The 72089-nt window shown below is 39.5% G+C and overlaps 1 long non-coding RNA gene across 1 annotated transcript; it reads left to right on the forward strand.

Moving 5' to 3' along the window:
* Nucleotides 1-41186: 41186 nt before the first annotated feature.
* Nucleotides 41187-43306, forward strand: LOC145122759 (uncharacterized). The gene is made up of 2 exons (XR_013714721.1): nucleotides 41187-41653; nucleotides 42597-43306. It is a non-coding gene; the product is annotated as an uncharacterized LOC145122759 (long non-coding RNA).
* The last annotated feature ends 28783 nt before the right edge of the window (nucleotides 43307-72089 follow it).

A 72089-nucleotide genomic window follows, 5' to 3' on the forward strand; every position in this document is an offset into this window, starting at 1 on the left:
AGGAATTGTTTGGGCTTAGGGTAAGGCCCATTAAAGGGATTGGGCCAATTTAGCAAATTGGGCCATTAGTGGGCCACTAGTGGGCTTGGGAAGCTTACCTAGTGTTGGGCCTTTTCATTATGGTTGGGCCTTAGTTATGGACCAAGTTGGCCAAGGGGTAGAATTGTCATTCTACCCTATTAAGGGTTATTTAATTGGACTAAGTGATATTTTGGTATTGATAGCTCAGGGAGCCCAAGGATCAACAGTTCGGGAAGTTCCAGTTAGCAGCCAGAGGAGTTTTTAGCAGGACTTCAGCAGTGCAAGGTGAGTCTCCTCACTGTGTGCATGGGTCTACCGCCATAATGCCGACCCATTTAGTTTATGTATGGTAGGAAGACCCGGGGGTTAGCCCTAGGCATTGTATGATAGTATGTTTCCGGACCACGGTCCGATGTCAGGCGAGGCCCGAGGAAAGTTCATATGTATGTTATTCCGGACCAAGGTCCGATGCTGGGGCAAGCCCGAGGAATGTTAGTATATTAGTTATACTTGTTGTCTGTGTGATACTTGTATGTGCCTAGTAGGGAGGTGAGTGTGGGCGAGGTCCTGCATCTCATCACTAGCTGAGTATGGACGGGGTTCCGTATCTCATTAGTAGCAAAGCGGGGGCGGGGACCGAGATAGGAGAGAAGTGAGTGTGGGCGGGGGCCGTATCTCACTATCAGCAGGAGTGTGGACGGGGTTCCATGACTCATTAGTAGTAGGACATGGGTGAGGCCCAAGTTAGGCGAGGCCTTAGGATATGAATACAGTAGAGTATGTTTGCTTATGTGTTAGCATGTTTATATGATTGTATGTGTATAGCGGCTGAGGCCCAGAGACAGGTAGGGCCTAAGAGAGACAAATCTGTATACCGATCGGGGCTCGATGTCAGGCGGGGACTGATGCCGGGTGGGGCCCGATGCCGGGCAAGTCCCGATGTAGCGGGCGGGGGCCCAGTATGTGGTTATATGTGTAGTATGTGGTAGTATGGGGAACTCACTCAGCTTCGTGCTTGCGGTTTTCAGTTTGGTTTCAGGTACTTCCAGTAGCGGAGGGAAGAGCTCGGGATGACTGCATCGCACACACCATGATGTTTTAGCCTGGGATAATTTACTATGATATGATATGTTTAGACATGATATTCTGATTAAGTATGTTTTGAATGAATTGTTTGATAACTATGGATTTTATTATAGTTTTAAAATGAAATTTTTGGACATGATTTTTGGGACGTTACAAGTTGGTATCAGAGCTTTGGTGTGAGGTATTCGGGCACACTCTCGGGTGTTTCTAAACTCAAACTGAGGACTTGGTATGAAAATTTTCAAAAAGTAATCATTTTTAGAAAAGAACCTTGAAAAGAGAAAAGAATTTGAAAGGAGAAAAGGATTTGAAAAGAGAAAAGGGTGTGGTGCATGCAATCAGCCGAGCTCAAGTAAGTTCTCCCAAATTACCCATACAAGTTTATGATATGATATGTGCTTTAGAAATGAATGCTAGATTAGGACTAAGGATCTAGGAGGATACCTTATGTGCCTGTTATGTGTATGAGCTTTATGAGTTGCATGCTAGTACAGATTCCTGATATATGGATAGAATTGCTTGATTATGTTCTGGTTAGATTTTCCTTTTTGTCTGAATGCTGCTTGCTTTGTGCTTTGTGGGGCTCTGAGTGATGGGAGTTAGCCATTAGGTGAATACATCAAGTCACATGTGACCAGGGTTGAATAATCTCAGAGTGCTGGATTTGGCCCTATTGTGCAGCTCTTGTCTGAGTCTAACCGTTGTAGGGATGAGTCCTTTACTCGAATGATTATCTAAGCCTCGTCATATGTGATGGTATTCAGGTAGTGGCTAATTGGCATTACGAAGATACCTTCAGTAGCTAAGGATTGGGTTTGGGTTGGAGGTTACCCTAGGGCAAGCCTAGGATGAGATTAGTGCTGGGAGCAGTGTTAGTAGTAGTGAAAGGGACTTGGTGGAGTCGAGGCAATTCTTGAGGAAAGTATGGATAGATGTGGAAGATAGTATGGGCCCGTACTACTGAAAGCAGAGGATCCGTACTCGATTCAAGAGGGGCAGAGATAAAACCAGGGAACTTGTAGTGCGTGTGTGATCCCTCGGTAGTGATGTGTATTCTGATGGTTGTTATGGCATGTTTTCAGCATGGTGACGTTGCGTGAGTGACCAGTGGGCGGATCAGGCGTCGGAGAGGGATCAGGCTCGGGGTCAGGAACCGAGCAGCTCGAGGAGCGGATGAGGGAGTTTGTATCAGCTGAGATTACGCACAGTATGCTAGACTAGACTCCTGTGATCTTTGGTACGGTCAAGGAGGGCATACTGGAGATTCTGGATGAGAGGCTGGGAGCCTTCCGCACTGAGATGATGACCATGATTGGAGCGTGTTCGCTGACATTTCGAGAGTTCAGACCTTGTGGAGCTCCGAATTATCATGGGGCTAGGGACCCCATTGCTAGCAGCAGGTGGTTGGCTGATGTTGCCAACGCTTTCCGTACGAGCCGGTGCCCCGAGGGGGACAAGGTCCGACTTGCCTCCTGTCTTCTGAAGGACAAAGCACGTGATTGGTAGGAGGAGGTTGGTCATGCCATTGGGGATGATGACGCGTTGGACGCGATGTCATGGAGTGATTTCTCGACCAGGTTCAGGGCCGAGTTTGCACCAGTGATTGAGGTGCAACAGTTAGCACGAGAGTTTCAGGATTTGCGGCAGACTACAAAGACAGTGGAGGAGATCACCGCCAATTTCAGGGAGAGGGCTCTTCTTGTTCCGCAGTATGTCGCGGACGAGGAGATGAAGAAGGCCCGATATCACGAGATGCTGAGGAGTGACATCAGGGAGTTTGTGAGCAGGTCCAGCTGCAAGACGCTGGAGGATATGATTGCTCGGGCCAGGGAGAGGGAGATCGATCTGGAGCACCTCAGGAAGAGGAAGTCGGAGGAGGTTCAGGTAGCCGCAAGTTCAGGCAAGAGACCCAAGGGTCCAGATGTGAGATCGAGGGATTATCAGGGCCACAGTCGTTGTGGCAAGTGTGGCAGGACGCACGAGGGTTCGTGCAGGGGTGGTAGTGGTGGTGATTCTGGCTGCTTCAAGTGCGGCCGGACTGGTCATTTCAGCAGGGATTGTACTGCTACCACCACTCAGGGATCAAACTTGATATGTTTCCATTGCAGTTAGAGGGGCCACAAGAATGCCCAGTGTCCGAGTTTGCTTCTAGCAGGACAGGTGATAGCACCTGCCCCTGCGACTTTGAGGATCACCGACGGCCGTCAGGGCCGAGCAGAGGCGCCTGCGGTGGGGAGCAGGGCTTTTCAGTTGTCTACAGTGGAGACGCGAGCAGTACCGGACGTTGCAGGTGTGTATCTTTTGCTTTCCTGTCAACTTTTATTCATGATTATATTGTTATGGTACTGCATCTATGTTAGTGAATGTATGTTAGAATTTTATTTCTGTTCGTGTTCGGATCATATGCCATCTGCATACCATGGATTTTCGGGCGGTAGTTCATAGTAGTACCCCCTTTTTGAGCCGGTTCTCAGGATGCAGTCACTGTAGCAGGTGTGAGTGGGGCTCGGGAAGTGTTCTGTTAGTCTTCAAGAGTGGTTCAGATTTGGTATTGGTTGGTTGGAGCGCTAGCATTGGTAAGCGTTGAATGTCAGCAGATCGATCCTTTAGATGGAGAGAAGGATTGGGAATCCTTCCCAAGCTGGGAGATGTAGGGATCTAGTCAAATCGAAGTGGGGTAAAACTATCCCAGAGGTTAGGAGGAGGAGTAAGTGCAAATTGGGATGAGTTCGCAACTTTGTTGGAAAGGAAAGGAGCCCTAGTGGCTGTTGGGATAGAGGAGCGCACGAGTTGGGAGTTTGGGAAACTTCCCAACATTGAGTTCGTGTATTCGCGGTAGATGATACTGGTGGGTTTTTGAGCATTCTAACACTCCTATGGTGTACATGCAACCCTAGAAACCTTGGATCTATGTTTGACTTCTTGAAATCGGCCCTCTTAATTTACACACATCAACCAGTGCAATTTCAAGAACCAAAGCCTCCTTTATATAGTGTGGTGGATTAGGGTTACATCCATGTAAACCCTAATACCCATGTCTTTTCATTTCCATGAGATCCATGGGTTAAAGCTCCATGGAGTATCCATGGACTTTCCATGCAAGCCTAGCCCATTCCAAATAAGCATTAGCCCACACTATATAAATACAAGAGCCCATATTTAATTAGTCATACTTTTGATCTCTAAATTAATTCTAAATTAATTATAGATCAATACTAATTAAATAATATGATTTTATATTAATATATTAGGACTTATAAAATATTAATAAATCATAACTTATACTATTCTCAAACGATTATCCATAAATTGTTCGGGTGAAGTGCAACCCAAATGGACCATGCCGAGTCGGTTCAAGTACATACCAAATATAGTTATGGACTTAGACACTATATCCAATAGTCTCCCACTTGGATAAGTCTAATAACTATAGTTGCAAGTATGACTTCAGGAACCGATCAGCAATCGTAGCTCTTTAAACTCTGTTGAACTATGAAGCGCCATTTTAGATAAGTGATCATATAATCCTCTGTTCTAGATATCAGCCGGACAAATACATGGAACATGGTCTTGCTTATTGTCCAGCATTTGTTTCCCGATTTCCGATTTGTTTGACATAGAACTTAACTGAACACATCAATTTAGTTCTGACCGAGCCCGGTACATAGGTCAAAACAAAATCATCGAGGGGCCCAGATATTGCTTCTAATCCAAGAAGGAACAGATAAACTTCGACTCATATGTTTGCTCTACTACTTGTTGAATTACACACAAAGGTACGGTTTATAACACCGAGTTACCAATGCGTTTTCGTACAATCAATGCATAACCAACTCATAGGTAACAAATCATATGTCTAGGTTTGAAGACTTATATGATATTACCGTCTCACGATCACTCGAGATAAATTCCATGAAGTGATGCCAGTGAGCGTGGGTTGAATCCAATACTCATAACTTATGAGCACTCATGAGTGTTGTAGCCCCACTTTGTCTAACATCTTAGACCTCTACAAGCCAACCCATGACAGTCTTGATTCATATCTACTTCCAACATATGACCGACTGTGGAGAGTTTGAATAATATGATATAAACCATAACATAATTATTCTGGAAGTCAAAACATGCAAAAAGAAATAATAGTAAACGATTGACAAGAGATAGCAACACTTTACTCATAAATAACAGCTTTTATTTATCATCAAATGTCAATTACATTTTACAAATTTCAAGACTATCTAACTACTAAAACTAATATCATCCTTCAGCCCTATGCTCCGATCATGCTAGAGATGCTTAACCCGAGTCAGTCCCTTCGTGAGGGGATCTGCTAGATTCTCATCCGATGATACCCTCTTTGCCACGAGGATTCCTTCTTCTATTCGATGTCTGATGAAGTGATATTTTCTGTCAATGTGTCTGGATCTCCCATGATCTCTTGGTTCCTTGGCTAAGGCAACCGCACTATTGCTGTCACAGAAAATCTCCATTGGCTCCTTTATAGCTGGTACAACTCCAAGGTCTCCGATGAAGTTCTTTAGCCATATAGCCTCCTTTGCTGCCTCGCTTGCTGCTATATACTCTGATTCACAAGTGGAATCAGCCACTGTCTCCTGCTTGGAACTTTTCCAAGTAATTGCCCCTCCGTTTAGAGTAAAGACCCATCCTGATTGAGAGCGGAAATTATCCCTGTCAGTCTGAAAGCTAGCCTCACTGTACCCTACAACTCTCAAGTCCTCACTGCCACCGAGGGTAAGGACCCAGTCCTTAGTCCTCCGTAGGTACTTGAGGATATTCTTTACCGTAGTCCAGTGTGCCTTGCCAGGGTTCCCCTGATACCTGCTAACCATGCTCAAAGCAAAGGCTACAGCAGGTCGAGTACACGTCATAGCATACATAATCGATCCTACAGCTGAAGCATAAGGTATTTGACTCATTTCTGCTATAGCCTCAGTAGTACTAGGGCTTTGTGTCTTACTCAATTTGGCGTTACTCTGGATGGGTAACTCTCCTTTCTTGGAGTTATGCATGTTGAACCTTTTCAACACTTTGTCCACATAGGTGCTTTGACTAAGTCCAATTAGTCTTTTACTCCTGTTTCTCAAAATCCTTATCCCTAGGATATAGGCAGCTTCTCCAAGGTCCTTCATAGCGAAACACTTCCCAAGCCAGGACTTTACTTCCTGCAGGGTTGGGATGTCATTTCCTATGAGTAGTATGTCATCCACATACAGTACCAAAAATCTGACTATACTCCCACTAGCCTTGATATAGACACAAGATTCATCTTCACTCCTTGAAAAGCCAAATTCTTTGACTTTCTCATCAAAGCAAAGATTCCATCTACGAGGTGCCTGTTTTAATCCATAAATGGATTTCTCGAGCTTACACACTCTACTGGGGTACTCTGTACTGAAAAAACCCTCTGGCTGAACCATGTAAACATCTTCAGCCAACTTTCCATTAAGGAAAGCGGTTTTGACATCCATTTGCCATATTTCATAATCATGAAATGCAGCAATGGCTAACAGAACCATAATAGACTTAATCTTGGCCACTGGTGAAAAGGTCTGATCATAATCAACTCCCGGAGTTTGAGAATAACCCTTTACAACCAGTCGTGCCTTATAAGTGTGTACATTACCATCCATGTCGGTCTTCTTCTTGAAGATCCATTTGCACCCAACTATCTTACGATCAGGTACATTGTCAACCAAGTTCCAAACTTGATTGTCATACATGGACTGTATCTCGCTATCCACAGCCTCTTTCCATTTAGCAGACTCAGGGCCTGCCATGGCTTCCGTGTAGCTGGTAGGCTCATCCAGATTTACCAGTGTGTTATCACTGATAAGTGTCTTACCTTCTGCAGTAATATGAAAACCATAATAATGCTCAGGTGCATTCCTAACTCTGGTAGAACGCCTCAGAGGTATAGATTCTTCAGTCGGCTCAACAGGAGTTTCCTCCTCAGGTTGAGGGCTAGGGTTTGAGGTTCCTTCACCACTTGACTCTTAAATTTCCTCAAGGTCAATTTGCCTCCCACTGTCTCCTTGGCTCATGAATTCTCTCTCTCGAAAGAATCCTCTTCTTGCTACAAAGACCACATTATCACTGGGTCTGTAGAAGATATAACCAAAGGATTTCTGTGGGTAGCCGATGAAAATACACCTTTCGCTTCGGGGTTCGAGCTTATCGTGAGTCTCGCGTCTCACGAAAGCCTCGCAACCCCAAATCGTGATGTGGTCTAGATTGGGAACTTTTTCAGTCCACACCTCGTGAGGTGTTTTGGCAACCTTCTTTGTAGGGACTAGATTAAGGATATGGGCGACAGTCTCTAAGGCATACCCCCAAAATGAGATTGGTAGCGAAGCTCGACTCATCATGGAACGAACCATGTCCAACAAGGTCCGATTGCGCCTCTCAGCTACACCATTCAACTGTGGTGTCCTAGGAGGTGTCAATTGTGAGACAGTCCCACATTCCTTAAGATAGTCAAGGAACTCAGTACTAAGATACTCACCACCACGATCGGATCGAAGCATCTTAATGTTCCTGCCCAACTGATTCTCCACTTCTTGCTTAAACTCTTTGAATTTCTCAAAGGTTTCTGACTTATGCTTGATTAGGTAGACATATCCATATCTACTAAAATCATCAGTAAAAGTCACATAGAACCGATTAGCATCTCTTGTGGCGGTTCTGAAGGGTCCACACACATCCATGTGTATGAGGTCCAACAAACCTTCACCCCTAGCACAAGTGCCAGTAAAAGGTGACTTTGTCATTTTACCAAGCAAACAAGATTCACAACTATCATATGACTTTAGGTCAAATGACTCCAAGACTCCATCCTTTTGGAGTTGGCCTATGCGTTTCTTGCTTACATGTCCAAGACGACAATGCCATAAGGATGCTTTATCTAAGCTAGTGGAAGAGTTAATACACAATACATTATTTCCTAGATTATCTACAACAGATACAGTTTCATACACGCCATCACAAGGTAATGCTTTAAAATAAAGAACATTATTAAAGAAAGCATCAATACTACCATTATTATTATCAAAATAAAAGGTAAAACCTTGTTTATACAATGCATGAAAGGAAATAACATTTCTTGCCATTTCTGGTGAATAATAACATTTATTCAAATCTAATGTAAACCCACTATTTAGCACTAAGGAATAAACTCCTATCTTGGTGACAGGTGAAGCTTTCCTGTTTCCCATGATCAAGTTTATCTTTCCCTGCTCCACATTCTCACTTCTTTTTAGTCCCTGCAAATCACAACATATGTGAATACCACAACCTGTATCAAGGACCCAAGACTTAGAATGAGGTGAGTTATTAGACAATATAGTGTATATACCTGCATGGTTGGGATTTACTTTCCCATCCTTCAAATCTTGCTGGTACTTTGGGCAGTTTCGCTTCTAGTGCGACTTTTCATGGCAATAGAAGCATTCAGCCTCATTAGGGTTAGCAGAAGGAGTGACAAAACCTTTCTTGGTTTTGCTTGAAGAGGAGCCTTCAAGGGTCTTACCCTTGGTACCTTCAGAAGGGTTCTTTCTCTTCTTCCCTTTGCCATGCCCGATTGCCAAGACATTGGCCGCAGTTGGAGTAGGAGTAGGAGTAGTAACAACCGACTTACCCTTTAGACCACTTTCGGTGGTCTTCAAGAGTCCTTGAAGTTTGCTGAGGGTGACTTCTTCCTTGTTCATGTGATATGTCATGCGGAATTGATCATAACACGATGGCAAGGAGTGCAAAATGATGTCTATTGCTAACTCCTCAGGGAAGTTCACATTCAGCTTCAGTAAACGGTCCACATACCTTTGCATTTTCTGCATGTGGCCCGTGATGGGTTCACCATCCTTCATTCGGGTTGTTATCATGGAGGAGATTATTTCATATCGCTCTTGACGAGCACTTTGATGGTAGCGGTCCATCAAGTCCTGGTGCATGTCAAAAGGATAATAGTCCTCATAGGACTTTTGGAGCTCGGCTGTCATGGTGGCCATCATGATGCATGCCACTTTTGTAGCATCTCTTTCATGTACCTCATATTCAGCAAGCTCTTCAGGAGTAGCAGTTGGCTCGGGTACCTTCAGCTCCTTGTCGAGAACATATTCTTTGTTCTCATACCGAGTGACCATCCTGATGTTTCTGATCCAATCTGTAAAGTTGGACCCATCAAAGATGACTCTCCCACAAAGATTCATGAGAGAGAAGGAGCTAGTAGGGTTTGAGCCAGAAGCATTGTTATTGGAAGACATCTGAAAAGAAGAGGGAATAAATTAGATTAGATATAGAGATAGTCCTTAACAAAACACCCAAATGTAATATTAAGGCTAGGACCCAACACAATATTTTATAACTTAGAAGAGGGATGCCGTAATCTAAGCTATAAGATATTTGAAGGTAGGTGAATGACGATTCACCAATTTCCACCATGAAAAACAAAATATTTAATTAGGTTTTAATTGGTTTAGAAACTCCTAGATTTTTTGAGATTCATTGAACTTTCTTCAATGACATGTTTCAATCTCGAGTGTGCCCTTCAAGTTTTGTGACTGGGATGCCGAGGATCACAAAACAAGGTGTGAAGTAACCATGCAAATTACTTGGTACCCTTAATGTATTACCCCTCAATCGATGTGCCGGTTAACCACACACGCTCCATCGATACTATGATAAACATTAAGTCACCCTTTACCTACCTTGTTAAGTTCAAGTTAGTGTGCCGGTTAACCACACACGCTCCACTAACGACTTAAACAAAGTGTAAAGTGTAATTTCATGGATTAGCACCTTATTCACATTTTCCTAAAATAACTAGGATTGGGAATTCAATAAAGTTTAGTTACTTTAGTATTATCATTATACTTTTAATGAGAATTTATAAGTCCTTGTCCTACCCGTTCGGCTAACGACCCTCCACCGATCAAGGAAGCGGTGGGTGAGAGTGGACACCCATTAAGTTGCCATTTTATAGGCAACAACCTTATACCCCCCTTATAGACCTGCTTCGTGAATGAGGCGTACTAGCGGTAAGACGACTTGATCTTATACATATATAAATATTATTAAACTTATAATATTATAAAGTATAAGGGTTGAATTTTAACTTTTAAAATTCTAGGGGTTGGAACTAAAGTTTTTAATATGACTTTACATGTTCCAAAACTTGAGGGCAAGTTTTGTAAACTTTCAAAACTTTTCATTTCTCATAACTTATGAGTTAATGGTTATTAAAAATGAAGACTCTTCATTTTTTTGTAACCTATGTGTTCTTTTAATGGTTATTTATAAATGTGACTTTTGGTTATCCATAACTTAAGAACTAGTTATGGACTCCATTAAAACACATAAAGATCAAGAATTAATCTAATCAATTATTAGCACATAATTTCTATGATCTTCTAAACTCATATGTTTATGAATGTTCATATCAAAAATTTCAAGAATCGTAAGTACATATACAAAACTTGAAATTTTGATACGAGCTTTTGAACAAAACTTCGATTTTCAAGTTTTTTTTTTTTTTTGCATCAAGTATCAAATAAACAAACCTGGCTCTGATACCACTGATGGGTTTTTGAGCATTCTAACACTCCTATGGTGTACATGCAACCCTAGAAACCTTGGATCTATGTTTGACTAAGATACATGCAAATAATTATTTTTCCAAGGTTCTTATCCTAACTAACATGGCATGGGGTACTTGAATCAAATAAAACTAGTAGAATTACTTACCTTGTAGTAGTAGTTGATTGCTTGGAGTTTGAGAGCCTAGCACCAATAATGTGGATGCCTAAAATGGAAGTCACAAATCACCACAAACTTGGAAACTTGAGAGAATAGTCACAAACTTCTTGAAATCGGCCCTCTTAGTTTACACACATCAACCAGTGCAATTTCAAGAACCAAAGCCTCCTTTATATAGTGTGGTGGATTAGGGTTACATCCATGTAAACCCTAATACCCATGTCTTTTCATTTCCATGATATCCATGGGTTAAAGCTCCATGGAGTATCCATGGACTTTCCATGCAAGCCTAGCCCATTCCAAATAAGCATTAGCCCACACTATATAAATACAAGAGCCCATATTTAATTAGTCATACTTTTGATCTCTAAATTAATTCTAAATTAATTATAGATCAATACTAATTAAATAATATGATTTTATATTAATATATTAGGACTTATAATATATTAATAAATCATAACTTATACTATTCTCAAACGATTATCCATAAATTGTTCGGGTGAAGTGCAACCCAAATGGACCATGCCGGGTCGGGTCAAGTACATACCAAATATAGTTATGGACTTAGACACTATATCCAACAGATACCTGGGTGGGAACCAGGTGGGAGATTTTCTCGGCAGGATGCGAGTTTAGTCAGGATGTAAGACTACGGGGTCGCCGTAGCAATCTCCAGCAGTTAGACAGAGCAGGAAGAGTAGTAGGGTTGTGGGATAGCCGTAGCATTTCGTTAGCAGCAAGTTAGAGGAGTATGGGCGAGGGCCCATATCTCCTAGTTAGCGGAGTGTGGGTGAGGCCCGTATCTCCTAGTTAGCATGATGAAGATCGATAGAGAGAGTAGTTCGTTGAGTTTTAGGTGGGAGTGAGGCCTGCATAACCCAAGATAGGTGAGACCTGTGGGGGAGGCTACTCCGAGATATAGTTTGGGTGAGACCCGTGGGCGAGGCCCGTGTGATTATAGCAGCGCAGGTGAGACCTTGTAGAGACCTTAGGGTCAAGATAGAGGATCGAGGATCCCAGGACTTAGGGAGCCAGGGTGGCAAGGTAGGTAGAGCTGTTTTAGGTAGCCGAAGTTTCTTTGGAAGTTGTTGAGAGCGACTTAGAGTTTGAGATTGGGTGCAATAACCGGTGGGAGTCTGGTAACCCAGATGTAGATAGATCAGTTGGGACCAGGGTGGTCCCGATTCATCCGGAAGGCGGATGAGAGACAACAGAATCTTCGGGCAGAGATAGTGATAAGAGGCTTTGTGCGTGGAGTAGTTGGTTGACTAAGAGGCGCTAAGCCGCTAACAACAGGATTAAATAATCTCAGAGTGAGTGATTTGACTATGTGGCGCAGCTCTCGTATGAGTCTAACCGTTGCAGGGATAAGTCTTTCACTCGAAGGATTATCTGATCCACTCGCTGGGATGGGTTTTCAGCACCAGGATATAGTAAGAGGAAGCATTCAGTGGGTATCAGTGAAGTGACCAGCACTGGGAGTGGCTGGACATGTAGATACAACGAAGGGTATGTCCTTCATAGAGAAAGGAAAGGTTGTTGTTTTGGAAAGTTGCCTGGGGAAGGCCAGTGAACGCGCAGGAGAAAGGGGTGAACCCCTAGGATGTCCAACATAAGTACTCGGAGAGTACCAAAAGGATTGTCGGTTGGGTAAGAGTCGTGCTCTCATGATTGTTGGTGATTAGAAGTGCTCTCGAGGTTCTTATCTTCAGGGATTATTTTGTGGAAAGACCGGACGGAAGGTCAATGGAAGTGGTTCTTCGGGGATCGGACCCAGCAGGTGATGTATGCATCTGACAGGAATGTTGAGAGTAGATTGCAGGATAGTTGGTCATAGCGCACTTCGAGGACGAAGTCTAGTTTAAGTGGGGGAGAGTTGTAACACCCTGTTCTGAAAGTATTCGCTTATAAATTTCAAAGGCCAAGGCTAGGGGCATTTTGGTCTTTTATGGGTCTTGAAGTTTTATTCGAAAGGTTTTTGGGCCGGGGTGTGTCGCTAGAAGCGTAGGGCTTCTCGCCATCTTTTCGTGGAGATAAAGTTCGTTGGAAACGGACCTCGGATAAGGAAGATATGACACTTGGACGTTATTGGCATTAATGGTCCCTAATGGAAAAAGTTGACAAGGAAGGACCATGCATGAAAAGTGGAAGGCGCGTGGGTACGCCCAGCGTAAGCTGGGTTATGCCCAGCGTATAAAGGGAAATGGTCGCGGGTGCCTTAGGCGTACGCCCCGCGTACAGGAAGTACGCCCAGCGTACGACCAGTGTCCAAAAACCCTAATTTTAGGGCCAACCACTATATAAAGAACATAATGGCTCAAACCCTAGCCTCCTCATCAGCCTCCCCAACCTCAGAGAAACCCTAGAACGCCTCATATGTTCATCCTTGGGTGATTTTGACTTCAAGAAGCTCATTTTGGTGGTGTAAGCTTGGAAGAAGAAAAGAAGAAGTTGGTAAGGAAGAACTTGGGAAGTTGGAGCCCATAGATCTGGAATAGCATCATCATTTGGAACTCTTTGGAGGTATAAAGTTCATAACTTTACTTAAGGGTGCTTAGATCTAGTTAGGTTTAGTGTTGAAGTAATTTTGGTCCAAAAGGTGGAAGCTTTATAGCCCAAATCCGATTTCCAGGCCAAGGGTTGCCACCCTTGGGTCTAAATGATTCTCTAGGTTGGAAAGTTGACACCTTGATGGTCTTAATGGATTCATGCAAGTGATAATACCATCTTCATGGAAATAATGCATCATTTTTAGAGTTTGGGCTTGTTTGGGCCAAGTAAAGTCACCAAGTCAGTGACTCTATGGATTAAGACGTGGAAAAGGATCAGGATCTGTGATTGTAACTTCTGAAGTGGAGTATTAAGCACTTAATGGGAAAAGGACTTATGAGGAGGTTTACACTGAGCGTACGTGCAGGTATGCCCAGCGTACACACCACTTGGCTAGTACGCTTAGCGTACGTGAATGTACGCCCCGCGTACTCTGTCAGTTTGGGCTTTGCATTATTGGGCCTCGGTTTGGGCCATGCTTTGGGTCCTTGGGCTTTAGTGGGCCATCAGAAGTCAGATAATATGGGCCAAGGAAATGTTTGGGCTTAGGGTAAGGCCCATTAAATGGATTGGGCCAATTTAGCAAATTGGGCCATTAGTGGGCGACTAGTGGGCTTGGGAAGCTTACCTAGTGTTGGGCCTTTTTTCATTATGGTTGGGCCTTAGTTATGGACCAAGTTGGCCTAGGGGTAGAATGGTCATTCTACCCTATGAAGGGTTATTGAATTGGACTTAGTGATATTTTGGTATTAATAGCTCGGGGAGCCGAAGGATCTGAAGTTCGGGAAGTTCCAGTGAGCATCCAGAGGAGTTTTTAGCAGGACTTCAGCAGTGCAAGGTGAGTCTCCTCACTGTGTGCATGGGTCTACAGCCACAATGTTGGCCCATTTAGTTTATGTATGGTAGGAAGACTCGGGGGTTAGCCCTAGGCATTGTATGATAGTATGTTTCCGGACCACGGTCCGATGCCGGGCGAGGCCTGAGGAAAGTTTATATGTATGTTATTCCGGACCAAGGTCTGATGTCGAGGCAAGCCTGAGGAATGTTAGTATGTTAGTTATACTTGTTGTCTATGTGATACTTGTATGTGCCTGGTAGGGAGGTAAGTTTGGGCGAGGTCCCGCATCTCATCACTAGGTGAGTATGGATGGGGTTCCGTATCTCATTAGTAGCAGAGTGGGGGCGGGGCCCCAGATAGGAGATAAGTGAGTGTGGGCGAGGGCGGGGGTCATATCTCACTATCAGCAAGAGTGTGGACGGGATTTCATGACTCATCAGTAGGAGGACATGGGCGAGGCCCAAGTTAGGCCAGGCCTTAGGATAGGAATACAGTAGAGTATGTTTGCCTATGTGTTAGCATGTTTATATGATTGTATGTGTATAACGGGCGAGGCCCAGAGACAGGCGGGGCCTAAGCGAGACAGATCTTTATACCGAGCGGGGCTCGATGCCAGGCAGGGCCTGATGTCTGGCGGGGCCCGATGCCGGAGCGAGTCCGATGTCGGGCAAGTCCCGATGCAGCGTGCGGGGGCCCAATATGTGGTTATATGTGCAGTATGTGGTAGTATGGGGAACTCAGTAAGCTTCGTGCTTACGGTTTTCAGTTTGGTTTCAGGTACTTCCAGTAGCGGAGGGAAGAGCTCGGGATGACTGCATCGCACACACCATGATGTTTTTGTTGGATTAATGTCTAAGTCCATAACTATATTTGGTATGTACTTGACCCGACCCGGCATGCTCCATTTGGGTTGCACTTCACCGGCACAATTTATATGGATAGTCTTTTGAGAATAGTATATTTATGATTTATATTAATATATTATAAGTTCTAATATATTAATATGGAATCATATTATTTAATTAGTATTGATCAAGAATTAATTTAGAATTAATTAAGTGATCAAAAAGAACTAATTAAATATGGACTCTTATATATATGGAATGGGCCAAGTTCATTTAGGTTGGGCTAAGCTTTCATGGATGGTCCATGGAGCTTTTAACCCATGGATCCTATGTAAATGAAAGGTCATGGGTATTAGGGTTTACATGGATGTAACCCTAATCCTCCATAATATATAAAGGGGTCCTTGTCTCACAAAATTGGAACAAGTGTGTGAAAATAAGAGTGGGCCGATTTTAGTGTGCATACATATTCTCTCAAGTTCTTCCAAGGTGTTTTGGTGATTTGTGATTCCATTTGAGGCTTCCACACTATTGGGGCTAAGCTCTTAAAGCTTGAAGACATCAAGCTACATCAAAAGGTATGTCATCTAAATAGAACTTTGTAGTATAGGTGCTTCATAATATGCTAGTTAGGATGAAACCTTGGAATAGTTAATATTTGCATGTATAATAGAGAAAACATAGATCCAAGGTTTATAGGGTTGCATGTACACCATAGGAGTGTTAGAATGCTCAAAACCCAACAGTGGTATCAGAGCCATGGGTTGTTTTCTGTTATATTGATGCAAATGTTTTATTTTCAAGTTGAAAAAAAAAAAGGAAAAAAACATGACGTTTGTCAAATTTTAAGATAATTACTTGTTTTGTGAAAAACGAATTATTTGTAAAATTTGAATCATTTGTTATATGAGTTGAATTAGGTCAAATTTAGTAAAAGATAAAATGATATGATTATTTTATTAGTTTTAAAAGTTTGATCTAAAGAGTTTTTTGAAACCTCCATAAGTTATAGATATGAAAAGGTTTTTAAAAAAATTGATTCAAAGTTTTTTATGGAGTTACAAAACTTGGTCTTAATGTTTTAAAGAATTCCATAACTTGTTCTTAAGTTATGGAACATGAAAAGTTTCATCATAAAACAAGTATTTAACTCCATAAGTTATGGAATCCAAAAGTTTTCAAGAGTTACAAAACTTGCCCTCAAGTTTTGGAATTTGGAAAAAGTTTTTTTTATGATAAAAAAAAATTGAATTCTAAAACTCTTGGGTTCATAACTTAAACAATTAATTAAATGGTTTTAATTTTGAATTTAATAATTGGAATTATGATGTTTTATTGAATAATTCAATTAACTCTTATGGACTTTATTAATAGATAATTAAAGTGTTTAATTAAAAGAGAATTAATAATTCCATAATGACATGGTTTAAATTTAATTAAATTAAGAGTATAGTTTAACTAATAGATTAAACCACCAAGTATTTTAAATGTCTAAAATACACCCTTATACTATTATAATATTAAAAGTTTAATATATTATATGTATAAGAGCAAGTCGTCTTACCATTAGTAGGCCTCATTCACGAAGCCGGTCTATAAGGGGGGTATAAGGTTACTGCCTATAAAATGGCAGTTTAATGGGTGTCCACTCTCACCCACCGCTTCCTTGACTGGTGGAGGGTCGTTAGCCGAACAGGTAGGACAAGGACTATAATTCTCCATTCATTAAAAGTATTAATGATAAATACTAAGTAACTAAACTTTTTATAAATTCCCAATCTTAGTTACTTAGGAAAATGTGAATAAGGTGCTAATCCATGAAATTACACTTTGCACTTTGTTTAAGCTGTTAGTGGAGCGTGTGTGGTTAACCGGCACACTAACCTGGACTTAACAAGGTAGGCAAAGGGTAACTTAATGTTTATCATAGTATCGTTAGAGCGTGTGTGGTTAACCGGCACATCGATTGAGGGGTAAATATTAAGGGTACCAAGTATATTTGGATGGTTACTTCACACCTTGTTTTGTGATCCTCGGCATCCCAGTCACAAAACCTGAAGGGCACACTCGAGATTGAAACATGTCATTGAAAAGTTCAATGAATCTCAAAAGAATCTAGAAGTTTCAAAACCAATTAAAACCTAATAATACATTTCGTTTATCATGGTGGAAATTGGTGAATCGTCATTCACCTACCTTCAAATATTTTATAGCTTGGATTACGACATCCCTCTTCCAAGTTATAAAATAGTTTGTTGGGTCCTAGCCTTAATATATCATATTGGGTGTTATATTAAGGACTTAAATCAACTTTACGTGAATTTCTCCCATTGTTGATGTCTGGTTTAGACAACAATGATCTTCCCAAACCAAGCTTTCCTAATGAATATGACTTCCCGAGTTTGGCTGATGGAAGTCATACTTCTCTTCCTCCACCTCCTCCAATTATTCTCCCTAACCCACAAGTTCAAGGTCACTCAACCCCTAATGGCAAGCAAGGTCTATGTGTGATCACATCTTAGAGATGAAGTCACATATTGACAAGCCGGGAGAGTTGGGTGTCAAAGTCTTGAGAAAGTTGGATGTTCAATCACTTTCTAAGTCACATAGTGAGTTCCTTTGGGACTACTATGAAACAGACTATGACATGAACCTTAATGATCATATCTATTTGCTTGGTGCTGCTGAATCAGCAATGATTTGGAACGATAGTAAAGCAAATTTGATTAGAAGATCAACTTCCCAAAAAACTTTATGGACAGTGACAATGGTGACACTGGAAATCCAGAAAAAGCATTCTCTTCCCAATGGAAAGGGATTGACCATAGTCAACCCGGTTGACCAAATGGTAAAGAGAAAGGCTAAGTCTGAGATAGTCCCATTACCAAAGGGTCCATATGTTTATTTTGCCAAAGGAAGGGGCGTTGATTGCAAAGCTGCCAAATTTACCTAAGGATGTTAAAGTCAATAAGTTTGACTCTACATCAAGTAGAGCCCATTATCTAACTCTGTTAAGTTCTATTCTGAGATCCTCATTACATGATGTGACTGGGTCACATGTTGATGTTTTAAGAATCAAAGAATAGAGAGAAATCTTAAAGGAAGTATATGCTGATTCTGATCGCGAAGGTGGATTTCGATCGCATCAGAATTTTGAGCAGTTGCTTAAGAAGTTATGATATATTGCTAAGGAATAGATAACAACAATTTTCCATGTGGATTGTAAGGATAAGTTTTTCCGCAAAGTTTTAAAATAAAAGAAAATTGTTTAATTTTATTTGAAGTATCCTTACAATGGCATTTGTGGAAAATTGTTCCACTGACAGCAATATTGGAAAATAGATTTGATTCTTTCATTTGTGGTAGTGTCTAAATTTACCAAATCAGGAAAGTTCCTCATCACCCAAGTTTCAATTGGACCGAAACTTGGAATCATGCAAGTTGAATAGTATGATGAATGAGAACTTTCAAGCATTGGAAAATCAAGACTAATTACTTGTTCACATGGATGTGTGAGTCAAGTGAAGGACTAAAGGGATCGAGTACACATTCTTGTGCACTGGTCATGTCCACCACAAAGCTCGTTAAGACTATTTGATTTACTAAAGTTTAGTAAATATGGTTATACTTACAAGTTTAAGTATAATTCTGAAACATTGGAAAAAGTCTCAATGTATGGCAGAACGAATGGGAAGAATCAAATTAGGCAGAAAGATAAAAGTTTCTCAAATCTGAAAAAGATGGGAGAGTACTTTAGTATCATGTTTGTGATCATCTTAATGATTTAGAAATCATATCACAATTAGTCCTCTAAAGGTCATCTTAGTGCATTATTATGACTAAGAAGAGGAGTCATGAATTGTTGAAATGGTTAGATCAGGAAGATGAGTCATACTTCGTTCCAAAACAATTCTTAGAGTCATAGTCCAATATTGTAACTTGAGTGACATGTCTTAAAGAAAGGTTTAAAACACTTGTCAAATGTAAGAGTAAAAGTGTCCTACTCTTGTACATTTGAAATTGGTAAGTTGTGATGTTTTGGATAAAACAAAGACCAACTAAGGCCAATTGTGTGAAGTGTTTGTCTTGATAAAGAATCCGAACTATCTCTTGAATATTTGGCAAGATAGTCTTATATGTCAAGAGGATAGTGGGAGTCTTAAAGATCCTAAAAAGAATTTCAAGAACTAATCAAGAATAAAACCTGAGGTTCTTCACTAGCACACGACTCGAGGTTTATAACCTATCGTGTTGACATATTCTGTGCCCATTCCAGTTAAAGTTGGCTTTGCATAGAAGTTCTGAAAGTTCTCAATTGGTTGCATAACAACTTGGAAGCAATGGCAGGCCCTGTACTGCCAGGTGGCAAGAAGTTAAGATTGCATAAGTTCAGTCCATATGAGTTTGGATTTGTCATTATCCTTGTCTTGTGACTATGGTTTTGACGATTCACATGGATAAGAACACATACACCATAAAATCTAAGGGTCATAAGGATTCTCTCCGATTCATGAAAATGATGGTGAGGAAACACTTCCACCAAGTAGATTTGAAGCAGATGGCAAAAGGTCTAAACAATTTAGACTATGATTACGGCATCCCTTTTCATAGTTCTGAAATTGTTTAGACACACATGCTTGCTATCTAAGGAAAGGTGTATGATTTTGATAAAGTTTTATCAAAGCATCTCGTATCAGAAATCTGAACTTTGGTAAGAAAGTCAATAAAGTATTGATTTCTAGAAGTCCAGCTGATTTCTGAGTACATGTCAAAGCTCGTGGGAGCATAAGTGTTATGCTAATAATCATCATGTTAGTGGGAGCATGATAATTATTGTTAGTGTTGCAAGTTAGCAATGTTAATTATAGAAAACAAAAGTTTCAATTCGTGAGGCTGCAGGGATTGAAAAAGTTGTTTTGCTATATTTAAGGGAGAGGATATACTTCATTTCAGTTCTAAAGGCTTAGATTGAGACCTTAATCATCCTTAGTCAAGAATATATATATGAATTTCATGTTGGATTGGTTCAACTTAAGGAAATTCTATATATTGCGTTCTCAAAATTCGATTATGATTACGGCATCCCTCTTCATTGTCAAATTTTGAAAACATGGCAAATAAAAAATATTGTAGCAAAAGACTGGTCTAGAATCATGTCTTTATGTGAGACATCATGAATCGTGTACCAGCTTTGGGTACAGGATCGATTGCATGTGCTATAATATTTGTCATTTCTAAATTTTTCCAAATGCCCAGAGGCATTAAGAAGGGAAAAGGTCTAGAATTGGATATGACTAAAATGATTAAGCAATTGTCGAGGACAATCTGAGGTTTACCAAAGATTGGTTGCTCAGGGACAGTTGGAAGTATAGTGCTAATTTTGGAAGGAGTATATTGACATATTCTGAAAAGAGGCATTTCTTATTCAGAAGTGATAGTCAAAATGAGAATATGGAGTTGTCTCCATAGGTGGAAGTTATCTGTGTAAGATTAGAAAACTTAATGCAAGAAGCATGTCCAAAGCAATGTAATTTGAATATGAGACTTAGTTTCCATGGAGTTGATCTCCATTGGAATACCTTATAATGACTGTTGACAAGTCTTTGTGACTTTGTACATATTCATTACAGGAGGGTCAGTGCATATAAGTTTAAAATCTAAACAGATTTCGATAAATGATAGGAATTTGAAATTCTCACATTTTTCGATAAGGATTTGGGAGTGTGAAATTAGAATCATTGAAATTATGTTCAATTGGTTTATTTCACAAAGTAAGGATCATAGACAAACATAGAGTGCATACTTGGTGTATGGCAAAGCTATTGTTTAAGAAAAACATAGTGTACATGCTTGGAGCATGGGACAACTAGTGTTTTTAATTCAAGTATAAAGTTGATAAAACCGAAACAATGAATAAGAGTAATCAGTATGGTGATAAATAAAAGTGTTTATTTATATTCATAGGGTTTGATACCATATTTGATTCATTTATTCTTTTGTTTCATTTTGCATGTTTTGACTTCCAGAATAACTAAGTCGCTCTTCCTGAATGATTAAGTTATTCAAACCATCCACAGTCGGTCATATATTGGAAGTAGATATGAATCAAGACTGTCATGGGTTGGTTTGTAGAGGTCCAAGTTGGTGGACAAAGTGGTGCTACAACACTCATGAGTGCTCATAAGTTCTGAGTATTGGATTCAACCCGCGCTCATTTGAATCACTTCATGGATTTTATCACGAGTGATCATGAGACGATAATATCTTATATTCTTAAAACCTAGAGATATGAGTTGTTACTATGAGTTGGTTATACATTGATTGCACGAAAACGCATTGGTAACTCGACGTTATAAAACGTGCCTTTGTGCATGATTCAACAAGTAGTAGAACAAGCCATATGAGTCGAAGTTTATCCATTCCTTTTACCTTCGGGATAAAAGCGATATCTGTGGGCCCCTCGATGATTTAGCGATGACACATGTGAGTGCTTGGCCAAGCCAGGACTGATTTGATTTGTTCAATCAGTCAGTCATCATAAATCGAAAATCGGGAAACAACAAATGGACAGAGAGAATGATTATAATCCATGTCTCAGTCCATATGATATCTAGAATGGAGGAATATATGATCCCTTATCTAATGGACAAGTCATTGACAAGGTTAGAGTTCGACAGCGACTTTAAGAGCTACGATTGACAGTTAGGTTTTGAAGTCATACTCAATAATAGTTTTAGACTTATCCAAGTGGGAGACTGTTGGATTAATGTCTAAGTCCATAACTATATTTGGTATGTACTTGACCCGACCCGGCATGGTCCATTTGGGTTGCACTTTACCGGCACAATTTATATGGATAGTCTTTTGAGAATAGTATATTTATGATTTATATTAATATATTATAAGTTCTAATATATTAATATGGAATCATATTATTTAATTAGTATTGATCAAGAATTAATTTAGAATTAATTAAGTGATCAAAAGGAACTAATTAAATATGGACTCTTATATATATGGAATGGGCCAAGTTCATTTAGGTTGGGCTAAGCTTTCATGGATGGTCCATGGAGCTTTTAACCCATGGATCCTATGTAAATGAAAGGTCATGGGTATTAGGGTTTACATGGATGTAACCCTAATCCTCCATAATATATAAAGGGGTCCTTGGCTCACAAAATTGGAACAAGTGTGTGAAAATAAGAGTGTGCCGATTTTAGTGTGCATACATATTCTCTCAAGTTCTTCCAAGGTGTTTTGGTGATTTGTGATTCCATTTGAGGCTTCCACACTATTGGGGCTAAGCTCTTAAAGCTTGAATACATCAAGCTACATCAAAAGGTATGTCATCTAACTAGAACTTTGTAGTATAGGTGCTTCATAATATGCTAGTTAGGATGAAACCTTGGAATAGTTAATATTTGCATGTATAATAGAGAAAACATAGATCCAATGTTTATAGGGTTGCATGTACACCATAGGAGTGTTAGAATGCTCAAAACCCAACAGTTTTAGCCTGGGATAATTTACTCTGATATGATATGTTTAGACATGATACTCTGATTAAATATGTTTTGAATGAATGGTTTGATAACTATGGATTTTATTATAGTTTTAAAATGAAATTTTTGGACATGATTTTTGGGACGTTACAAGAAGTTATGGTGGTTGGAGGAGGAGGAAGCAGAAGCATTATTTGGAGTAGACATTTGTAAAAGGAAGGTAGTTTTAGTTAGATAAGAATAATCCTTAATATAGTAACCTAAAAAAAATATTAAGGTTAAGATCCAACTATATAATTCACAACTTAGAAAAGGGATACCGTAATCTAATTGTAAATTTTATAAAGGTAGGTAAATGACGATTTACCAATTCCACCTATTGGAAACGAAATTAAGTTAAGTGAAATTCCTAGGTCTTTTGAGATTCATTGAAACTATTCAATGACATGTTTAATCTCAGATTATGCTCTTCTATTTGTGACTGGGATACCGAGGATCACAAACAAGATGTGAATAACCATGTAAATGTGCTTGGTAACCTCATTGTCATTTATCATCCCAATTGATGTGCTGGTAAACCAAATACGCTCCATCAACAAATATAATTTATGAGATACCCATTACAACTCTTTATTAGTCCCTATTAGTGTGTTGGTTAACCACACACGCTCCACTAATGACATATAAAGTGTAACGTGCAATTTCATGGGTTAGCATACTAATTCACATTTTTCCTAAAGTAACTAGATTTTGGATTTTAATAAAAGAAGGTTCGAGTACTTTTTAATATCATTATGCTTTTAATGAGAATTAATGTCCTATCAATTCCGTTCTGCTAACGACCATCTACCAATCAAGGAAACGGTGGGTGAGAGTGGACACACATTCAACTACTATTTTATATGCAGTTTCCTTATACCCCCTTATAGACTGGTTTCGTGAATGAGACATACTAGCGACTTGACTGACTTAGTCTTATACATATAATATATTAACAATTAATAATAATATATAAGGTGTATTTTAAACTTTTCAAAATACTAGGTTTATTCTATTTTAAATTTCGAAAATTAATAATTAATTAATTTAAATTTAAAAATAAACCAAATGATATAAGATTTATCTATTAATTAACATTTAAATAAATATATTATATCAATTAACGATTAACTAATTAAATTAATCAAATAATTTAATCCTAATCCTTACCCTCTAAATTTTCGAAAATTATGGGTATAGGATTTATCCAATTTTATAATTATCCATTTTAATCAAATTAAACTAAAAATTATAAAAAATAGGAAACCCTAACCATATAGCAATTTTCAAAAACTTGGGGAGGAAGGTTAGGGTTTCAAAACCCTAACCCTAATTTCGAAATCCAAGGGGATGGGCTAGGGTTTCGAAAAACCCAAACCCTAGTCGAAATTATAAGCCTTTTAGGGTTTAATTTCTATAAACCCTAATTTGATCAAATTCAACAATTATAGCAATTCAATTGAAAACAAACCAAAATGCTCTGATACCACTAATGGGATTTAGGTAAAACAAATAAACTTCAAACCCTTAAGTTCACATGCAACCTAAAAGGATCTATGTTTTCACTATTGAACCTATAACTATGAACATTAATTAAGAAACCCTAAGAACCCTAGGTAATTTTCAAAAATCATAAATTAGGGTTTAGGATTACATACCTTAATTGTTATTGTAGTAATTAACAATGATTCTTCAAAAGTAGATCTCTTGAAAGCTAGCACCACAAATGTCGTGCCTCTAATGGAATCACACCCAAACCAGCAAGAGGATGACTTAAGAGAGAGGAGAGTGGAGGATTGAAAATTTGGCTATCCCTTATGGAATTAGAGAGTGGCCAAAAAATGAAGGATTTAGGGTCATTTATATAGTGGTACAAGGAAGCCTTTGATAACCCTAATCGGAATATAATAATAATATTTAAAATTGGTAATTATCCAACTCCTTATTTATCCATATGGGATATTCTAGAAACCCTATAATATCCTCCTAAAACCATCCACCACCGTTTTGGAAGGTTCTGGAGCCTTTTATTCAACTATTAAACAATTGTACTTTAGACCCTGCACTTTTAATTAATTCTTTTAATCTCAAAATTAATTCTGATTAATTTATGATTAAATATTAATTAAATAATATTGTTTCTAATTAATATATTATTTTCATAATACACTAATAAAGTTTTTATATCAATTTATTAATCACATAATAAATTAATCTCTTTCTCTAAAAGTCATATTGTCCAATTGCCAGGTTTTAGGGCAACCCAAAAGGACTGTGCTACTATCAATGATGTATATACCAATTATAGTTATAAGCTTAGACACCTAATCCAACAGGTGGGTCATAGAGTCGTGGGAATGATTGAGTTAGTCCTTCAGACGTTAGAGCTCGTTCATCAGATTAGGCAGAGGCTTCAGACAACTCAAAGTCGGCAGAAAAGTTATGCCGACAAGCATCGATCCGAGTTCGAGTTCCAGCTCGGCAACATGGTTTTGCTTAAGGTATCACCCTAGAAGGGTATAACACACTTCCGGAAGAGGGGAAAGTTGGGGCCCGGTATATTGGGCCATTTCGGGTGATTGCCAGGGTTGACAGGGTGTCATACAGATTGGATTTGCCTGAGGAGCTCAGTCAGATCCACAGCACCTTCCATGTATCGCAACTCCTAAAGTGTGTGGCTGATGATTCAGCGGTTGTCCCCTTGGAGGATATTTAAGTTGATAATCGCATAAATTAGGTTGAGAGGCCAGTGATGATTTTGGATAAGAAGACGAAGGCCTTGCACAACAAGGTGGTGTCTTTGTTCAAGGTTCAGTGGCAACATCAGAAGGGTTCCGAATGGACGTGGGAACCTGAGTCTGAGATGTGGGAGCATTACCCTGAATTATTCGCAGCAGTGGACTTTGAGGATGAAGTCTAGTTCAAGTGGGGGAGAATTGTAACATCCCAATGATGAGGTATGAATATTATTTGCATTTTAGCCCTTATGTATGGAAAGTGTTGCAAAGTGGCCCATAGTGGCATTTTTGTAAATTATGGCGGAGCTCACGTACGTTGGGCATACAGATTAGTATTTTGGGTGTACGTGCCAGAACCTCAAACCCTAATTTTTAGGGTTTGGACCCTATATAACCATCCTTAACTCTCTAAGGCTCATTCCCTCTCCAGCCCTCATTTCATCCATTGCAATCTTAATCTCTTGTATGTGTTCCTTTGAGCTTGAAAGTGTGTGTTTGTGGTGTCTTTTGAGGAAAAAAGAAGAGTGAAGAACCAACTTGGAAGATCAAGACCACATAGATCCAAAAACACCTCGCCTCCAAACTTCATTTTGAGGTATAAAGTTCTGAACTTGATGATCATATCTCTAGATCTTGTTTATGTTAGAATTTTATGCTTATTAGCCCCATACTCTTGGTCCTTTTGGGTATGAGCTAACCTAGACCAAATGAGTTGTCCTTTTGGACGTTTTAGGGTAGTTTGAGTAATAAAAATGTGATCTTGGACCTTCTTTTCACTCCATGCAAGTATTAAGGTGTCTTAATGGGTTAAGAAGTTGGATTTCTAGCTTTTGGGAACTTGCTAGCCATGCAACGCCATAAAGTTGGAAACTTTATGGTAAAGGACATAAGTTTCGGGCCAGATCTGAGAATTGGACGAAAGAGCTTAAAGGAATAAGCTCTTAATAGAAGGATTAGTTGAGGGCTTTGTACGCTGGGCATACAGATTGGTACGCTGAGCATACTAGGTCATCTTCACGATTTTGGTCAAGGGTTGAGTACGCCCCGCATAAAGGCTGGGTACGCCCAACATACTCAGTTGTGTTGACCAAATTTGACTTTTGAGTTTTTGACTTTGACTAAGTTAACCTAAGGGTATTTTGGGTATTCAGATTGGTATTTGAGATTGGTCATTATTTGATGAATAGGTGACCAATTGAGCTGACATTTAGAGTTGTGTCCTGTTCAGAGATCTTTTTCGGACCGAGATGTAAGTTTTTCTCACTATACTTATGGGTCGAAGGCACCAAGGCTAGCCCATTGGATTGAGATTCTGATACACATTTATTGGTGATATGTTGAGTATATGGTAGATCTGCATGATTATATGATAGTTGTTGACGAACGTTAGACACGTAGAATTGTAAGACTACCTGTGATTTCTGGCTGTATGATTATCTGTCTGTTGAATATGTTTGTTATCGGTTATATGTTGACAAGTTATGTTAAGGTTGAGGCTTTAATGCTTTGTGTGTGAGCCAACAGACCAGTGGTATTCCAGTCCGATGACTAAGTGGACCCAAGGGTATTCCAATCTGATGACTGAGTGGACCCGTTGTATATTGGCATTTCATTCCGATGACTGATTGGACCCGTCATCCAATGTTATATATGTTTTTTTGTGTGTTGGTATTTGGGGGAAACTCACTAATATTTTGCTTACAGTTTCAATTTATTATTTCAAGTACTTCAAATGATCGTGGAAAATTGAAGGTGTGATCGTGCACATCTTCCTGTTTTTATGACATTGGGTCTTGGGAAAACTCTGATCATGATTATACTCTTGAAACAATGATTTTGTAAACAATTTATGATTTAAAATGGGTTGATTTTGAAAAATTTTAATTGCGATGAATTTTAGATGTTACATTTTTATTTTTCAGAATTTATGGGGGAACTTTTCGCTTGATTTTGCTTCTACTGTGTCTCAATGAAGATATGGAGGTATTGTGTCTTTATGGGATCCATCGGTTTTTGTTAAAAGTAAGGTGTTCTTGTATGAAAATGCTTTTATAGACCATGATAATTAGGTGGTTTTAATTACAACTGTTATATGGTTAATGTATACACTCTTCAGGAGGATCACGACAAGAGGGAGTTGTGGGGTTTTTTGCATGGATTCATTCATTGTAATAAAGGATCTTATTTCCTTTTTGGTGATTTTAATGTGGTGCGATATTCGGTTGAAAGATTGGGGTATGTGTTCTTGCAACAGGAGGCAGATGATTTCAATTGGTTTATTAACTCTTTTGATTTATGTGATATTCTCATGGGAGGATTTTCTTATACTAAAGTTAGTAGTAATGGATCTAAGTCTAGCAAGCTGGATCACTTTCTAGTGACTCGTGATGTGTTGGAGATGTTGCCTGATATTACTTCTTTAGCTTTGGATATTACTATTTCTGATCATAGACATATTCTTCTTGCATAAGAAAAAATTGATTATGGTTCTTGTCCTTTCAAGTTCTTTAATTTGTGGATGCTTGAAGAAGAATCTGATCAGGTTGTTTGTTCTTTTTGGTGTAAAGATGCTGACAATTTTTAGAGATTGTGCTCCCATAATCTTTAAAGAGAAACTAATATGTCTTAAATTGGTCTTGAGGGAATGGTGGAATAAGGTCAAGTACAATCGTGTTGGTTTTAAAAATACCCTCATGAAAAGGTTGCATGATATTGAATCAAAGATAGACACGGGGATAACTTCTTTGGAAGAAAAAGAAGAGAAGGTGGTATTAAAACTCAATTGTTAGAATTGGAAAAAAAAGAGGTGGATGATCTTTCTCAAAAAGAGAAGATTAAATGGTGCATTGAGGGTGATGAAAATACACAATTCTACCATGGTATTATAAACAATAAAAGGCATCAAGTAAATAAAGATTTCTTCAATTTTTATACAGACAAGTTCAAGAAATTTGATTCTATCGATATTGCTAATAGAAGTATAAAAAAATATGTTCATTGTCCACTAATGTTGCTCTCAGCTTAGAAGAAGAGGTTATAATGGATGAAATTAAGAGTGCAGTTTGGTCTTGCGGTGGTGAGAAAGCAGTAGATCCTAATGGATTTACATTTTCTTTTATAAGGAAGTACTGGGAATTGTTAAAAGAGGATATATATGCTTGCGTGTAAGATTTTATGGTGAAAGCGAGAATTTCATCAGGTTGTAATTCCTCTTTTATTACTCTAATTCTTAAGAATAATAGTATGGTTTTCTTAAATGATTTTCTTCCTATTAGTCTTATTGGTATTCAATATAAGATTTTTTTTCTAAGATTTTGGCACTGATAATGGAAAAAATAATTAATTTAGTGGTTAGTGGTGAGCAATCGGCTTTCATAAAAAATCGCCAAATCTTACATGGTCTATTGATGGTGAAAGGATTGGTTGATTGGTATAAAAAGAAAATTAAAAAAATGATGCTTCTTAAAATAGACTTTGAAAAAGCTATGATTCGGTTAGTTGGTCTTACCTTGATAGTACTTTGTATTTTATGAATTTTGGGGGAAAATGGTGTGTTTCGATAGGAGCTTTTTTGATTTCATCTAGAGCTTCTATTCTTATTAATGGAAGTCCTACTAAAGAGTTTCAACTGTACATCGATCTTCGTCAGGGAGATCCGTTGTCTCCTTTCCTTTTCATTCTAGTAATGGAAGGTCTTCATGTAGCTATGGAAGATGCCAAGGAAGCTGGTAATTTTTCTAGTGTGCATGTGGGAAAGGGAAACCTTCGGATATCCCATATTTTTATGATGATGATGCTATCTTCCTTAGAGATTGGGTAAAAGTAATATTAGCAATATTATTAGAATTTTGCATGGTTTTTATCTAGATTCAGGGTTGAAGATTAATATGAACAAATCGAATTTGTATGGGGTTTATGTTCCTTTTCAAGAAGTTGAGCAATTTGCTTACTTGGTTGGTTGTAAAGCTGATAATTTTCCATTTATTTACTTGGGGCTTCATGTGGTACAGAATCTGTCCAGATTGATTGGATGGAAAGTGATAAAGGTGAAATTCATGAAAAAACTTCTAATGGGAAAGTGTCTACGCTTTCGATTGGAGGGAGGTCGTTGCTTTTAAAGTCGATTTGGGTTCTAGGGTTACACTTTATATATCTTTGTTATTAATAGCAATGCAAGTAGCTAAGGAATTGGAAGCACTTCGAAGTCAATTTTTTTTTGGGTTGGTACTATTAATGATCAGAAATTGCACTGGATAAATTGGGATCAAATGTGGGCGGATAAGAAGCATGGTGGTTCGGATATTGGTAGCTTGGTTTCTTTGAATTTTTCTTTATTGCGGAAATGACGATGGTGATTTTATACAGAAGAAAAGGTTACTTGGGTTCAAGTTATTAAGAATCATTATGACGAAAGTGGTAAGTCTGATCACACTAGACGTAATAAGTTTGGTCGAGGTCCTTGGGCTAGAATACTTGCTTCAAATTCTCGTTTACATGAAATAGGAGTTGTGGTGAACTCAACTTTACAGAGGATTGTTGGGAATGGAAGGAATACTTTATTTTGGAAGCAAATTTGGATGGGTGATAGTAGCTTAGACAAACGTTTTCTTAGATTATTTCAAGTTGAACTTGATAAAGATTGTACAATTGAAAAACGCATAAGAGATGAGGTATTGTGTTGGGATTGAAGACGATCAATAACAAATAGAATCGAATATGTTCAATACATGGGTTTACTTGATTGCTTAAAGGAGGTGACTCGTAATAATAAAAGTGATAAGTGGGTGTGGATGTGGATGTGTAATGCCCAGGATTGTCAGGTATTTATGTTGCTTCCTATTCAAGTTATATTTATGCATATATTTGGATTTTGTGGGTTGGGGCGTACGCTGAGCGTACAAGGTGTACGCACGACGTATACAAGTGAGGCGCGAACCAGGAAGTCCCCATGCGTACGCTGGGCGTAGACTAGTTAGATGTAAACCCTAAATTTTAGGGTTTGCACCCTATTTAAGCATTTTATATTCCTCCAAACCCTTATCCTTTCAGCCTCCATTGTCCTCAAAGTGTCCAACTCGAATCCTAACCCCCTTGCATGTATCTTGAGCTTACTTTGAGCATTTTGGTGGTTTTGAAGAAGAAGGAGCTTGAAGAAGGAGCAAGGACTTGAAGAGGGCTTGTAGATCCAGAAGTTTGGCATCATTTCTGAACCATTTGAGGTATAAAGCTTTAAACTTGATCATTGCATGCTTAGATCTAGTTTTAGGGTGTTTTATGTCACATTTTGGTCCCATACTTGAGGTCCTTTGAGTTTTAGAAGATTCAGTCCAAATGAGTTGTCCTTTTTGGCTCTTGGAGGTGTTTAGAACCATAAAAATTGGATCTTAATGGTTTAGCCTCAACCATGCAAGTGCTAGATGGCCACTAAGTGAGCTTATGGACTTAATGTGTGTCTTAATCCCCATCCATGCATGCAAAAGCATAAAGTTCATAACTTTATGTCTTAGGACGTTGTTAAGAGCCCAGATCTATGTTCTGGACGTTAGGACTTAATGGATTAAGTCAAAAGAAGGATCTTACGGTGGATGGCAGGAATGCTGGTCATACCCCTAGTACGTTGCGCGTACCGAGTCAGCTTCCCGCCTCTGGTCAAGGTCAGTGTACGCTGGGCGTACATGCTGCGTACGCCGGGCGTACTCATACAATGGGCCAAGGGTTGTTTTATGGACCGTGAGTGTTGGGTATAGAATTAGTGGGCCTCAAACCCACATGTGGACTGAAAGCCTTGGGCCTACGATTCGGATTGTTGTATTGGGCCTTATTGGGCTTTAAAGTCTAATTAGTTGGGCTTGGACATTTTATTATGAAAGTTGGGCCTTGGGACGAAGAGGCCCAATAGGACAAAGATTAGGGAACCTTTGCCTTATGTGGTAGAATTGGGCCTGTGGAGCTATATTTGGATCCAATAACTAATTAGAAAGTTGTTGTGCTTTTAGGAGAGGAGCCCCGAGCCATCCGCGTAGTACGATTCGAAATTCATAGTTGAGGTGAGTCTACCTTCGTTGAATCAGTGGGTCGAAGGCACCAAGGCCGGCCCACTAGTATTGGTATAGATTAATGATTGTCTTTGTGATAATTATTAAGGTGGTATGTATTGTTTGATGTTTATGTGAGATATGCATGATTTTATGTGGTAGTGGTAGGGGTGAGATAGTCCCTGTAATCGGTTGGAATAAGACCGAAGGGTAGGTCGGGCACCCATATATGCCTGACAATGGTAGGTCGGGCACCCATATATGTCTGGCAGGGTAGGTTGAGCACCCAAATATGCTCAGTAGGGTAGGTAGGGCACCCGGATATGCCAGACATTATGTTATGTTGTATGTGGTATGGTGGGGGAAACTCACTAAACTTTGTGCTTACCGATTCAGTTTGTGTTTCAGGTACCTCCAGCTCGAAGGGGAAAGATCGCATCACACTTGATTATCCGCATTCGAGATTTTGGGATTTATACTCTGATGATGACTTTCTATGTACTGTCTTGATTGTACAACTAAAACTATTTTGTGTCCTCATGGTTTTGAAAACAATGTTGTTCGTGTTATGATTTGATAAGCTTAAAAATGAAAATTTTGGGTCGTATTTTTGGGGATGTTACAAGTTGGTATCAAAGCCTTGGTTTGAGGGATTTGGACATACTTCCGGGTATGTTTGAACTCAAACCGAGGATTTGATAGATTTTATAAGAAAAACATTCTTTTTAAAATAAAAATAAATAAAGAATGTTAATAAAAGACGAGATGTGTGATGCGTGCAATCAGCCGAGATCAAGTAAGTTTTCCCTAAGATACTCATACATGTTATCTGCTATGAATGGATTTATGAATATGTGAATTTCATGCTAGTTAAGTCTAGGGATCTGCTCTGTTTCTGCCTGATAGAATTCTAGGAGAGATGCCTTGTATGCCTGTGAGATGAGCTTGTATGCTAGTGCTGATTAGTCAGTAATACGATGGCATGATTAGGTTATGCTTGATTCTGATTACTCGACGCTCGAATGTTGCTTGCTTTGTGCTTTTAGGAGTTCTAACTAACTTCAACTAATTAGTAAACGAATACGCTAAGTTACATATTACAAGAACTAAATAATTTTAGAAGGTTAGATTTTAACGCTATTGCGCAGCTCTTATTTGAGTCCTAAGAGTTGTAGTGTGAGATCTCTCATTCAAAGAATTATCTAGTTTTGGTAATATGTAATGGTATTCACGAGCTAGTTAGAGGGAGTTAGCAGGAGCTTATTCTACAGCTGATGGCAGTGAGTGGGATGGAGATTGCCCTAGGGAAAGCCTAGGATGAGATTAATGTTGAGAGTGGTATTAGTGAAAGGGACTTGGTGGAGTCAAAGCAATCCTTGAGGAAAGTACGGATAGATGTAAAAGGTAGTATGGGCTTGTACTATTGGAAGCAGATGATCCGTACTCGATTCAAGGAGGGATGCGATAAGACCAGGTAACTTGTAGAATTTGTAATCCCTTGATATATGATAAATACCCTGATGGTTGTATGGTTTGTTTCAACATGGTGGTGAAACGTCATGGAGCAGGAGGTTCAGGATCCGGGTCCGGTACAAGTTTTGAACCGATTGATGATGGTCTGCGAGAGTTCATAGCATCTGAGATCACTAGAGGCGTCCTAGATGCGACCCCTGTGATTTTTGGGTCGGTCAAGGAGGGCATCATTGAGTTAATGGAGGATCGTCTCAGGGCCTTCAGGAGCGATATGGCGGCTAGCCCGTCTGGGTCCCACACACTCTCCTTCAAGGACTTCTGGGGATGTGTAGCACCAGACTTCTCGGGGGTGAAGGACCCCATTGCAGCTAGACGATGGATAGTGGATATCGAGTGTGCTCAGATGACCAGCTTCTGCCCTGAGGGGTCGAAGGTCAGGTTTACCGTGGGATGTTTGAGGGATCGATCTAGGGACTGGTGGGAGGAGGCTGGTTATGCACTGGGAGGCCTAGCCATTGAGGCCATGACCCGGTTCCAAGTCGAGTTTGCACCCGCTGTGGAGATACAACAGCTAGCGAGGGAGTTCCTAGACATGAGACAGACGACTGAGACTGTGGCGGAAATCACTACCAAATTTAGGGAGAGGGCCTTGTTGGTGTCCCAGTACGCGACTGATGAGGAGAGGAAGAAGACTCGATACCACGACATGTTGAGACCAGATATCAGGAAGTTTGCTAGTTACTCGGCGTGCCCGACACTGGATGACATGATAGCCAGGGCACACGAGCGGGAGATTGATATGGAGCATATAAGGAAGAGGAAGACGGATTCTTGGCCGACGAGTGGGGTTTCTGCGAAGAAACCCAAGGGATTCGACTCGAGGTCAAAGGGCTATCAGGGTCGAAGCTGCTGTGGGAGATGCGACAAGCCACATGAGAAAGCTTGTAGGTCGGGGAGCTCAGGCTGCTATAAGTGCGGCAAGACCGGACACCTTAGCAAGGATTGTACCGCCCCCACTCCTACCATTCAGACATCTGACCTGATTTGCTTTCATTGCAATCAGAGGGGCTATAAGAAGGCCCACTGCCCGAGTCTAGCATCAGGAGCGCCAGTGGTGGCACCAGCTCCAGTGACCCTGCGGATCACAGATGGCCGTCAGGGCAAGACGGATGCTCTAGTGGTGAGGATCCGAGCCTTTCAGTTGACCGTCGAGGAGGCGCGGGCCGCATCGGATGTGGTGACGGGTATGTTTCTTTCCCTTAACTCTTATTTTATGTTAATGTCGGTACTTATATTTAATATGTCTTGTTTTAGGATCGTTCCTCGTGAACGATATTCCCGTTTTGGTGTTATTTGATTCGGGGCCACCTGATCTTTTGTATCTCTTGTGCTCAGCAAGAAGTTTGCTGAGTCTCCGAGCGTGCTAGACTACCCACTAGAGGTTGAGATTGCAGATGAGCGATCCGTCCAGGCATCGAGGGTTCATCGAGATTGTGTTTTGAGGATGTGCGGTGAGTGCTACACTATTGACTTGGTTCCCATCCCTCTGCGCGGGAATAAAGTCATAGTAGGGATGGACTGGTTGAGCCCCAATAGGGTAATGATTGGTTGTGGGCATCAACTACTGTGAGTGCGGACCCCAGAAGGGGGAGAGTTGGTGGTCCAGGGAGAGAGAGCTCAGCGCAGTCCTGTTTTATGTTCAGCTGCTAGGGCCAGACGTTACCTCCAATAGGGTTACTCTGGGTTTGTCGCATACGTTATGGATACACGAGAGCAGGATAGAGCGGCGATTGATGAAGTGCCAGTTATTCGTGAGTACCCAGACGTGTTTCCGAAGGATTTACCTGGGGTGCCTCCGGAGAGGCAGGTGGAGTTCCGAATCGATCTGGTTCCTGGCACAGCTCCCATAGCCAAGGCACCATATCGATTAGCCCCACCAGAGATGCAGGAGTTGTCTACATAGCTACAGGAGCTATTATACAAGAGATTTATCCGACCGAGTAGCTGATCCTGTTTGTGAAGAAGAAGTATGGGTCGCACCGGATGTGTATTGACTACCGGGAGTTGAACAAGCTAACGGTGAAGAACCGTTATCCACTCCCGAGGATCGATGATTTATTTGATCAGCTTCAGGGGGCTTCTTGGTTTCCAAGATTGATATGCGCTCAGGATACCACCAGATGAGGGTCAGGGAGGACGATGTGCAGAAGACGGCCTTTTGGACTCGATATGGGCACTACGAGTTCGTGGTGATGCCTTTTGGGCTCACCAATGCCCCAGCCGCGTTCATGGACCTCATGAACCGCATGTGCAGGTCGATGTTAGACCGATCGGTGATAGTGTTTATTGATGATATCATGGTCTACTCCAAGACCCAGGAGCAGCATGAGGACCACTTGCGATGGGTGTTGGATACCCTGAGTAGGGAGAGGTTGTACGCAAAGTTCTCCAAGTGTGAGTTCTGGCTGCGTGAGGTGCAATTTCTAGGGCACCTTGTCAACCAGAATGGTATTCTGGTCGATCCGGCTAAGGTGGAGGCCGTGATGAGATGGAAGGTTCCGAGGTCTCCATCCGATATTCGGAGCTTCCTTGGTTTAGCTAGGTACTATCGGATATTCATTCAGAATTTCTCCAAGATAGCAGTACCCCTGACCCGATTGACGAAGAAGACTATCGTTTTTCGTTGGGGGCCTGAACAACAGGCAGCGTTCGAGACTTTGAGGCAGAAGTTGTGGAGGCACCGATCATGACCCTGCCAGAGGGTATCGAGGATTTTGTAGTTTATTGTGACGCGTCTATCTCGGGATTAGGCACAATATTGATGTAGAGAGGGAACTTCATTGCTTACGCCTCGAGGTAGTTGAAGCCTCACGAGGCGAATTACCCGACGCACGATCTGGAGTTGGGGGCAGTGGTTTTTGGCCTCAAGATTTGGCGACACTGCCTCTATGGGGTCCACTGTACTATTTACATGGATCACAAGAGCCTGAGGTACTTGATGGACCAGCCAAATCTGAACATGAGGCAGCGACGATGGTTGGACGTGGTGAAGGATTACGATTGCGAGATCATCTACCACCCAGGAAAGGACAATGTTGTGGCCGATGCCCTTAGTCTCAAGGCATTCGCGGTCCCGATCAGGGATATCTGTCTGAGGATGACAGTAGTGACTCCGCTCCTGGAGCGGATTCGGGAGGCACAGTTGGCGGCTATGCGGGAGGAGCACCGGAAGAGTGAGCGCATCGTGGGTCAGGTTGCCTTATTCAACTATGATGGCCGAGGTCTATTGACACTCCATCGGAGAGTGTGGGTTCCATATCTTGGAGGTGTGTGCCAGGTTCTGATGGAGGAGGCGTACAAATCCATATTTTCTATCCATCCCGGGGCAATGAAGATGTATAGGGATCTTCGTCCCGGCTATTGGTGGCCTTGCATGAAGCAGGATGTAGCCTGGTACGTTGAGAGGTGCTTGACCTGCAGGAAGGTCAAGGACGAGCACCAGAGACCTCACAACAAGATGCAGCCGTATGACATCGCCGTGTGGAAATGGGAGGAGATTACCATGTACTTCATTAAGAAGTTGCCGCGGACGATGCGCAGATTTGATGCGATATGGGTCATCATGGATTGATTGACCAAGAGTGCCCATTTTATACCGATCCAGGAGAGTATTTCTGTCGAGAAGCTGGCAGACATCTATATCAGGGAGGTCGTGGCTCGGTACGGGGTGCCGGTTTTGGTGATTTCAGACAGGTATGTGTGGTTCACTTCCAGATTCTGGAAGAAATTTCATGACGAGTTGGGTACTCGTCTTCATTTCAGTACAACCTTCCACCCGCAGACGGATGGTCAGAGCGAGCGGACCATTCATACATTGGAGGATATGATGTGGGCGTGCGTTCTAGACTTCGGTGGTAGCTGGGATACCTACCTTCCATTGACAGAGTTTTCTTATAATAATAGCTACCACGTCAGTATCGACCGGCCTACCTTCGAGATGCTTTACGGGAGGAAATGCAGGACCCCGATATGTTGACGTGAGGTCGGCCAGCGAGTTATGGGGAGTACCAAGGTGGTACTCAAGACAACCAAATTGATTCAGCAGGTCCGGAGCAGACTCCAGACGGCCCAGAGTCGGCAGAAGAGCTATGCTGACAGACGTCGATCGGACCTAGAATTCTAGGTCGGGGATATGGTCCTTCTGAAGGTGTCACCTTGGAAAGGTGCCATCCGCTTCAGAAAGCGGGGCAAGCTGGGCCCCAAGTATATCGGACCTTTCAGGGTTATAGCCTGGGTGGGCAAGGTGGCGTATCGACTGGATCCTACGGAGGAGCTCAGGCAGATCCACAACACTTTTCATGTTTTGCAGCTGCATAAGTGTATAGCCGATGATTCCGCGGTGGTTCCTTTGGAGGACATTCAAGTGGATGACCGCATGAACTACATCGATAGGCCAATAGCCATTCTCGACAGGAAGACGAAGGATCTGAGGAACAAGAGGTAGAGTTGGTGAAGGTATAGTGGCAGCACCGTAAGGGCTCACAATGGACATGGGAGCCAGAGGACAATATAAGGGAGCACTACCCGAAGCTATTTCTTGTAGCAGCAGACTTCGAGGACGAAGTCTAATCCAAGTGGGGGAGATTTGTAATGCCCGAGATTGCAGGTATTTATGTTGCTTCCTATTCAAGTTATATTTATGCATATATTTGGATTTTGTGGGTTGGGGCGTACGCAGGGCATACAAGGTGTACGCACGGCGTACACAAGTGAGGCGCAAAGCGGGAAGTCCCCATGCGTACGCTGGCCATGCCCATGCGTAGATGCAAACCCTAAATTTTTGGGTTTGCACCCTATTTAAGCATCTTATATCCCTCCAAACCCTTATCCTCTCAGCCTCCATTGTCCTCAAAGTGTCCAACTCGAGCCCTAACCCCCTTGCATGTATCTTAAGCTTACTTTGAGCATTTTGGTGTTATTTTGGTGGTTTTGAAGAAGAAGGAGCTTGAAGAAGGAGCAAGGACTTGAAGAGGGCGTGTAGATCCAGAAGTTTAGCATCATTTCTGATCCATTTGAGGTATAAAGCTTTAAACTTGCTCATTGCATGCTTAGATCTAGTTTTGGGGTGTTTTATGTCACACTTTGGTCCCATACTTGATGTCCTTTGAGTTTTAGAAGATTCTGTCCAAATGAGCTGCCCTTTTTGGCTCTTGGAGGTGTTTAGAACCATAAAAATCAAATCTTGATGGTTTAGCCTCAACCATGCAAGTGCTAGATGGCCACTAAGTGAGCTTATGGACTTAATGTGTGTCTTAATCCCCATCCATGCATGCAAAAGCATAGAGTTCATAACTTTATGGTTTAGGACGTTGTTAGGAGCCTAGATCTTTGTTCTGGATGTTAGGACTTAATGGATGAAGTCAAAAAAGGATCTTAGGGTGGCTGGAAGGAACGTTGGGCGTACCCCTAGTACGCTGAGCGTACCGGGTCAGCTTCCCGCCTCTGGTCAAGGTCGGCATACGCTGGGCGTACATGCTGCGTACGCCGCGCGTACTCGTATAGTGGGCCTAGGGCTGTTTTTTGGGCCGTGAGTGTTGGGCTTAGAATTGGTGGGCCTCAAAACCACATATGGACTGAAACCCTTGGGCCTAGGATTGGGATTATTGTATTGGGCCTTATTAGGCCTTAAAGCCTAATTAGTTGGGCTTGGACATTTTATTATGAAAGTTGGGCCTTGGGACGAAGAGGCCCAATAGGACAAATATTAGGGAACCTTTGCCTTATGTGGTAGAATTGGGCTTTTGGAGTTATATTTGGATCCAATAACTAATAAAGACGTTGTTGTGCTTTAGGGAGAGGAGCCCCGAGCCATCCGCGGAGTACTACGATTCGACATTCATAGTTGAGGTGAGTCTCCCTTCGTAGAATCCGTGGGGCAAAGGCACCAAGGCCAACCCACTAGTATTGATATAGCTTAATGATTGTCTTTGTGATAATTATTAAGGTGGTATGTATTGTTTGATGTTTATGTGATATATGCATGATTTTATATGGTAGTGGTAGGGGGTGAGATAGACCCCGTAATCGGTTGGAATAAGACCGAAGGGTAGGTCGGGCACCCAGATATGCCTGACAAGGGTAGGTCAGGCTCCCAGATATGCCTGGCAGGGTAGGTTGAGCACCCAAATATGCTCAGCTGGGTAGGTCGGGCACCCGGATATGTCTGACAGTATGTTTTGTTGTATGTGGTATGGTGGGGGAAACTCACTAAGCTTTGTGCTTACCGGTTCAATTTGTGTTTCAGGTACCTCCAGCTCGAAGGGGAAAGTGTCGGGTTGATCGCATCGCATCACACTTGATTATGCGCATTCGAGATTTTGGGATTTATACTCTGATGATGACTTTCTATGTACTGTCTTGATTGTACAACTAAAACTATTTTGTGTCCTCATGGTTTTGAAAACAATGTTGTTCGTGTTATGATTTGATAAATTTAAAAATGAAATTTTTGGGTCGTATTTTTGGGGATGTTACAGGAAGATTGGAAGTGATGGTGTTTTTACGGTGAACGCTTCTAGAAGATGGATTGATGATATTATCCTTTCTAACTTGGGTATGGTAAGTAGATAGAATGCCTATGTTCCTAGGAAGGTTAATATTACGATTTTGCTTGTTTTGAGAGATAAAGTTCCTATACCCTTAATCTTTCGAAATTAGGGTTAGAGGCTTCATCTATAATGTGCACTTTAAGTGATTTGGAGGTTGAACTATTAGATCATTTGTTTCTTAAATGTGAAGTAGCTGCGAGAACGTGGGATGAAATTTTCAAATGGTTGGATATTTCTTATTCTCAAGTGAGTTCGGTGGACGATATGTTTGGGCAGATTGAGTTAATGCCTATCTCTGTGAAAAAAGAAAAGTTTAGTCGATGCGGTCGTATGTACTGTCATTTGGTATATTTGGAGATTTAGAAATGATAAAGTTTTTTTGAGCGGTACATTGAAACAAAGTGACATTGTTGATTTTATTCGTCTATTTTCTTTTAATTGGTATGCCAATAGGAATACAAAATGTAATATGGATAGACTTAAGTGGGTTAAAAACCCTTTGAACTTTTTGTAATTCTACTCATAGCTCTTTGCTAGCGCGTGTTTCTTTTCTTTGTTAATATATGACTGGCTGCTTCTAAAAAAAAGTCAATTTGTAAAATTATAAAAATGTTTTTTTTGTTAAACGCTACTTAAAATAGTGTTTGGATTTAAACTTTTTTGTTTTAGCTAAAAACTAAGAGTTCATATTTTCAAAGGAAGTTTATTTTTCCGATATTTTTCTTAATTAAAAACTAAAAAATAGAAGTGTTTAATTAATATACGCCTAAAATTAAAAAAACTAAAACATAGCTCTTTTTTTTTTTTTTTAATTTTGTTTTTTTTTTGAAAACCTAAACGTCAAAAGTTGCTAATTAAAATAACTTTTTTTTGAATGTTAGTAATTTTTGATAGGTCATCTCTATTTTTCAAAAATTTTGAAATGTCGCAACAAGTGGTGACTTGATTTATCTTTCTGCAACAAACAGAAGCCGATTACTTATTTATCATATATTAATCTTTTAGTGATATTTCAACATAGACTTACAAGAATAAAATATCTTCACCTTCTATAAATGACAATCTTTTGCATATGATATACTAATATATATCCGATATAAATTTTAAATTAGAGTCTGGGTCCTTAATATAAATGCAACTAATTTACAAGGTCCTTAATATAAATGCAACTAATTTACAAAAACTATAGTTACTGTTGTCATTATTAAGATTAATTATTTATTTTTTATATTTTTTTGAAATGGCAATTTTTTTTATTATTTGAATAGATAAACAAACTACTAATTAAAACAACTTTTTAATAATATGTTAATTATAACGTAATATTTGAAACATCTTATGCTATAATTATGAACCATTGATAATCCTGATTAATTCTTTAAACTATTTCTATCTTTTTATGTGATTAAATATTACTACAAACTTTAACTAAAGTAGAAATACTTAACATTTTGATTGAATTAAAGAAGATTTTTCTTTCTATTTTTCTTTTCTAAAATTGGAGTATTCTTCAGCGTATTAATTTGTGTATGTCTTCACATGAAGAGAGAGAGAGAGAGAGAGAGAGAGAGAGAGAGAGAGAGAGAGAGAGAGAGAGAGAGAGAGAGAGAGAGAGAGAGAGAGAGAGAGAGAGAGAGAGAGAGAGAGAGAGAGAGAGAGAGAGAGAGAGAGACGGGTGTTTGTTGGTTTGGGTTAATGAGTCTGCTTGTCCTTTTCTTGCGCACCACACCCCCTTGTTCTCACCCCTTTATTTATCATCTCTATCTCCGCTCTCTTCTCACCATTTTCATTTTCACTCTCTCTGTCAATTACACTCTCATAGATGTAGAGAAAAGGAAGCTATCTCTTTTGAGGGGAATGTTGTTTGGCTCGAGGTCACTAGAGAGCTTAGATCTCTCTCTCTCTCTCTCTAGATATAGATGTAGATGATTATGCCATGATATAATCAACTCAATTGGTCAACGGATCGAATCCATGGTCTTTGTTGATTAATGTGTTTTAGATTAATCATTCCTAGTGTTTAAAGAGAGAATCCTGATCTCTGGATCTGGTGTACTCGGACCAGGCTTCATTCCCCCCAATTGTTGCTTCACAACTGTCGAAACTTGCCATCATTTTTGCATTACAAAGATCCGATCTTTGAGGTGGGTTGATCTTTACCCTTCATAGTTCACACTAACCTTTGTTTTAGTTTCGCTTTGTGATTTTTAGCTGCGGATTAGGGTAAGCAGATGACAGATAAAAGACGAGATTGGTGTAATGATTGAAAATTTTGACCTACTTTAACTCTGCAAATACCCAGAAAAAAACTAAAAAGGTTTGCATATCATATAATCATTATCAGTCTACAAGATCCGAAAGTAATCAATCGGAAGAGTTTGTGTTTGTGTTTGCGAACACGATGGTTTCAACTTCAAGACTATGATCTATTGATCTTTCTGTTTATGACTCTATGCTAGAATTTCTTTACCTTTTTTTTAACGCTGATGATGTATATATTTGACTTTAACATTCAATCCCCATCATCATTACCTTATGATTGGATTATGATGAATCTGAATCTTCCAACCTTTTTTCAAATCTAGGGTTTTCATACTTTAAAACTTCATTTTTTGGCAGTCTTTTTCCCTAAGGATTTCTATATAATAACTCATGAGATCTATCATATAACAAAGAAGGTCTAATTATTGGCATTCGATTTACGATATATATATATTTTTATTTTTTTCACTGTAAATGTAATGCTTGATAGCTAGCCCTCCATTATTTGTAACGCTAATGGAGTAATGGGTACCCCCACATATGGATGCCTCTTATGAAATTTGTATCCCAATCTTGAAATCACTAACATGGTGTGCTTTCTCATTAAGCACCAAATAAATGTTTAAATCATGCATTTTTCTTTATGGGTACTTCCTTTTTATCATATTAAACTTATTTAGAATCTGTTTTCAATTAAAAGCTGAAAATTTCTGATTTTTGGTCAATCCCTGTGTTTTGTGCCCATGTTTTTTAATGATTGATCTTTCCCAATCATAAACGTCATTAGTTGATATTAATTGTCTTAACTTCGATGAAACTTTCAAGAATGTGCATGTGTAAATGGAAAACAAGTAAGCAGAGGTACTTGGCGATGAGTTGGTGGTTGCTGTGTCTTGAAGAAAGAGAAGAAAAAAAAATAGTTGTCATATACTACTAGCTAGACCAGTAGCCCTAGTCGATATATGTGAAAATGATGCAAACCCTTATTTATTTATTTTTTCTTTTTTTTTTGAAATGTTTCACTTATTGTAAACCCTAGAATTTGGTAGTCCTTTGATTGATTTGATTGGGGTGGTGACCCTTGTATGCAGCCTGGTTATGTCCGTATTTTTCTCTATTCATGAACAGCGCCAAAACTGTCCTCAGTTTGATAAATTTTCTCTTTTATAATTCAATTTTCATGTTCCTGATTCTTAAAATTCTGACTTTAAGCTTCCATGGGAACATGCATGTTAATTGTGTCAATACCCATTATGATCTTGTAAACTGTAGCAGTATCCATGTATGTATGTATGTATGTATATTTTATAATATATAATTTGGTTCTTGAAAACAAGAAGTGAAAGAGAGCTGTCAAGGTTCCATCTCAGAGTCAGTCTACAGGAGCTTGTAATGTCAAGGTGCCCTGAATTCTTGAAGCTGTGACTGTCATCATTTTTATATCATTTGGTGGTACTGTCATTAAATGTTTTTTACTACGTTATGTACAAGTTTTACTGCATAAGATATAAGTGAAGTTAAGCTTTTAGGATGCATTGACTCTCTTGCTCAGAGTGTAGTCAACATCTGGCGTCTAAGAGCTATGGATTCCGTTTTAAATCTGACTACTCATCTTTAATTGATTGAACAATCATGTTTCTTTTTCTTCCTGTTTATCTTTTTCACTTTTCTAAGAGTCATCAACCTTTTCAATAAAAAATAGTAAAAAGCTTTACCATATATGGGATTAAAAAGCCATTTTAAGCTAAAAATGACAACCATAAACATGCATTTTACTTTTATATTTATATATTTTATTTTAATTAGTGAATATAGATTTGAAGTATTCATATATATATATATATATATATATATATATATATATATATATATATATATATATATATATGAAAAAGGTAAATGAAAAAGTAAATTTTTTGAAAATAATATGCAGAAAGTGAATGTTGGGAACATGCAAGTGCAAGAGGAAATAGTAAAAAGGTAGTGTGAATCGAAGGCAGCAGGTCTCTTTTGGTGATGTTACTTTTAAAAATATATAATTTTTATTTTTCTTCTAACTATTTCTTGAAACATTAATACATTAGAATGTGTGGTATTTTTGTTATTATAAATTAACAATTTATTACTTTTAATGAATTATTTATTTGTTGTTTTTATCATTTTTTATCTTTTCATTTTATTAACATTTTTATTATATATCTCTTAATAATTTTGTATATTTATCAATATAACATATTATAAAAGTTAAATTATAATATTTTAATTGTTTTTTTATCTTTTGAACTATACTATTAATAAAATAACACCAACATCAAAAATGTTGTTTGCTTAAAAAATTAAAAGAATCGTTAGAAAACATTCAAATGATAGAGAAAAAAATGTTTAATTATTAATAATAAGACTTATAAGGTTAAAGGTAGTCTAAGTAGCAAAGAGCTCGACATTGTTGACATGTCAGGCAAACACTCCATCGGTTGCTTGACATAGCAAGAATTGTGCCGAACTTCACAACCCACTGTCGGTTTATTATTTTCTTCAAACTCACCAGACAACCACCCTATTTACTAATGGGTTTTAGATGTAATAATGTGGAAAAATCATTATACTTTTAAGGGTACATGCAACTTACTTTTATCTATGTCATAACACTATTAAGCAACATACTATTGAACAACAAAACTGTTATACCCTAGTAGAAATCGAAAATCACAAAAGAATTGCATACTTCTGATTTGTTATTGTAAACAAATCTTTGATTCCAACAAAGTGAATCCAAGAGTCGCTTTGAAAACAAGCTCTAATTGTGTGCGAGCCTCTTATGGTTCACACCAACAACACAAGACCCCTAGAAAGATTAGGAGAGGGGAGAGAGAATCAATTTTTGGATATGGCATGGAGGAATAGAGTGGTCATAAATTCCATGGTATAAGACTCTATTTATAGCTGATTATGAGACATCTAAAAACCCTAATTTGAACATAAAATAATATTATATCAAATAAGACAGTTATCTAGTTTCTTAATAATCTAAATGGAGGCTTCCAGAAACCCTTTTAGGGTCTCTAAAACTGTCCATGGAAGGAAGGTTCTGGAACCTCTCATCTGCTCAACGTTTAAACAATTATAACTTTAGTCCTTCAACCTTTAATTAATTCTAATTAACCCATAATTAATTCTAAATTAATTATAAGTATTTCTAATTAATATATTAATATTAATAAATCATTTATCTCTCTCCTATAATCAATCTAAGTAATTTCTTGGTTATGAGGGCAACCCAAAAATGACTTTACTTTTATTTACCAACATTATACCAATTTAGTTAGGACCTTAGACACATTAATCCAACATTTACTCTATTTGATAATTTTTAATTTGATTTTTTTTATATAAATACATTTATGCACATATTTTACCACATCAACGAATTTACATTATACTCTCAATTTAATATTTCTATAGCCCAAAATGTATTCTTCAAACTCTCCATACAATCAAAAGAGACCAACTAGAAACAATCCAAACCCTTCATAACTCTACCGCCCATAAATTGGCCAACCTATTTTTCACCACTCACATTCTATTGTGATGGTATGACATTGTATTATAGTTAATATTCAATACAAAACAGAGTCACCATCATCTCATTCGAACCCTTCGAATATGTTTCAGGACCCCAACCCAAAACCCCACCTAGAACACCAGACGACCCTAAAAGGGGAAGGCTACTAATAGAGCTTGGGATCCGAAAGAATAGGAGGGGATGGCCCAATCGGACCCAATGGTCGGTATCGATATTTAATGGTTTGTTTCTTTATTGAAATGAAAAAAGGAGGATTTGACCCAATCATAATTCCAGCTTTTTGGAATCAAGTTCTTGTATGTTTCTTATTGAAATGAAAAAAAAAGATTGCCGAACAAAAGACAAAATCTACATGAAATGGGGGATACAAATAAAGAGGTAGCGATATTTAATGGTTTGTTTAACGGCTTGAAAAACCAATGGAAAATGGTCAAACTGATGCCACCATTTTAAACAAGGCGCTTGAAATGTTCCGGTTAGAACAAAAGGAAAACCTTCAAGCATTTGGATTTCTAGAATGTTGTCAAAGATAGCCTAAGATGGCATGATTTACATATGGGTGGTTCTAAAATATCAAAACATTCGATTCCGACTATATTACATCGTTGGATGCTCGTGTCGGGATCGACCTAATGATAATGACATAGTTGAGGTTCCACCACCCACTGTAACATTCAAAAAATACTAAGTAAAATTTTTTGTTTTAAGTCAACCAAAACAACCATTTCTTCACTCCAAAAGCGCATCAAAGTGTAGAAAAGTATCAATAATTATCATAGTACAAAACAATGTCAAAAAATACGGAAGACCAGTAGATGCGATGCAATCACGTCGAGCTCTCCCCTTTCGTACCGGAAGTACCTGAAACATAAACATAAAACTGTAAGCACAAAGCTTAGTGAGTTCCCTAGAATACCACATACCATACATATATTGTAACATCCCAAAAATCAAAATAAAATGTTTATTTTTCAATTTAGTAAAAATCATTGTTTCAATCAAAACCCAAATCATAAGAACCAAATATCCAAATACAAAAATCCCAAAATCAGAGTATCATAAAATCTCCAGAACATATCACTGAATGATGTGTACGATCATGCCTTCGCCTTGCCCTGATCATTAGAAGTTCCTGAAACATAACACTTAAACTATAAGCCAAAGCATAGTGAGTTTCCCCAAAATACTGATGGAGAACGTAGGTTACAAAATTTCTATGCACTAAGAGGAAAACATTTAAACAATTTAAATGATTAGGGCACATGGAACCTAATAAGGATCTATGTCTTTCACATATAGGCAACATACTATGAACTATAATCTTACAAAACTTTCCTACGAAAAAACGAATTCATAAGAACAAGAAGCTTACCTTAAAGATTGTTATTGCAAAGAACCATGAATTCTTCTTCAAATCTTTTGGCAGCTAGCACCACAAGCGTCGTGCCTCTAATAGTTCACACCCAAGACTAGCAATTAAGGATTATGGAGAGAGGATGAGAGGGATTTCGGACAGATATTTCTTAAGGGAAGGAGTGTTGAATTTGTGAAGGGTGTGGCCCTTTATATAACTGAGATAGCTTGGTGCCAAAGCTAGGGTTTAAGGAGGAAACCTTAAATCCCTTTACTTGGTGACTAAGCATCCCATTCCCCTCATTCAAGAGGCTTGGACGAAAACGCCTTGGGCTTGCCCACGTGATTTTCATCCACCTCATCTAATGAGGTCCATGAGCTTCTTTCCTCAACTTTCAATAAATAACCAAACAGACCCTGCACTTTTAATTAATCCCAGAATTAATACCAATTAATTTCTGATTAATTATTAATTAAATATTACTATTTCTAATTAATATATTATTCTCATAATATATTAACAAATCATTTATTCCAATTTATTAATCACATAATAAATCAACTTTCTCTCCAAAATAATCTTGTCCAATTGCTAGGTTTGAGGGCAGCCCAAAAGGACTGTGTTACCATCAATTAAAGTTTATACCAATTATAGTTATGGGCTTAGACACCTAATCCAACAGTTTCCTACTTGGATAAGTATGTAACTATAACTACAAGTATAACTTCCAAATTGATCAGCAAATTGTAGCTACAAAAAGTTGTTGTCGAACTCTGACGAAGTCATTTATGCGTCCTAAGATAAGTGATCATATAATCCTCCGTTCTGCAAGATATCATTCAGACATGAGACATGGAATAGAATCAATCTCATTGTCCAATACTTTGTTTCCCGATTTCTGATTTGTAATGACATAGAACTTCTAATCGAACACATCAATTAAGTCATGGTCGGGCCCGACACTATAAGTCAACACCAAATCACCGAGGGGCCCAAAGATATCGCGTTTCCCGTTAAGGCAAAAGGAACAGATAAACTTTGCCTTATATGCTTGCACCATTTACTCATCAAATCATGCACAACAATACGTTTTATAACATCAAGTTACTTATGAGTTTACGTGTTAGGGTCATGATCCTCAAAGCATTCAGGATCCTCACACCTCATCAGATATTCAGGATCCTCAACTATCTCAGGATCCCGACTATTACCGTTATTATTATTTACTAACATTTATAACGGTTACATTTGTTCTTAATTAACACATGTGTAGAAATAGTCAATAGAAGACTTATTCTCAACAAAGAGTCTTCTCAACTATGCTAAAGACCCAGAATTCCAAGTCAAACAACGTCCACAAAGCTATTCATAGAGGATCCCGGGAATATCGGACTTCTTGTTAGCTAGTTTAGACTATAAATTGACACATGTATCTCGCACACGACACACTCTACCCACTTTTCACTTACTTTACGAACCTTTTCACTTGTTCTTACTGAAATACTCTCTGTAATCATCATTTTATATTAATAACATCATCAAGGCAGGTGATCATTATCACCTTCCAAGATTTTGTGTCGGAGATCCTAGCAAGGATCAAGGGTTTCCTTGTAAACAATCGTGTCATTCTCTTTACTTTTCTCTATTGCATAATTCGAACATCACAGCCTCTCATTCAATTTGGTTGATTTATACTTGTGTAATTTTTTACCAAAACAATTTGGCGCCCACCGTGGGGCCATGGTGTTCAAAATCCTCGAAAGATCATGTCTACACAACCGATCCTTTCTTCATCCTCTGCTCCTTCCATTCCAACCAAAAACCTACCACTTCCTCCGAGTGGACCCCCTGGTCAGAGGAAAGCGTCTGATACTTCCAAGAGAAACATCTGTCCGATCACTAACCAAGGAAGTTTGGGATCTTCAGGACTCCAGGATCTGACTGCTCCGGTGACTACTGCTGAACTCTTCGCTATGATGAGGAAAATGACGCAATAGATGAATCGACAATAAGACGACAATAGAACACTACTTAGAGAAGTGGAGAGGTTGAAGGTGGAATTTTAGAGATCCCAGGAAACGCTGCCCACAGTTGTACAACCAAGGATGCTGAACTTCGATAATGCAGGATGCTCAGGAAATCAATAGGGGAATACAGCTCCTGCTACTACTGCATCACCCTGGGGGACGACTATAAATAATCGGGCATCTATGATCAATGATCTTGATGAGCCTTTCAATACACCTAGAAACCTTGATTATAATAACTTCTTAAACAACAATACTATCAATACTAACTCTATGAATGTTGATGCATGAATAAGTCCAAACATAGCTAGGGAACTTTAGCAGTTGAGACAGATGATCTCAAGTGTACCCAGGGTAGTTCAACCCATACCGGAAGCATCTCCAACAAGTGAAAGGATCTCGAGATTTGCTCCTGCGATAGCCGATACCGAAGTTCCTAAGAGCTTCCAGACTCCTAGCATGAAGCCTTACGATGGAACTACGGATCCTGGAGAGCACGTAGAACAATACTGAGAAAGGATGGAGATCATTCCCATCCCAGTGCACTTGAAGGAAGCTTGCCTATGCAAAGGCTTTGGTTCAACCCTCACGGGATCATCTCTTAAATGGCTGCTAAACGTTCCTCCCTATTCTATTACTTCATTTGCACATTTAGTCAATATTTTCAATAACCAGTTTTCTTGTAGCAGAATCTTCGAGAAGATCACTAGTGATCTCTATCAGGTGGTTCAGGATCCTAAGGAACGACTTAGGGATTTTGTTAACAAGTTTGGCAGGGAAGCTCTGAGCATCCACAACATTGACATGGCGACTGCTGTGGAGGCCTTCAAGATGGGTCTAAGGAAGGATTCACCCTTCTATGAAGATCTCGTGATGACTCCATGCAAGAGATTGGACGAAGTTAGGTGTCGAGCATTGAGGTTCAAAAGGATTGAAGAGGATAAAGAAGTCCAGAAGAGGAGCAACCCTTCAAGTCAATATGAGAATCCTAATAGGAAGGCCGAATCCTCGGCTCCAAAATCCTACAAATAGAAGCTCTATTCCAAACCAGATTGTCACAACTAGCAAATTTAGGGTCGAGATTGTATTCATGTACACAATTTCTCCATGTAACCTTGTTGCATTAGATTATTGAAATTCAAAAATGACAATGCTATATGAGTACATATATGCATACACTAAGAATTGAGTTGTAATAACCTCTTATAAGCTCAAGTTTGATCTAATAGCTAAACAAAAATCAATTCTTGGTCCTTTGCTTTAAGGCTTTCGGCCAAGAAGACCTTAAGACCGAAAACCTTATTCTTTGGGCCATATTGAAACCGAAAATCCTCTTGGAGTTAGCCCAACAAAAACCGAAAACCCCCATGGACAACCATAAGGCTGAAAACTCTTCTCCTAGCCATGGGTTTTCGGTTTAAGTGTAGGACAAAAAGGGAGTGACTTGTATTTGACACCTCATGCCTTTACATCTCTTTACCCTCCATGTTTCTAATCCATGCAAACCTTTACATATCAAATAACCATGCATGATCCTAGATTAACCTACATGTAAAGGTAAAAGAGATTACCCCTCCCCCCTTAAATACTTACGGCCGAGAGTGGGTTTATCCCACTCTTGCCACTCCATTCCTACTTCCAAACTCTCTTTCTCTCTAGAACAATATCATTTTCCTTCAAGACACCTCATCTCAAGGCCGAATTCTAGAGTATTTGGTAAGCATTTTTATGAATCTCAAGTGTTTTCGTACATTTTGTTGTCAAGTTCTTCATATTTACACACATTTTTCGTGTGTTAAATCCCTAGAACACCAACCTTTCCAAGAAGCTCTTCAAATTTTATCATCTCCATCCTAGGCTCGACATCTTCATCATCCTTCTTCCTACCACACACGAAAAATAACCAAGGTGAGCTTCATACCCCCATTATTTTCGAGTTTTACAAGCTTTTAGGGGGGGGGGGGGAATACAAGTCAAAACACGTTTACCCAATGGATATTTGTATGCACCAATTTGTTTGTGAAATAATATGTGCATAAAATGTTGAAATTATCATATGTTCATACATAAAAATCGTGATTTGCAAGGTTTTTACAAGACAAAATGTATATGACCTTTGGATAATTGCATGCACTATGTCTATTTGCTTAAATATGGAATAATCCTTGTATAAAAAGTAGATATTTATTTGTTTACCACCTAAAAATCGTGATCTAGGTGGTTATCACCACATTGGTTTACATAAAAATCGTGTCTAAGGGTCAATACACCCAAAGATAACAAAAACATATAAGATATAAGCCAAAATATATTAGACCTTTGGATACTTACATGCCTCGCTTTTACTACTTGATATTGGTCTAAAAATGTTGATGACACCATCTTTTATAAAAATCATGACTCATGAAGTTGAAATGGTAGTTTAACTAACATAAACTATTTTTGGTGATACAAACATTAATCGGTAAAAAAAACATAAGAAGTTCAAAACCACAAAGTTTGGAAATTTTTACTAAGAATAGCTTTTCTAGTAAAGTGGACATGTTTTTATTCATCACTATTTTGGTGGGTTAAAACCCAAGAAAATTATGTCTTAACAACCTTACAAGTAAATATTTATATAACTATTTATACAAATAGTTTACACAAAAACATACAAGGCAATTTATTAATGATATAATTTGTGTGTCATAAAACTCATGTCATAACTTTCCAATAGTGTAATTATTTCATATTACAATAAAAAGGGAGTCGTAGTTCACGTAAATCTGTTAATGCTCTAGTGAGACATTCACTTCACCATACGTACCTAGCATACACTTTAAGCCCTGCATTATAACCAGAGTCTCCTGGAGGGAGAGCGAGATAGTTGTGTATAGATATATACGAGATTGACAACCCCACACCTGAGCTGTTGGCTACAGCTAGACGGGCCAGTCTAGGGTGACAAATATCTTACCGATTCCGACGCCTGAAGAACGCCGTACAGGAATAACAGTCACATTAAGTATGGTTATAATAACTCACATAGGGATTAACAATACTATCTTGGTTTAAGGGAAGCTTATACTTCACCGGTTTTATTAAAATATAAAACTTCATACTACCTTTCAGTACACTACTGTTTACATTTCTGGTCTTAGGGTTTAAGACTACATTTTTCATACATCAGAAAATATTGGATTTCTGGGAACATACATTTTACAATTACGAGGAAAAGAAACAAAGGACATGCATACATATATTTTTAGTCTTTGGTGTAAGACTTACAACTCATTTTTATAGAAAATATCGGATTTTATGGAGATATACAAACCATTTTTAAACAAAGCAGTTACAAATCTTTTCATACAAATATGCTTATGAAGTCACCAACATTCAATTTTGACGCTTTTCAAAATCACTTGTATTCTCAGGAAACCAGTAACAGGTAATCTACTCTTTTTTAGATCAAGTGATGCTGCACTATGGAATTTTACTTTTCTGTCACTTTTGTGTAACTTATGAACAAATACAGTATGTAAACTATGAAAGTTTGTATTTTCAGTTTATGCTGCTTGGGTTGCTATGTTTCATTTATATTCAACTGTTATGATACTATACAATGGCGTCATCCGCCCCCGGACGTTGCCACCGTCCTGGTTCGGGGGTGTGATAGATTGGTATCAGAGCATTGTTTATAGTGAACTAGTATATCTAACCATACAAGATATACAATTATAAATACAATGAGACTAAACACTCTAACTAAGGGTATACTTTAAAAATATAAGTATTTTATAAAAGTATACGTACAAGCACGCATATTAGGCATAGTGTCATAATAAGAAACAAATAAAAAGTCTTTAGAGGAGTTGGGCATCACGGCTAAACTTAGATAGCTATGTAATCGTATCTAGGGTAAATATAGCCTGATCAACTATATTTATTCGAGATATGACCAACATGTGTTTAGGAGTGGTTGAGGTGGACAACAAATCTAAAACTTACCAACTTTAAACCAAAAGGATCTAAGAACAAAACGCAAAGAAATAAAATACTATAGGAGTATTTTGGCATTTTATGAATCTTTCATACATTTTCTTGTGCTTATATTCTCGTACAGACGCCATGTCAGGTTTCCACCATCCGAGAGATCCCTACTTCCCCAACCAGGGGAACGGAGGATGGACCGAGGAGGATCCTGAGGAGGATCCCGAGGAGATCCTAGAGGAAGAGCTGAATGATGAGTTTGAGGAGGAAGTAGAGGATGAGTCGGATGCGGAGTCCGAAGTCATCGATCCTCCCTACATGGATAGAGTACCTACACATCGTTTGGGCTATAATGGCCCTACGCCCCGCTGGGCAGATGACCTCGAAAGGTGGAGCCGACATCACAGACAACGCCCACCTTATGGTATGGAGCGAGGTTTTTACAACCTCCGCCACGGAGGACCCGCTGACTGACCCCTTCCCGTTATGATCCGTCAGATCTCAAACATTGGAGATCAGGATCAGACGATAGTGAACCGAGTTATGGAGATGAGAGTTGTTGTAGAGGTCACGGACGCACATACTCGAGACCTCGAGAGGGATTACTACCCTATGGACTGACTCATCGAGGACCTTACTGTTGGATAAGGTGTCTAAGTCCATAACTATTTCTGGTATATACTTGACCCGACCCGGCATGGTCCATTTGGGTTGCATGGCACCATGCATTGGATAAACTAAATGAGAGAAATAACACTTATGGTTTATTAATATATTATAAGTTCTAATATATTAATAATATTATTTAATTAGTTTGATCAAGAATTAATTTAGAATTAATTAAGTGATCAAAAGATAACTAATTAAATATATGGGTTGATTATGTAAATCATCCATAACTTATATAGTAGGCTAAGAGGCTCCATGGATTATCAAGCTGGGTTCCACCCATAGGATGCTCCATGGAGTTAATCCATGGATCATGGAAATGAAGAGTCATGTTACATTAGGGTTTACCTAATGCAACACACTATATAAACCATGTGATATCAATCGGCTACACTAAGTAGAACAAGAGGGCTAGAGCCGATTTTAGTGTGTTATACATTCTCTCCAAGTTTACTCCATAGCATTTGGTGTTGTGTGAAGCATTTGAGGCATCACACTTGGGGTGCTAGGCTCACAAGGTTTCAAGGAATCAAAATCAGCAACAAGGTATGTTATTCTATCTTACATTTAAGTTTAAATGTTCCCAATGTATGCTAGATAGGATTGTGAACCTTGGAAATCATCTTGCATGAATTTTAGACAAACATAGATCCAAGGTTTATTAGGGTTGCATGTACACTTAGGAAGTGTTAGAATGCTAAAAACCCATCAGTGGTATCAGAGCCTAGGCTTGTTTGTTTGTTATTTGTGCAAAAATGTGTTAAAAATCGAAACAGCTTGCTGTCTTACGACTGAACTCACCGAGTACGTGGGGGGACTCGACGAGTCCAAGTGAAAATTCATCCTACACGTCGAGTAGGTTCATGCACTCGACGAGTAGGAGGCTCTGACAACAGATTTTCGACTTTTGTTGCTGGAAATGGACTAGAAACATTACCCTAAACTGTTTTGGTGTTTTAAAACTTGTTTTAGATGGTGTAATGTTTATGCTAATCCATTTACAATGGCAATTATCAAAAATTACAAGTTTTAAGAGTAATTTATGATTCTTGAAAAATGTTCATATTCATGTTCTTGAACTTATGAAGATTAGATGATTATAGGAATTATTTGTAACCTACTTGGTAGTTTAATTCATGATCATGATGTGTTTTAATGGAGTCCATAACTTGTCCTCAAGTTATGGAAAACCAAAGGTCACACTTTAATAAAAGCCATTAAAAGAACACAAGAGTTATAAAAATGAAGAGTCTTCATTTTAATACTCAATTAATTCATAAGTTATAAGAAATGAAAAGTTGTGAAAGTTTACAAAACTTGCCCTCAAGTTTTGGAACAAGTAAAGTCATGGTTAAAACTTTAGTTCCAACCCTTAGAATTTTAAAAGTTAAAATTCAACCCTTATACTTTATAATATTATAAGTTAATATATATATATATATATATATATATATATATATATATATATATATATATATATATATATATATATATATAAGATCAAGTCGTCTTACCGCTAGTACGTCTCATTCACGAAGCCGGTCTATAAGGGGGGTATAAGGTTGTTGCCTATAAAATGGAAACTTAATGGGTGTCCACTCTCACCCACCGCTTCCTTGATTGGTGGAGGGTCGTTAGCCGAACGGGTAGGACAAGGACTTATAAATTCTCATTAAAAGTATAATGAATATTATAAAGTAACTAAATGCTTTATTAAATTCCCAATCTTAGTTACTTTAGGAAAATGTGAATAAGGTGCTAATCCATGAAATTACACTTTACACTTTGTTTAAGTCGTTAGTGGAGCTCGTGTGGTTAACCGGCACACTAACTTGGACTTAACAAGGTAGGTAAAGGGTGACTTAAAGTTTATTTTAGGTCGGTGGAGCTCGTGTGGTTAACCGGCACATCGATTGAGTAATAAACATTGAGTGTACCAAGTGATTTGCATGGTTACTTCACACCTCGTTTTGTGATCCTCAGTATCCCAGTCACAAAACTTGGAGGGCACACTCGAGATTGAAACATGCCTTTGAAAAGTTCATTGAATCTCAAAAGAATCTAGGAATTTCTAAGAACCAAATTAAAAACTTAATATATTAATATTTCGTTTTTGGTGGAAATTGGTGAATCGTCATTCACCAACCTTTCAAATATGTTATTACTTAGATTACGACATACCTCTTCTAAGTATAATATATTGTGATTGGGTCCTAGCCTTAATATCACATTTGGGTGTTTTATTAAGGACTATATTTATATCTAAACTAATCTTGTTTTTCTTCTTGCTCAGATGTCTTCAAACAATGCTGCTTCTGGCTCTAATCCTAATGGCTCCTTTACCCTTATGAACTTGTGTGGGAAAGTCACTTTTGATGGATCCAACTTCAATGAATGGATCAGAAACATCAGGATGATTACCCGCTACGAGGACAAGGAATATGTCCTCGATAGGGAGCTTAAAGAGATTGATGAGACCACTGCAACTCCTCAGGAGATCTCTGACTTCCAGGCACATGAAAGGGATGCCACCAAAGTGGCATGCATCATGATGGCCACCATGACAGCAGAACTCCAAAAGTCCTATGAGGACTTCTACCCTTTTGAAATGCACCAAGACTTGATGGAAAGATACCATCAAAGTGCACGACAAGAGAGGTATGAAATCATCTCCTCCATGATAACAACCCGAATGAAAGATGGTGAACCCATCACGGGCCACATGCAAAAAATGCAAAGATTTGTGGACCATTTGCTGAAGCTTAATGTGAACTTCCCTAAGGAGCTTGCAATAGATATCATTTTGCACTCCTTACCCTCGTGCTATGATCAATTCCGCATGACATATCACATGAATAAGGAAGAGGTCACACTCAGCAAACTTCAAGGACTCCTAAAGACCGCGAAAAGTGGTCTTAAGGGTAAGTCGGTTGTTACTCCTACTCCTACCAACTCCGCACATGTCCTGGCAATTGGGAAAGGTAGAGGGAAGAAGAGGAAGAACCCTACGAAGGGTACCAAGGGTAAGACCCTTGATGGCTCCTCTTCAAATGGAACCAAGAAAGGTTTCGTCACTCCTTCTGCTGACCCAAAAGAGGCTGAATGCTTTTATTTCCATGAAAAGGCACATTGGAAGCGGAACTGCCCAAAGTACCAGCAAGATGTAAAGGATGGGAAAGTTAAACCCAACCATGCAAGTATTTACACTATCTTATCTAATAACTCACCCTATTCTAACTCTTGGGGTCCTTGATACCGATTGTGGTATTCATATCTGTTCTGATTTACAGGGACTAAGAAGAAGTGAGAATGTGGAGCATGGAAGAATAAACTTGATCATGGGGAATAGGAAAGTTTTACCTGTCACCAAGATTGGAGTTTATACTTTATCGCTAAGTAGTGGGTTTAGTTTAGATTTGAATAAATGTTGTTATTCGCCAGAAATGGCAAGAAATGTTATTTCCTTTCATGCTTTGTACAAACAAGGTTTTACCTTTTCTTTTGATAATGAAATTGGTGGAATAAATGCTTTCTTTAATAATGTGTTTTATTTTAAAGCATTACCTTGTGATGGTGTGTATGAAGCTGTGTCTGTTGTAGATGCTTTAGGAAATAATGTATTGTGTATTGATTCTGTTAATGATAATAACTTGGATAAAGCATCATTATGGCATTGTCGTCTTGGACATATAAGCAAGAAACACATAGGCCAACTCCAAAAGGATGGAGTCTTGGAATCATTTGACCTAAAGTCAGATGATATTTGCGAATCATGCTTACTTGGAAAAATGACAAAGTCTCCCTTCACTGGTTCTTGTGAGAGGGGTGAAGGTTTGTTGGATATTGTACACACGGATGTGTGTGGACCCTTCAAACATGCCACAAGGGATGCTAATCATTATTATTTGACTTTTACTGATGATTACAGTAGATATGGATATGTTTACTTAATCAAGCATAAGTCAGAGACTTTTGAAAGGTTTAAAGAGTTTAAACAGGAAGTCGAGAATCAATTAGGCAGGAACATTAAGATGTTTCGATCCGATCGAGGTGGTGAGTATCTTAGTTCAGAGTTCCTCGACTATCTTAGGGAATGTGGGATTGTCTCATAATTGACACCTCCTAGGACACCGCAGTTGAATGGTGTGGCTGAGAGGCGTAATCGAACCTTGTTGGATATGGGTCGTTCCATGATGAGTCGAGCTTCGCTACCAATCTCATTTTGGGGGTATGCCTTAGAGACTACCGCCCATATCCTTAATCTAGTCCCTACAAAGAAAGTTGCCAAAAATCCTCATGAGATGTGGACTGGTAAAGTACCCAAACTAGACCACATAAAGATTTGGGGTTGCGAGGCTTTCGTGAGACGCGAGACTCATGATAAGCTCGAACCTCGAAGTGAGAGGTGTATTTTCATCGGCTACCCACAGAAATCCTTTGGTTACCTCTTCTACAGACCTAGTGAGAATGTGGTCTTTGTAGCTAGGAGGGCTTTCTTTCGAGAAAGAGATTTCATAAGCCAAGGAAACAGTGGGAGGCAAGTTGACCTTGAAGAAATTCAAGAGTCAAGTGGTGAAGGAACTTCAAACCCTAGCACTCAACTTGAGGAGGAAACTCCTGTTGAGCCAATTGACGAGTCTGTACCTCTGAGGCGTTCCACAAGGGTTAGGAATGCACCTGAGCATTACTATGGATTCCATATTACTGCGGAAGGTGATACACTTATTAGTGATGAGACACTAGTAGGGCTGGATGAACCTAACAGTTACGCGGAAGCCATGGCAGGCCCTGAGTCAGCCAAGTGGAAAGAGGCAATGGCCAACGAGATACAGTTCATGTATGACAATCAAGTTTGGAACTTGGTTGAGAATGTACCAGGTCGTAAGACTGTAGGGTGAAAATGGATCTTCAAGAAGAAGACTGACATGGATGGTAATGTACACACTTATAAGGCACGACTGGTTGCAAAGGGCTTCTCTCAAACTCTAGGAGTTGATTATGATGAGACCTTTTCACCAGTGGCCAAGATTAAGTCTATTAGAGTATTGTTAGCCATAGCTGCATTTCATGACTATGAAATATGGCAAATGGATGTCAAAACCGCTTTCCTTAATGGAAAGTTGGCTGAGGATGTTTACATGAGTCAGCCAGAGGGTTTTGTCAATACATAGTACCCTAATAGAGTGTATAAGCTTGAGAAATCCATTTATGGATTAAAGCAAGCACCTCGCAGATGGAATCTTTGCTTTGATGAGAAAGTCAAAGAGTTTGGCTTTTCTAGGAGTGAAGATGAATCGTGTGTATATGTCAAGGCTAGTGGGAGTATAATTAGCTTTTTGGTATTGTATGTGGATGACATACTACTCATAGGAAATGACATCCCAACTCTGCAGGAAGTTAAGTCCTTGCTTGGGAAGTGTTTCTCTATGAAGGACCTAGGAGAAGCTGCCTATATTCTAGGGATAAGGATCTTGAGAGACCGGAGTAAAAGACTAACTGGACTTAGTCAGAGTACCTACCTGGAGAAGGTGCTGAAGAGATTCAGCATGCAGGACTCCAAGAAAGGAGAGTTACCTATTCAGTGTAACGCCAGATTGAGTAAGACTCAAAGTCCGAGTACTGAGGCTGAGATAGCAGAAATGAGTCGAGTACCTTATGCATCGGCTGTAGGATCGATCATGTATGCTATGACTTGTACTCGACGTGATGTAGCCTTTGCTTTGAGCATGGTTAGCAGGTATCAGGGGAACCCTGGCAAGGCTCACTGGACTGCGGTAAAGAATATCCTCAAGTACCTACGGAGGACTAAGGACTGGGTCCTTACCCTCGGTGGGAGTGATGACTTGAGAGTTGTAGGGTATAGTGATGCTGGCTTCCAGACTAATAGGGATAATTTCCGCTCTCAGTCGGGCTGGGTCTTTACCCTAAACGGAGGAGCAATTACTTGGAAGAGTTCCAAGCAGGAGACAGTAGCTGATTCCACTTGTGAATCAGAGTATATAGCAGCGAGCGAGGCAGCAAAGGAGGCAATATGGCTGAAGAACTTCATTGGAGACCTTGGAGTTGTACCAGCTATAAAGGAGCCTATGGAAATTTTCTGTGATAGTGAAAGTGCTGTTGCCTTAGCCAAGGAACCAAGGGATCACGGGAGATCCAGGAACATCGACAGAAAATATCACTTTATCAGACATCGCATAGAAGAAGGAATCCTCGTGGCAAAGAGGGTATCATCAGATGAGAACCCAACAGATCCCCTCACGAAGGGACTGAGTCGGGTTAAGCATCTTCAGCATGCTCTGAGCATAGGGCTAAAGGATGATATTAGTTTTAGTAGTTAGATAATTTTGGAAATTTGTAAAGTGTAATTGACATTTGATGATAAATAAAAGTTGTGTTTATTTATGAGTAAAGTGTTGCTATCTTCTGTCAATCGTTTACTATAATTTCTTTTGCATGTTTTGACTTCCAGAATATTATGTTTTGTTTTACATATTATTCAAATTTTCCACAGTCGGTCATATGTTGGAAGTAGATATGAATTAAGACTGTCGTGAAGTTGGTTGTAGGTGTCAAGTTTTAGGACAACACTTCATGAGTACTCATAAGTTCTGAGTATTGGAATCAACCCACGCTCACTGGTATCACTTCATGGAATTTATCTCGAGTGATCGTGAGACGGTAACATCATATAAGTCTTCAAACCTAGAGATATGATTTGTTGCCTATGAGTTGGTTATGCATTGATTGTACGAAAACGCATTGGTAACTCGATGTTATAAAACATGCTTTTGTGTATAATTCAACAAGTAGTAGAGCAAACATATGAGTCGAATTTTATATGTTCCTTCTTGGATTAGAAGCTGATATCTGGGCCCCTCGATGATTTTGTTTTGACCTATGTACCGGGCCCGGTCAGAACTAAGTTGATGTGTTCAATTAAGTTCTTTATCAAACAAATCGGAAATCGGGAAACAAACTGCTGGACAATAAGCAAGACATTGTTCCATGTATTTGTCTAGCTGATATCTAGAACACAGGATTATATGATCACTTATCTTAAATGGCGTATCATCATCTTCTCAGTTCCGAGAGACCTTGAAAGAGCTACGATTGCCGATCGGTTCCTGAAGTCATACTTGCAGTTATAGTGATTAGACTTATCCAAGTGGGAGACTGTTGGATAAGGTGTCTAAGTCCATAACTATTTCTGGTATATACTTGACCCGACCCGACATGGTCCATTTGGGTTGCATGGCACCATGCATTGGATAAACTAAATGAGAGAAATAACACTTATGGTTTATTAATATATTATAAGTTCTAATATATTAATAATATTATTTAATTAGTTTGATCAAGAATTAATTTAGAATTAATTAAGTGATCAAAAGATAACTAATTAAATATATGGGTTGATTATGTAAATCATCCATAACTTATATAGTGGGCTAAGAGGCTCCATGGATTATCAAGTTGGGTTCCACCCATAGGATGCTCCATGGATGCTCCATGGAGTTAATCCATGGATCATGGAAATGAAGAGTCATGTTACATTAGGGTTTACCTAATGCAACACACTATATAAACCATGTGATATCTCCGAAAATCGGCTACACTAAGTAGAACAAGAGGGCTAGAGCCGATTTTAGTGTGTTATACATTCTCTCCAAGTTTACTCCATAGCATTTGGTGTTGTGTGAAGCATTTGAGGCATCACACTTGGGGTGCTAGGCTCACAAGGTTTCAAGGAATCAAAATCAGCAACAAGGTATGTTATTCTATCTTACATTTAAGTTTAAATGTTCCCCATGTATGCTAGATAGGATTGTGAACCTTGGAAATCATCTTGCATGAATTTTAGACAAACATAGATCCAAGGTTTATTAGGGTTTCATGTACACTTAGGAAGTGTTAGAATGCTAAAAACCCATCACTTACTACTGCGCGAGCGGAGGTAAGGGAATATCAGGAGACACATGGTGATCTTGAGGAAAGAGTGATGGTAGCCGAGCGCCGACTAGCTGAACTACATGGCACTTCTACTTCATCTCAGGCACCGCAGGGGACTACTCGACATGAGTAGGATCTATCATACTCACCATCTATGGTAGACTAGATTTGTGGGGTATGTGTTAGTGCTACCCCTTTCTTTTATTTTGTATGTAGGACCGACCCTATGTCTAAGTGATTACATTATTCGGAGGGTCGTTATGCTGCCGGATTGTTATCTTGATGTATTGTAGACCTTATAAAGGTCAATTTTCCAAAAGTTATGTACCACTACTTTATTATTAATGAAACAAACATGTGTTTTTATTTGTGGATGTTGTTATCTGCTATGTCTTATCTGTTCATTTTTATTTGGTATAACACGATTTCAATTATATGTAAAAAATAAGGCTCGATAACCACTAGAATCGACATATCTAAATGCGATGTTTCATTACAATAGTATCCACATCATAACCCGTATGAAAAACTTACCAAATTCCACTTGTGGCAGTAGAATGTCGCCCCGAAGATACAACCGACGCAAGAACAACACAACAACACCACCACCACCGCCGCCTCCACCATAAATGGATTCGGCCATATTCCAGGTGGCAATTACAGCCGCAGTCACTGCTGCTCTAGCACAGATTAGCAGCAATGGTGCAAACGGAGGAGGAAGCAGAAACGGAATGTGCAGTTCCAACCATGGGGTTAATCAAGGGCTTCAGCGAGCATGCATATATAAAGACTTTACAAAAGGAAAGCCAAAGCCATTCAACGGAAGTGGAGGTGTTATAGCCCTAACTCGATGGTTTGAAAAGACGGAGTCAGTCTTTGAGATCTGTGGCTGCCCGGAGGAAAGCAAAGTTAAATTCTTAGTCTGTACTTTTGCCGATAGAGCCCTTTCATGGTGGAATGGCTACATCAAGGCTCTAACACTCCCAATGGCGAACTCACTTACTTGTTAGGACCTCAAAACCATGATGCTTGAAGAGTACTACCCGAGGGGCGAGGTACAAAAACTCGAACATGAGTTACGGAATCTTACTATGAAGGGCTCTGACATTGAAGCTTACACTGCCACATTCAACGACCTGGCAATCCTATGTCCGGGAATGATCACTCCCGAAAGCAAGAAAGTTGAACGATACATCTGGGGGTTATCACCTCAGATTCAAGGGAATGTACTTGCTACTAATCCGACAACATTCGACAGCGCCAAGCGCCTTGCTCAAAGGCTCATTGATCATGGGGTACAGAAGGGCATAATGACTCTCGTTACTGAACAGAAAAAAGGGAATGATAACAAGAGAAACTCTGGAAACATGAGGAAAGGGCAACAAACTCAGGAGTCTGCAAAGAAGCAACAAATCGTGGCGGTTCGTGCCGCTACCACTCCTGCCACACCAGCACCTACCAATTCATATGCGGGTAATCTCCCAAAGTGTGATAAATGCAACTTTCATCACAACGGTAAATGCCAGGAAATGCACTGTACCAACTATAATAGGAAGGGGCACACCGCCCGATACTGCAGAACACCAACACAACAGACCAACCAACCTACCAATGCAGGGGTGAGTCAAGCATGTTATGGGTGTGGAGAAACGGGTCACTACAAAAGAAACTATCCAAAGGCCAACAACATAAACACAGGGGGAACAGGAAGAGTCCTAGCAATAGGACATGAGGAGGCAATGAAGGATCCCACAGTGGTCACTGGTATGTTCCTCCTCAACAAAATTTATGCATGCATTTTATTTGATAGTGGGACAGAAAGAAGGTTTGTGAGTCATAAGTATAAACACCTACTCAACCAAAATCCTCAAGCATTAAACGAAACATTTACTGTGGAAATGGCTAACGGAAAAACAGAAACAACAAATGATGTATTCATAGGGTGCACACTAACTTTGAATAACCACTCCTTTCAAATCGACTTAATGTCGGTTACTATTAGGAGTTTTGATGTAATCATTGGCATGGACTGGTTAAGCCCCCACCGTGCCGAAATTATATGCTACGAGAAGGCCGTTCGCCTTCACCTACTCGACAATGAAACCCTGGTTATATCTGGCGATAAAGGGGGTATGAATCTTCGCCTCATCTCGTGTATCAAGGCATAGAAGTGTTTACACAATAAGAACCATGCCTTTTTAGCTCATGTAATCGATAAAAAGAAAGAAAAAAAGAACATTAAAGACATTTCGGAGGTGTGTGATTTTCCCGACGTGTTTCCCGAAGACCTCCCGGGAATACCTCCCGAACGACAAGTCGAATTTCGGATCGACTTGATACATGGAGCCACACCAATTGCCAAGTTGCCATATAGATTAGCTCCTGCGGAGATGCAAGAGCTTTCCAGTCAATTGAGTGAATTACTGGACAAGGGGTTTATAAGGCCAAGCTTTTCACCCTGGGGAGCTCCGGTCTTATTTGTAAAGAAGAAGGATGGGTCGTTTCACATGTGCATCGATTATCGAGAACTAAACAAGCTTACCGTCAAAAACTGATACCCTCTTCCCCGGATCGACGACCTATTCGACCAGCTTCAAGGAGCAAGTTACTTTTCCAAGATAGATTTAAGATCCGGGTACCACCAACTATGGGTCCGAGAAGAAGACATCCCCAAGACTGCATTTTGAACCCGCTATGGTCACTATGAATTCGTAGTGATGCCCTTCGGTCTAACAAATACGCCTGCGACATTTATGGACCTGATGAACCGAGTATGCCGACCCTACCTCGACAACTTCATGATTGTATTTATCGATGATATACTCGTCTATTCACGAAGTAAAGAGGAACACAGTCAACATCTGCGACAAGTTTTGGAAACACTAAGGACGGAGAAACTGTATACAAAGTTCTCCAAATGCGAGTTTTGGATTCGAAGGGTGGATTTTTTGGGTCACGTGGTCAGTGAGGAGGGAATACATGTGGACCCCTGCAAGGTCAAAGAAATTGAAGGTTGGAAAACCCCAAGAACCCCAACGGAGATCAGGCAATTCTTAGGCCTCGCTGGTTACGACAGGAGGTTTATACAGAATTTCTCTAAGATCGCCAAGCCGCTCACCACCTTAACTCGGAAGGGTGTACCTTTCATTTGGGAGAGGAAACAGGAGGCTGCCTTCCGAACCTCGAAACAAGCTCTATGCAGCGCCCAGGTCTTGTCTCTCCCAGAAGGGACAGAAGACTTCGTGGTCTATTGTTACGCATCCAATCAAGGATTAGGCTGTGTACTCATGCAACGAGGAAAATTCATAGCCTACACGTCAAGACAACTAAAGAACCACGAGGTGAACTACACCACGCATGATCTCGAGCTGGGAGCAGTCGTGTTCGCACTAAAAATCTGGAGGCACTACCTCTACGGTACAAAGTGCACCATTTCCACGGATCACAAAAGCCTGCAGCACATTCTAAATCAGAAGGAACTAAATATGAGGTAGCAAGGCGATGGGTTGAGTTGCTAAACGATTACGAGTGCGAGATCCGATACCATCCGGGCAAGGCCAATGTGGTGGCAGATGCCCTAAGCCGGAAAGAATACTCGGGTCGCCGTGTAAGAATGCTAACAATGACCATCCATTCCCACTTGTCTTCGCAAATTAAAGAGGCTCAACTGGAAGCCTTGAAATCGGAAAGCATCGCAAATGAAGCCTTGTGTGGGATGGACAAGAACGTTATGATCAAAGTGGATGGAGCCTACTACCTCATGGACCGAATCTGGACCCCAAAATTCAGGGGGTTCAGAGATGTGGTCATGAATGAAGGCCACAAAACAAAGTACTCCGTCCATCCAGGTTCGGATAAAATGTACCTGGATCTCAAGCAACATTATTGGTGGTCGAATATGAAAGCCGAAATTGCTACCTACTTGAGCAAGTGTTTGACTTGCGCCAAAGTTAAGGTAGAGTATCAGAAGCCCTCCGGTCTACTACATCAACCAGAAATACCCGAGTGGAAGTGGGAACGGATAACAATGGATTTCATAACCAATTTGCCCAAGACAGCGGGTGGACTTGACACTATTTGGGCAATCGTCGACCGGTTGACCAAATCCTCCCACTTCCTGCCAATAAAAGAAACTGACAAAATGGAGAAATTAACCAGGACCTATATAAAAGAGATCGTGAGATTACACGGCGTGCCAGTATCTATTATCTCTGACAGGGATAGTAGATTTACCTCTCGGTTTTGGCAGTCACTTCAGAGATCATTGGGAACTCATCTCCATATGAGTACTGCTTACCATCCCCAAACAGATGGACAGAGTGAAAGGACCATCCAAACATTGGAAGATATGCTAAGAGCCTGTGTGATAGACTTTGTCAAGGCAAGGGATACCCACTTGCCACTGATCGAATTCTCATACAACAATAGCTATCACACAAACATCAAGGTCGCTCCCTTTGAGGCTCTATATCGACGTAAATGCAGATCACCCTTCTGTTGGGCTGAGGTGGGAGACACACAACTGGCAAAGGGACTGGTGCCCAACAGCACTCTCACGGGTCCTCAGATCATCATAGAAACAACTAAGAAGATCGTTCAGATTAGGGAACGACTAAAGGCGTCCAGAGACCGACAAAAGAGCTAAGCGGATGAACGACATAAGCCCTTGGAATTTCAAGTCGATGATCGCGTGCTGCTAAAGGTCTCTCCTTGGAAAGGGATGATACGCTTTGGGAAGCATGGGAAATTGAACCCAAGATACATCGGACCATTTGAAATCCTTGCTAGGATTGGTCCGATGGCTTATAAACTCCAGCTACCGTCGAAACTCAGCAGTGTACACCCTGTTTTCCATGTGTCTAATCTGAAGAAATGCCTATCCGACGAGACTCGTTGTCCTGCTTGACGAGATTAAAATAAACGAGAACCTTCATTTCATCGAGGAACTCGTTGAAATAATGGACAAGGAGGTGAAACGAACAAAGCAAAGCCGCATTCCCATTGTGAAGGTCCGATGGAGTGCCAAAAGAGGACCTGAGTTCACCTGGGAACGCCAAGACCAGATGAAGCAGAAGTATCCACATCTATTTCCTAGTTCTTGAGGGCCCGCTCTAGAAATAATTTCGGGACGAAATTCCCTCTAACGGGGGGATGATGTCACAACTAGCAAATTTAGGGTCGAGATTGTATTCATGTACAAACAATTTCTCCATGTAACCTTGTTGCATTAGATTATTGAAATTCAAAAATGACAATGCTATATGAGTACATATATGCATACACTAAGAATTGAGTTGTAATAACCTCTTATAAGCTCAAGTTTGATCTAATAGCTAAACAAAAATCAATTCTTGGTCCTTTGCTTTAAGGCTTTCGGCCAAAGAAGACCTTAAGACCGAAAACCTTATTCTTTGGGCCATATTGAAACTGAAAATCCTCTTGGAGTTAGCCCAACAAAAACCGAAAACCCCCATGGACAACCATAAGCCGAAAACCATTCTCCTAGCCATGGGTTTTCGGTTTAAGTGTAGGACAAAAAGGGAGTGACTTGTAGTTGACACCTCATGCCTTTACATCTCCTTACCCTCCATGTTTCTAAGCCATGCAAACCTTTACACGTCAAATGACCATGCATGAACCTAGATTAACCTACATGTAAAGGTAGAAGACATTACCCCTCCCCCCTTAAATACTTACGGCCGAGAGTGGGTTTATCCCACTCTTGCCACCCCATTCCTACTTCCAAACTCTCTTTCTCTCTAGAACAAGATCATTTTCCTTCAAGACACCTCATATCAAGGCCGAATTCTAGAGTATTTGGTAAGCATTTTTATGAATCTCAAGTGTTTTCGTACATTTTGTTGTCAAGTTCTTCATATTTACACACATTTTTCGTGTGTTAAATCCCTAGAACACCAACCTTTCCAAGAATCTCTTCAAAGTTTATCACCTCTATCCTAGGCTCGACATCTTCATCATCCTTCTTCCTACCACACACGAAAATAACCAAGGTGAGCTTCATACCCCCATTATTTTTCGAGTTTTACAAGCTTTTAAGGGGGAGGGGGAATACAAGTCAAAACACGCTTACCCAATGGATATTTGTATGCACCAACTTGTTTGTGAAATAATATGTGCATAAAATGTTGAAATTATCATATGTTCATACATAAATATCGTGATTTGCAAGGTTTTTACAAGACAAAATGTATATGACCTTTGGATAATTGCATGCACTATGTCTATTTGCTTAAATATGGAATAATCCTTGTATAAAAAGTAGATATTCATTTGTTTACCACCTAAAAATCGTGATCTAGGTGGTTATCACCACCTTGGTTTACACAAAAATCATGTCTAAGGGTCGATACACCCACAGATAACAAAAACATATAAGATATAAGCCAAAATATGTTAGACCTTTGGATACTTACATGCCTCGCTTTTACTACTTGATATTGGTATAAAAATGTTGATGACACCATATTTTATAAAAATCATGACTCATGAAGTTGAAATGGTAGTTTAACAAACATAAACTATTTTTGGTGATACAAACATTAACCGGTAAAAAAAACATAAGAAGTTCAAAACCACAAAGTTTGGAAATTTTTACTAAGAATAGCTTTTCTAGTAAAGTGGACATGTTTTTATTCATCACTATTTTGGTGGGTTAAAACCCAAGAAAATTATGTCTTAACAACCTTACAAGTAAATATTTATATAACTATTTATACAAATAGTTTACACAAAAACATACAAGGCAAATTATTAATGATATAATTTGTGTGTCATAAAACTCATGTCATAACTTTCCAATAGTGTAATTATTTCATAATACAAGAAAAAGGGAGTCGTGGTTCACGTAAATCTGTTAATGCTCTAGTGAGACATTCACTTCACCGTACCTACCTAGCGTACACTTTAAGCCCTGCATTATAACCAGAGTCTCCTGGAGGGAGAGCAAGATAGTTGTGTATAGATCTATATGGGATTGACAACCCCACACCTGAGCTGTTGGCTACAGCTAGACTGGCCAGTCTAGGGTGACAAATATCTTACCGATTCCGACGTCTGAATAACGTCGTAAAGGCATAACAGTCACATTAAACATGGTTATAATAACTCACAAAGGGATTAACAATACTATCTTGGTTTACGGGAAGCTTACACTTCACCGGTTTTATTAAAATATAAAACTGCATACTACCTTTCAGTACACTATTGTTTACATTTCTGGTCTTAGGGTTTAAGACTACAGTTTTCATACATCAATAAAATATTGGATTTCTGGGAACATACATTTTACAATTACGAGGAAAAGAAACAAAGGACATGCATACATACACTTTTACTCTTTGGTGTAAGACTTACAACTCATTTTTATAGAAAATATCGGATTTTCTGGAGATATACAAACCATTTTTAAACAAAGCAGTTACAAATATTTTCATACAAATATGCTTATGAACTCACCAACATTCAATGTTGACGCGTTTCAAAATCACTTGTATTCTCAGGGAACCAGTAACAGGTAATCAATTCGTTTTGAGATCAAGTGATGCTGCACTATGGAATTTTACTTTTGTGTCACTTTTGTGTAACTTATTAACAAATACAGTATGTAAACTATGTAAGTTTGTATTTTCAATGTATGCTGCTTGGGTTGCTATGTTTTATTTATATTCAACTGTTATGACACTATACAATGACGTCATCCGCCCCCAGACGTTTCCGCCGTCCTGGTTCGGAGGTGTGACACAGATCATCACAGGGTTAATGCCCTCGAAGATGAAGGAGAGGAAGAGGAACCTGCTAAGATCACTGACTATTGTTTCTCTATGGATGTTTCAGGTTTAATCTATGCTATGTAGGATCTCAGAGACAAAGCAAGGTGGCCAAAGAAGGATAACAAGTCCACCACTTGGAAAGACAAGTCCAAATGGTGTGCTTACCACGAAGATTTTGGTCACATGACAAAGGATTGCATAATCCTAAGAAAGGAGATCAGCTACCTCCTTAGCAAAAGGCATCTTACATTGATCCTCGGAAGAAAGAAAGAAAAGTTCAAGGAGAACAACCAAGATGGTCACAAGAGCCTGGAGAAACCAGGATCGCCACTCCTAAACGCCAAGATAATTAATGTTATCTCAGGCGGATCTAACATTTGTGATACGTCTTATTCTCAGGTTAAAAGACACGCCAAGGTCTCTAAAACAGAAAAGGAGGATAGACCACGGAAGAATACCTCGGTTAGCAATGAAAAGGAAATCACGTTTAACGAGACGGACAGGGAAGAGATCTAGGATCCTCACCATGACGGACTCGTGATAACACTGTACATTGCCAACCACTTCGTCAGAAGGATCCTTGTTGACGGAGGATCCTCGTTCAACATCATACTCTTGGACGCATTGAAGAGGATGAACATACCGGAATCGGAGATAATCAAAAGATCCTCGGTCAATGTGATATTAGGTAGACCGTGGATCCACGAGATGAGAGCGGTTCCATCAACAGATCATCGGTGTGTAAAGATTCCTATTCCATGGGGAACAGTGAAGATCATGGGAGATCAACAAGAGTCAAAGGAATGTTATAAAACATCTATGAATCCTACGACGAAACCCCAACAAGCATAGCAATTAAGGCAGGGGGCACGACATGTTCTAGAAACAAAGGAGCAAAACGTGAAGGAAGTGCCCCTGAGCAGCGAGGATCCTGAAGTCAAAGTCCTCATAGGATTCTCAATACCTAAGAAAATTGAGCAAGACTTGTTAAAGCTTCCTTCGAACTAAAAGCAAGATGTTCGCATGGAAACAAGAAGATATGACAGGTATAGACAAGATTATTATCACTCACACACTTAATATTGATCCTTCTTTCAGATCGATACATCAAAAGAGAAGGAAGTTTGCACCCGAAAGGAATCTGATCATCCAAGAAGAAGTGGAAAAGCTCCTCAAGACAGGGATGATCAAGGAAGTGAAGTTCCCGAGATAGCTAGCTAATGTAGTTGTCGTACAGAAGAAGAACGACAAGTGGCGAGTATGTGTAGACTACACAGATCTTAACAAGGCTTGTCCTAAGGATCCTTTTCCTCTGCCACACATTGACTCCATGATAGATGCAACGGATGGCCACGAACTCTTAACCTTCATAGATGTTTCAGCAGGATTCCAACTAATCCAGATAGAGCCATCCGATCAAGAAGATACAACATTTATAATAACAACATGTATATATTGTTACACTGCAATGCCTTTTAGTCTTAAAAATGCAGGTGCAACATATCAAAGACTGGTGAACCGGATGTTTAAAGGCAAGCTGGGGGATACCATGGAGGTCTACATTGATAAAATGGTGGTGAAGTCCATGAAAGCTGAAGATCATCTCAGGGATCTCAAAGAAGCCTTCGACATTCTAGACGAATACAACATGAAGTTGAATCCTTCTAAATGCCACTTTGGGATAAAGTCGGGAAAGTTCCTTGGGTATATGGTAACCAAGAGAGGAATAGAAGCAAGCTCGGAGCAGATCAAAGCAATCATCAAGCTGAAATCTCCGTCTTCAACAAAAGACATCCAAAAGCTAACCGGAAGAGTAGCAACACTCAACAGATTCATTTCAAGATCCTCAGAAAGGTGTAAGTCCTTCTATGATATCTTGAAGAAGAACAAGAAGTTTGAATGGATTGAAGAACACGAAGAAGCTTTTCAGGAACTCAAAAGATACTTAAGTTTTGCGCTACTGCCGGTGAAGCCTATAGATGGAGAACCACTTCCCCTCTACCTCTCGGTATCCTCAAGTGCGGTAAGTGCTGTCTTAGCCAATGATCTTAACCGAGACCAACATCCTATCTACTATGTGAGTAAAAGTGTTCTGGATCCTGAGACCAGGTATTCTCATCTCGAAAAATTATTTCTTGCATTAGTAACTGCTTCTACTAAGTTAAGACATTATTTCGAGACACATACTATACATGTGAAAACTAATTATCCTATTAAGAATATGATGAGAAAACCAGAGATGTCAGGAAGGATGGAAAAATGGTTAGTGAAGTTAAGCACTTTTGACATCAAATATGAGCCAAGATCCACCATAAAGTCACAAGCATAGCAGACTTTGTGGCTGACTATAGTGATGATCTACAAAACGAGGTAGACAATGAAGCTAAACAACTCCTATAAGATGAACACTTGGGAAAATGGACACTATTCATGGATGGAGCTTCAAACCAAAAAGGAACCGGGCTAGGGATCATACTACAATCCCCAGAGGGGGACATCCTACCCCAGGCAGTTGGTTGCAAATTCAACGCAACCAACAACGAAGCGGAATATGAAGCACTCATCATGGGCCTACAATTGGCTAAGGATCATCAAATTAAGGATCTTCAGGTATTTGTTGATTCTTTATTATTAACTAATCACTTCAATGGATATTATGCAGTGAAAGGTGAAAGATTAGCATTATACCTCGCGATCCTCAAAAAATTAGCCTTTGGTTTTGAAAACTTTAGCCTAACCCAAGTTCCCAGAGAAGAAATCACAGAAGCAGACGCATTAGCCAACTTAGGATCCTCCCTAAGGATCCCACCAGAAATGAAGATCCGTATAACCCACATAATAACTCAAGCTATAGAAGCCCTTTCCGACAAACCCAGTGATCCTGAACAACCAATAAGTGTAGCATCCATCGGAGATGCTGACCCTCAGATCCCTCCTCAATGGAATCCTGACGAACATGATCCTCGAAGAAGT

This window comes from Lactuca virosa, chromosome 6 (genome assembly GCF_052849685.1).
Source record: "Lactuca virosa cultivar CGN04683 chromosome 6, Lactuca_virosa_CGN04683_v6, whole genome shotgun sequence".
NCBI classification, from domain to species: domain Eukaryota; kingdom Viridiplantae; phylum Streptophyta; class Magnoliopsida; order Asterales; family Asteraceae; genus Lactuca; species Lactuca virosa.